Source organism: Argiope bruennichi, chromosome 2 (assembly GCF_947563725.1).
Source record: "Argiope bruennichi chromosome 2, qqArgBrue1.1, whole genome shotgun sequence".
NCBI lineage: Eukaryota > Metazoa > Arthropoda > Arachnida > Araneae > Araneidae > Argiope > Argiope bruennichi.
Window position 1 is genome coordinate 114,696,901 of NC_079152.1, and position 72,089 is coordinate 114,768,989.

At 26.7% G+C, this 72,089-nt stretch overlaps 2 protein-coding genes across 5 annotated transcripts; one reads left to right on the forward strand and one right to left on the reverse strand.

Annotated features, from left to right (window-relative positions):
• The first annotated feature begins 8,462 nt into the window (after positions 1-8,462).
• On the forward strand, positions 8,463-32,739 carry LOC129958783 (coronin-7-like). 2 transcript variants are annotated; one of them, XM_056071460.1, is made up of 25 exons: positions 8,463-8,575; positions 8,910-8,989; positions 9,158-9,254; positions 10,944-11,024; positions 11,262-11,332; positions 11,599-11,785; positions 12,810-12,934; positions 13,435-13,521; positions 14,138-14,220; positions 14,774-14,828; positions 15,253-15,310; positions 16,285-16,430; positions 17,152-17,247; positions 18,465-18,677; positions 20,014-20,191; positions 20,431-20,606; positions 20,710-20,821; positions 21,973-22,202; positions 24,234-24,424; positions 25,431-25,569; positions 26,252-26,458; positions 27,472-27,607; positions 28,674-28,810; positions 29,477-29,563; positions 30,577-32,739. In XM_056071460.1, the coding sequence occupies exons 2-25, from the start codon at positions 8,927-8,929 to the stop codon at positions 30,613-30,615; spliced, it is 2,994 nt and encodes a 997-aa protein (XP_055927435.1). In that variant the 5' UTR covers positions 8,463-8,575; positions 8,910-8,926; the 3' UTR covers positions 30,616-32,739. The 2 variants fall into 2 exon arrangements, with proteins under 2 accessions (XP_055927435.1, XP_055927441.1); XM_056071466.1 differs by lacking the exon at positions 8,463-8,575 and adding an exon at positions 8,734-8,752.
• Positions 32,740-36,559: 3,820 nt separating this feature from the next.
• Positions 36,560-57,858, reverse strand: LOC129960785 (uncharacterized). 3 transcript variants are annotated; one of them, XM_056074429.1, is made up of 7 exons: positions 56,628-56,649; positions 52,674-53,021; positions 50,164-50,298; positions 46,776-46,935; positions 42,635-42,797; positions 41,294-41,477; positions 36,560-36,956 (listed from the first exon to the last, which is right to left on the reverse strand). In XM_056074429.1, exons 1-7 carry the CDS (start codon positions 56,632-56,634, stop codon positions 36,595-36,597), a joined length of 1,359 nt encoding a protein of 452 aa, XP_055930404.1. In that variant the 5' UTR covers positions 56,635-56,649; the 3' UTR covers positions 36,560-36,594. The 3 variants fall into 3 exon arrangements, with proteins under 3 accessions (XP_055930404.1, XP_055930420.1, XP_055930413.1); XM_056074445.1 differs by lacking the exon at positions 56,628-56,649 and adding an exon at positions 55,980-56,058; XM_056074438.1 differs by lacking the exon at positions 56,628-56,649 and adding an exon at positions 57,708-57,858 and having other exon boundaries at positions 36,561-36,956.
• Between the last annotated feature and the right edge of the window lie 14,231 nt (positions 57,859-72,089).

Consider the following 72,089-nt stretch of genomic DNA (forward strand, 5'->3'; position numbering starts at 1 on the left):
TCTTTTTAAATCAGAATACCAGAGTTCAAAGTAACGTAAAGAATCGAATTATTTTCATTTCTTTGAGAAAATGGAACCGTTTTGGCTTTCTAAATCTCCAGGGAACTAACATTGTACGTAATATCTATTAAATAAGAGATAACTAAGTCCTGAAGTCTGATTCCCTAGAACGCCATATTGTTAAGAATGTGATATTTCAATCTGTGTTTAAGATTCTTTTTGATACAAGTTGTAGAGAAGTTATTTTGTTTTTGTTTTTGTTAGTGAGCTTAACTTAAAATTTTTAAAAAAATACGAGACCATTCTCACATAAATAAAGCATGAATAAAAATTTTTGATAAATTTAACTAATATAACGAAACGTATAAAAACATTAAATTTCGACAATAAAATATCTTTATTTATCTATTTTTGTTTTTAAAAAGTTTTGTGCATGAGTCTGGGGTTCAAAATCTGTCGCACTTATAACTATAAAATTTGGCTCATAGATAATTGTAATGACGGTTCAATGTACAGCGAAACTGAAATTTTAAAATATAATGCAAAAAACTAATATTTTGTGTGTTTTTTATCTATTTTTGTATCTTTTTGCCCATAATATTGTTTATAATAAATGTAGGGAAAAACATTGATGTACAGTCAAAAGATTAAACAATTGTTCACTAAAGAAATTTGTTTTGAAACTTTAATTCAGTTGCTAATTTTTTTAATTTAAATTATCATTTTCTTGAAAATTTTTAAGAATTAAAATAAAATTCCTGCATCTAACATTATATTCCCATTTCCTTTCACAAATTTTTTTTAGATATTCGAGCATTTCTCAGTAAATTATAATGAACGAAATACCTTTCTTTACTGATTTTTAATTAATTGTTTTTCTGGTGAATTCAAAGATTTACATCACAAAATAGAAGTGTAAAAAGAGGATCTTTTCTTATTTTCTCCGTTCTTCTATAACTGTGCCCTCCAGTTATAGAAGAACGGGGAGAAGTGTGTAAAGGGGAGAAGAGCTGTTGAAATGCAAGTGCACCGACTCAATCACATACTTCGGCTGCAGGAAAATACAAGAAATGCTGTGTGCGATATTCATTAGGCATTACCGAGAATAATGTTATGCTCTACTTCCTCTTCAGACGAGCATTGATCCATATGAAATCACTTCAATTCCCATTTAGTTTCCTTGCCTTTACATTTTACTTGATCTATAGAAGACATTCTAGTAACTCTCATAAGTTTATTTATTTATTTAGAACATTGCAACTTAGAGATGCATTGACCTCAATTTAAAATTGTTCTGTTGTTTAACTTTAGTTCGAAATAACTAATATAAACTAGAATATTAACTATTTCATACAATTCCCGAAGTCATTATTGTATAAAATTGTATAATTAATTAATTGCATAATTATTTTATTTTTCCAATGCGAACTTGTTAATCTTTCTAATAATCATTAAATTTATTTTTGCACAAATTAAATGCTAATTGCGCCGTTTGTAGTAAATGTTTTAAGTAAACGATATCTTTCTATATGTACACACAATCTTCATTTCCAGTGTTTATTCCTGTTCGATATCATAGTCATTAAGAAATATAAATGTTTAAAATCAATATTTTTTTATTTCATTTTCATAGCTTTATTTTATGTTATTGTCGTTTAGATTTTCCTGATATTTATCATGCTACGAGCAATGCCATGCAAATTCTACTAGGGTTTTTTTTTTTTTTTTTTTTTTTTTTTTGTAAATACAATGGAATTTTGCTTAAAGAGAATAATACGTACCCGAAACTTACTCTTAATCAGAAGTTGACTACTCCTACCCGCCTCTAGATACACAGATAAATCTGAATGACCAGACCGCCTCGACAACGTTGGCAGGAACTGAGGTTAAGTCCAAAGATATATAACCGACTACGGTACAACCTCTCCCATGGGGGATACGCCTCGGCATTGGTAGAGGGCAGCCGACCCCATATCATTTCTGTATCCATTCAGATAACGAGAACAAACCACCATACAGGAAGCTTCTCTTCCTCAAATCTGAGGTGCCCCCGGTGGGATAACTTACTATTAATGCGAAACACAATTTAAAGGACGCAAATTAATTTTTTTTCATAGGAATCCATGTAAAACAGGATAATGCATTCCATTCCTTAAGCAATTCTCAAAGAAATTTATCAGGATGTAATTTATTACTTATAAGGCATGCTTTTATTTATTTATTTTTACAAAAAAAGTTGCCAAAAGGTATTTGTCTTTGGCAATACTGCAAAATTTGACGGAAACGAGACAATATTATCGTTAAATGGATTTAAAGCACCTATAATTACTCCAAATTAGAATGGTGCCTATCACCGTACGATAAAATATTCTCTCCATTCTCTCTGCATCTCCTTTATATCACTGGAAGATTGCTGTTTTACTGAAGCTATTATTTCTTTTTCTCCTCACCAAATCTCATTCACGACTTTCTGCTTTGACACAAAATGCAATTCAACAACTCTTCGGTAGTTCTAGCTATGTTCTTCCACCAGCTCTTTGGTTCCATTGCTATCCATATTCTTAGAGAGAGACATAATCTCATTGATTAAATCTTCACAGACAGTTGCTCAAAACCCTCGAAATAGCTATCCAGCAAAATTGCTTTCATCCAGAATTTAAAAAATCTCTTCAAATAAGCACCTAGTTGATACCCGTGATATAGACCAATCCTGTACGTGACATCATGATGTCTCCTCGTCAATCTTTCTGTGAAACATTGCTCGTTAACAGGGTTTTGTACATTTTGTTTTGCTCTTTACGTGAAACACTCACTATGCGAGGTGCTTTTTAAAAGAGCTATGGCTGTACATAATTAAATTATTTCGAAAGAGGAATTATATAACTAAACTGCAATATTTTCATAATTATCTTTCCTCTTTTCTAATCGAAATATCTGAAGAAAACAAAATATCGTAATCGTAGAAGAATTCGATTTCAAAATTTTCATAAATTTCCACATAGAAAAAATTGATTTCGTAATTATAACTGTATGCTTTAAACATAATAACTCAAAAATGGGACAAGGTAGGCGAAGGAAATTTGGTAAATGTTCTTGAAAATAAAGTTGTAAATCTGTATAAAATTTTCTATTAAATCCATCATCAAACTATTTGAATATTCTTCCATGAGCATGGAAAAATGACAACACCAAACTTCAGTGAACTAAAAAGTTGAAATTTGACATTTATCCTTAAAATTCTGTATCTGCATCAGTCTTTTGTTCAAATGAATCAACTGACAGAATATCGATATATCTATTCTTATGTATGTGAACGTAATTACTCAAAAATTGAGCAGAATGATGAATTTCAGGATGTGGTCTTCAAGAGAGAATTTTAGATCTGCATCAACTTTTGAATCCAATCAGTTAAAGGGAAGAAATTATATATACTTTACTATATACTATATTTTCGTCATCATTCGACGAATTAAACAAAAACGCGCCATAATACGAAAATGTGTAAAAAAGTTGTAGAAAGAAAGTTCAACTGCTTTTAAAAGAAAATCCATAAAATAATGATAAAAAAAATATTTAACTACACATTCAAGGATAGATTCCCTTAAGTTTAAACAAACAAACAAAAATGAAGGGATAAGAGCTAGGTTATTTTGAAGTAAGTTACGAACTCAATGTAAAAGCAGTCCAGATTACAAGATGAATGGATGGGAAATTTTAATAGTGGTCATAATATCTAGGCGCTAAGAAAAGGGGATAAATCAACTCATGGAACTACCTATCTCTTTTTCTTCTTTCTCAAAAGTAATGAAATCAATTTATGCAGCCTCAAAATTATATGGCAAACGTAACTATGCAAGTCAAATAATATTTTACTATATCTTGCTTGATGGTTTTTGTATTCCACAGTAATACACAGTTCTAATACAGTACAGAAATATCAGATAATACCATACAGTATCACATAATATTATAAAATATCGGATACTACAATACCACCCAACTCGCTCTGCTACATAGTCATTAAAATTGTAATGTATTCCCAAATTAAATTAGCAAGTAGCATTTGACATATATCGTGTATCTGGAACAAATTCTACCACTTAGATAAATTATATGGAAGTATAATAAACAAAAAGAATTATCTGGACGTAAAACTGGTTTTTTTTAGTGTTGAGAAAACCCACAGAGAGAAAGCTTAGAATTATGAATGCTAAGCAAATCATATCGGCGCTTGTTTTAGTGGAAAAACAATTTCACCAAAAAAAAATAATAATAATGATTAAAAATAAATTATCGTTGCCTTTCTTGATTACACAATAATTCATTTGATAGTGAAGATTTTGGTCTAGGTGAAATGACTTGAAGATACATGTTGTCCTTTATGGGGTTTATTGGTAACATCAACAACAAAAGACACATGATTGCGCCAAAGTGTAGAAGGCCTAGAGAACAACACATAAAATTTATCGGGAGAGAGAGAGTCGAGATAACACTCCCCCTAGTATAGGAGTCCAGTTCGCTTCAGCTGCTAAAAAAAAAATATACTAAACAACAACAGGGAAACCACGTGATACATGATTGGCAGCTAGTTCCGCCCAGGAAGATCACGTGGTTAACTGAATTCTTAATAATGATATCTATATTTTAATGAAGCAGTCCACAATACAACAGCGAAGACACACAACTTACCACCAAACAGAAAATCTTATATGACAAGGAAGTGACAAAAAGTGATATTATTGATGAATGCGCATGACATGGATGATCTTATAAAGGCTCCAGAGCAGATATTTTACTTAGCAAAGATGTAATCTATAGAAATCTGACTAGATCATTTGCAAAATGCGTAAAACATTTTATTTTTATTTTTACTTTGGAAGATGTGCATATTTACATGCCCCATGACAAACATAATCATCTTACATCGATCTGCACAGTCGTACGTTATAATGTGACGTCATGCAAGATGCAAAGTGAGTTTCAAAGTTCAGTTATACGGTTTCATCTGATAATCATGTCAATATGAATTGCATTAATTCGGAATATGCCCAAGAAAGTTTTTAGTAAAATATTTTATAATTAACTAGATAATCCCTAATGGCACAAGATATTATACGATATTCCCACGATGTTGCTCGATGTTCTGAAAGCCGTCCCCTGTTGGGTAGATATCGAGCAATGTTGTTCGGCATTTTTTTTTCTAATAGAGATATAGAAAAAATATGCCGAACGAAATCTCATCTACGAAATAATAGTAATAATGCGAATGTAGTGAATAGTATTTATAATATGAAAAAAAAAATTTATATAAAAGATTGTAGTGCACAAAAGCCTGCTATCGTTTGACATGTTTTTTAATTAAAATAAGTAAATCAAATGAACTAAATTTTTAAAAATTGCCTAAAGCTTATTTCATCTATATGTTATTAAAAATGGTTAAATAATGGTATAAAATTTAATTAAATTTTATCATTGATAATACAAAGGCAAATAAAAAATGGTTTAAGTAAAAATTATCTGCAGTATTTTCATTCAATGGGAATGGCATCACTAAAAATAAAATCTTTTTTTTTCTATGCGTTGAAACATGGTTTCTAATCAATCAGTACGTAATCTGCATTAATAATTACGTAACCTTTAAACTTTCTTTTTACTTCATAGTATTTGCAAGCAAAATTCGAAAAAAATTTAATCCCTAGTTTGGTTTTCTGTAAAGTTTTCTATTTATATATTCTATAATTCCATTTTTTTTTCTTTCCATCAATGCTACAGTCACAAACAAACGTTTCTTAATATTATAGCTTTTAATGAAATCGTGTTTCTGTACCTGCCCGAAAAACACGGCATAATGTTTCTTTTTTCTTGTCAGGTTTTTTTTTTTTTTTTTTTTTTCCTTTCGGTAAGAACTCTTTCAAATTAACCAAAATCATTTAAAATTTTGAGAAAATTTTAAAATCATTTTATACTAATTTAATAATCTAATTAAAAACATAATTGTTTTCTTTTTAAAGTGATGTACAAATAATTTCCGCGCAATAATTATTTCAGAAGTTTCTGTCAAAAAAAAGCAATTTTCGAAGTGGTATAAAAAATATTTTTGTGCATTATTATGTTAAAAGTATTTTTGTTAGGTATTATAGAAATTATTTAAGAAAAAACGTTAACATTTAAATTAATTTTTAAATAAATGCTTAATATAAATTTTGAAAAACCCTTTCTTTGTGAGTACTTATTACTCCAGAAGTAACTATGTACCAAATAGAAACTCAAAAAATTGCCCTGTTGGGAGTTTTGAAATTTTTGCAGTATCCATTTCGTACCTCGATACTTATAGAGAATATACCAATCTATAAATTTCATCATTTTATTTTTAAAATTTCGAATTTCAAGATGTTCCTGGGTAGTTCACGTTATCCTTTGGTAGATTAAAGGGAAATACATAATTATCTTACTCCTTCATAAAGTGCCATCATCAGGATGTCAAATAGATTTTAGGCATAAACAAAAAAAAATTCATTAAAATTTAAAGTTTATTTAAGTAATATTAACATCTCGTTTCGAAACTTAAGGGCCAGATAATTTTTAACCATGCTCAGATCACAAGGACTCAATTAGGATAACCAACACTCTGCAATTTCTTCTGCAGATGCAGCGTGAAAACTTCTTATCCCCAGCATCAGATATGATTAGCACAAGACCCAAAATTACTGTGCATCTTTCATGAATTGTTTCTGAATTGTTACCATACCTCCACATTATTTTGCTTATATTTAGATTCTAATAGATTACGGATGTTGGAAGCATATAAATTTTCTACCACAACCAATAGTATATAGTTCTAACTAAAATCTATTAAAATGTAATATGTTTAAAACAATGCAAAGAAGTGAAAGGCGAGATAAAAAAAAATGGTATGTTTCCCATGAAAGCAATATTAAAGCTTTGAAAGAAATAAGATAAATATTCTAATTTATAGATATGTAAAAACGTCTTTTATGGCATTCTCAGCGTATCTTTAAAACTTAAAATTCAAAGAAACGGGTCCACGTTCTCGTTAATATCTCCATATAGAGACTTTGAATTTAAAACTTGCATCTAAAGTCAACTTTTGAAAGCAGAAAGCGGAGTAGCTATGTATAAAAATATTTAAACTCATCCATTATCCGAACATATTTTCAGAAATGCATAGCCTATATATTAATATGACTTCGACTAACTTATAAACAAAGATTTCAATGATTACATAATACCACCTACATACATCCGTAGTATTAGAATAATCTTGCCGTATATAACGATGTAATTGACTTTGGCATATTTTATGCAGTTAGAGTAAATATACCTTCAAAATAACCCCTACATTTATATCTGTATGTAGAGATGCATAACCCACGATTTTTTTTAATAACAAATAATTTTGCTATTGTTATTTTTAAATATTTGTTCCAAATATCTGTTATTTCAATCATATTATTAATTAAAAATTATTACTTAGTATTAAATATAAAGTTTATTAATTGTAATTAATACTTAATTTACTAATTTAAGTAACGTGTGATTGAATTAATTTATCAATTTCAGTTGACTTCTTAAATTTGATTTTTTTTCAAAACTTTTTATTTAATTTCTTTATTGGAGTAAACCATTTTCTGAAAAATTTGAATTAAATATATATGTTATTTCTTGAAAATGTTTACTTTAGTTCTATATTCTACCAATAGATGGCGTTAGCAGTAAACAGAATATATGCAAAGTCATGTCACAAGCAATTAAAAATGATTTGTATGGAATAGTGCATCATCAAATGCGAATATCGGAAAATCAAGGTCACTCTCATGAAGTGGAGCGGCGACCTCACACTTTCCAGTGAAGTCACCACTCCAATAAATTTCAGTGATATGCAATTCAATGATACGATAATTCCAAGAATAACAGGTGAGTTCACTTTTCAACAAATTCACATATTTCTCTTTTTCTGTTTTGTTCGAGAGCTTTCATTGGACAGATCGTATCGATTGTTACTTTCCAGTGAAATCACCACTCCGATAAATTTCAGTTATATGCAATTCAATGATACGATAATTCCAAGAATAATCGGTCCGTTCACTTTTCAACTCATTCACAGATTTCTCCTTTTCTGTTTTGTTCGAGAGCTTCCATTGGACAGATCGCATCGATTGTTGCTTTCTATCGTGATCCATAACCTGTAATCGAAATATCACTAGTAAGATCGTATCAAGGATTTGAATCACACCTCTCTTTGAAAAGTATTGATTACTGGTATTGTATATATTAATTAAATTAATTAAAAGGTTTATTAATTGAAAGGATATATTAATTAAAAGGTTTTGATGTTTTGTTCTAGTATGTCAGCATTCCTAAAAAGACTCAACCGAAAATTTCGGTTGAATCTTTAGCCAATAATTTTAAGCAAATTTGTCGTACCTGTAACTGAATCGTAGGTTTCCGGTTTATGACATCACTGAAAGGGGCGGATTTGTTTTCTTGTTTGGGTTTTTTTTTCAGCTGTCAAAAGTTTTGGAATCACTGAACCTATGATCTTAAAATTTTAAGCGTAAGTATATGTAAGCATTTTATGAATTTCCGTTGATAATTTGAAACAAATCTGTAGTGATCAAATGATTGTTGTTGATATTTTTGGATTTGATTAAATTTTTTTCTTTCATTTTTTTTTTTCTTTTTTATCCTGTAATGTGTTGCTAACCAGTTATGGAATGGATGCAATAAACTGGTAATGAAAAAAGAAAATTTTCTATCATTCCATAGGTTTGGGGAAAAAAATTATATGTTTACATTTCTTGTGAAGCGATAGTTTTTCTCGCATCTTTTCTTTTATTCACTAATGCCGGAAATGCTTATTTGTGATTTTTATTCTTTTCTTTTTTTAGCTCTCGCAGAATTAACAATGTGGCGATTCAAACCATCAAAATATAAAAATGCTGTTCCCAAAATTCCGAAAAAGGGAGAGGTGATTATTTATTATCAAATTTCTATTGACTTTTTTTTTTTTGTATCATAGGTTAAAAAAAAATATTTTCAGTTTTTATAACTGAAATTATTAAATCAGTCAAATCATGTTTTAAAATATGTGTTGAAATCATCATTTATATTTATTATAGACTTTCTCCTTTTTCAGGGCTGGATTACTGACATTTCTGTTGGTTCCCTTCCCTCCTTTGGAAATCACATCAAAGCTAGTTCTCTTTTAATAGCCTTTAATATCGATTCTGGAGGTATTTCTACTTATCTTTCTCAATTATGCATTTTCTAACAATCACTAATTTGTTAGGAATGTATATTTAAAACACAGTAAATTTAAGAATATTTTGGAAAGAATTTGAATGTGTGTGTTATTAAATTTCAAAAGAATTTTTTTCCTTCCTTCTGTTAATCTTTTATTATTTACACCTAAAAAAATCTTTAGTGATTTTTCTACATAAATGTGAGACTATTGACATTTTTTAAAAGAAATTCCATAAAATTAAAAAATAATATATTTTGGAAATTTGAGTTATTTATTTTCATTAGAAATGTTTCTTTTAATTTGCTTAATGCTCTAATTTATGGCTGTTTCTTAAACTTTTTTTTTTCATAAACTTACATTGAATTTTATTTGTATGAATGCATCAAATATAGACCAATCAAGAACTGATCGAATTATATTGAAAAAATAAAATTTTTCTCCTGATTCATATCTATTTTGAATAATCACAATTTGTCGTTTTTAGAAGCTTCTCTTCAGAATATAGTAAAATAATTCAATTTATAATTGTAAAAAAGGAGAAAAAAAATGATTCATTTATTGAGAGTGAGAATTTGAAATAGGTTGTCTTCATTATTGATTTAACAATGATGTTTAGTTATGAACATGTTTAATATGATTTGTCAATTTTTAAAACAAAATTCAAACTTTAGGCATTGAAAATGTTGATTATTTATATTAAATCATTGCTAGCTTCCTTTAATATCCTACTGCCCATATTCATATAATATATAGATATATATTTGTAACAGAATTTTTACACTAGATGTTTTAAAATAATTAAAACTATGATATGAATTACTATACTTTTTCCACCATTGATTTTACACATTTTTTTTTTTTTTGTTGTAAATTTGAAATAGTGTGTTATCTGTTTATATTAAACAAATTTTTGCTATTACCTAAATAAAAATTATTGCATTAAACAAATGTAAAGGATTTTGCCATATTTAACATATTTTTTCTTTTTCACTCCATTATTCCAAAATCGAATTTAATTTCTATATTGTTGGTAGGATTTATATAATTATTATAATTTTAGCTTTTAATCCATTTATATCATCTTAATATTTGATTGCATGTATATATGTGTGCTAGAAGGTATTATGTGTCATTATTTATATAAAAGGAATATATATCTATTATATTTCTTTTCTAGTGTTTTCATATTGGTAAAGTTTTTTTTTTTTTTCTATTGTTTGAGGATTGATATTCTAATTAAATTTTTGAGATTGCCATCTAACTATTATAAAAGAAATGACCATTATAGAAAAATAAATTTTCCTTCAAGATTTTCTGTTTAAAATTTTGGATAAATTAAAATATATTTTGGCATCTGTCTAAATTTATAGATTTACTTTTTTTTAATTCTTTTATTTTCAGTATCTTAAAGAATTATTTCCTTTTCTTTTCATTGCCTTTGAGGTTTTTTTAGATGTCTTTAGTTAAGAGTATAAATTTTATTTATATGTGATCTATTTATCCTTCCCCCCCCCACACACTGTTATTACTGCTATGTTTATATCCTTTCTCTAATTTAAACTGTTCAATGTTTCATGTTACAAAAATATTAATAAAATTATAAGCAGTGTAATTAAGATTTATTAAAATCTTAAATAATGAACTTCTAATAATCTGAATTGTTTTAATTATTTTGCAGGTGGAGGGAATCTTGGTGTTCTTTCTCTGAATGATACAGGAAGTAAAAGTAAAGATCTATCAGTTCTGCATGCTCATTCAGGTAAGCACTGGATAATTTAAACAATTGATATATTTATTAATGCTATTTTAATTTGTATTCTGGGTGCATAAATATATGCAGAATCTGTATTTATAGCATGTGCTGATCATAAATTAGTAATGAATTATAATTTATATGCTCAAAATAATTGTAAGTAATCAGTGGTTATTTCAAAAATAAAGTTGTATGGTTCATATACATAATGATGTAGGTTAAAATGTGACTTTTTTTTTTCAGAATTTATTACTGATTTTGACTTCTGTCCATATGATGATGAAATTTTGGCAACTGGATCTCAAGATCATCATGTGAGTTGTTTATTATAAACTTTCCTTCTGGTTTTATTTCTAACATTTATTTGTATTTGATTTCTTGGTATTAATTTTTTTTATTCCTTCTTTACAAAATAAGAAAGATGAACATTATATGAATTGTTTTATTTACTTGTGTTATTTTTACTGTGTAATTTTTTTTATTGTTAAATGAATTATAAATGACAATGCAAATAGATAAATTGTTCTGTTAACAGAGTGTTTCTTTTGGTAAAATATGGTATGTTTACATTTCATTTCAGATAAAATTGTGGAGAATAACAGAAAATACCTTAAACAGTAATGTGCCAAATAATCCAGAAGTTGATATCTTAGCATCTAATAAAGTAGAAGTAATTAAATTTCATCCACAAGCTGATTGTGTTGTTTCTGCTGTGGAAGGTTCTGCCATTCATCTCTATGATGTAAATAAAAAGCAGAGTATATTTGGTAAGTGAATAAATATATTCCTCACTGAAATGTATAAATTAAGTGAAAATCCTTTTTTTTTTTAGTTGTAGTTTGATTATTATAGGAAGCTTTTTTTAATGTTTTGATTTCTAAAATCACCTTTTAAATCCATAATTGAGAAATAACTGGATATTAATTGATTTATATATAGAACTGTTTAATTTTGAATTTCAGTAATGATTGATATGTTGTTCACCTAGATCAAAAATTATTTAAAATTGATCCTAGTTATCTTCTATTATTAATTTGTTTAATTTGAAATGGGAGTAAAATAATTTTATGAATGAACTAAATTATTTTTATGATATCAAATCCTTTTTAATAAAATTAAATCATCAATTATTTCTTGAGGACTTCCAATTCTTGAACAAATCATTCTTCCAAGCTTAGAACAAACATCAAAATTCTATAAATTATCCAAATTCAACATATTTTTTTTAATTTAGGTATTAATTTTTAATTATTTAAAGATATTTACTGTTTGATGTATTTAATTACAATGAGTTTAAACTGAAACATAAATAAAGACCTTTTATGTTTATAATCAAATTCAAATATATAAAAATTTTATTAATAAGCTCATACATTCAAAAAACTTCATGCCAGAGTAAATAAAATTTTAATTTTATTATAAGAAGTAGGACATCTTATCACAAGTATTTTGTGTAAGATATATTTTTCAATTTACTGGTGGAAATTTCATTTCCTGAATTTTAAGGTTGTCTTTAAATCTCTTTCATATAATAATTTAATTATGTAATTTTTTTCATGTTTAATTTTATAAGATTTTGATATCTCTTGATATTTTTTTAATTTTAATCTAATAAAAAAATTCTTTATTAAAAAATTTTTTCTAAAATTCCTTGCATTGCCATGTTAAATACTTTCATACTAAGTTATTATTATTTTCTCCTTTAAAACAGGTCTGGTAAATGTGCATATATTTTATAATAATAAATTAAAATTTCCTGATTTGATTTTAAAATGAATTATCTTTTCTAAGCTGACTCGAGTCATGAAGACATTGTTCAGTCCATTTCATGGAGGCATTCTGGAGACATTTTAGCATCTACTGGCAGAGATAAAAAATTAAGATTGTGGGATCCCAGGGATCCTTCTAATAATCAAGTAATTTTTTAGTTTTCTCTTTATAAAAAAATCTTTTAACTTCTTACAAAGTGTTTAAAAGTCAGGTCATCAACTTCAACCAAAATTATTAATCTGTTGCATGATATTTTGAAGATTTTTCTTGATTCTAATTTGTAAAGGAGTTAATTTATTGAGACTAATATGGAAATCAAAAATTATATTAAGCAGTTGCATATCTGAAATGTTCTGTTAGTTATTATCCTAATTTAGAACATTGTTAAAATGATTTATGAATTTGATGGATTAATCCACTACATCAAGATAAGGTAAAAATTATTTATTCCATATTTAAAGTAACAAAAAGAATAAAGAAACTATCTTGATTAATTCATTACTTAAGTTTCTTGATATTTTATTTATAAAAAATTTTATAAAGCAGTGTATTTTTATTTTAAAAGCAAAATACTACTAATTTTAGACCAGTATATTTTATATTAATGATGGGCAATTGCTGTTCTAATATTCTTGTGTTTTTTTAGGTTGCAGATAGCCATAGTAATAACAGAGACTCCAGAGTTGTGTGGTTAGGAGATACAGAACAATTACTGACTACTGGTTTTGGAAGTGTAAGTAATAAAGTTAGTTTTTTTAGGTCAGTTAATATCTAGCCTAAAATGTAGATAATATTGAATCGACCTTGCTATTATCTCATTGATTAAAAAAGTTTAAACTTTTGTAAAAAAAAAAGTGTTTACAATTAATTTAATAAAAAATGTTAATTAAATATTTTAAATAAACCTACTATTAACTAAGATTGAAATTGTATTAAATTACCTGAATAATGTATTGTGACTATTTGCTGTTGTGATTTAGATGCAAATTGGAGGAAAAGTTTGTGTTTGTTTATTTGTAATAACTTTGAAGACCATTATAAGGAATTGGTATTCTCATTTATTTTTTTCTTACCATAAATTTTGAAGGAAAACAAAATGTATTTTTCATTATCTTGAATACATTATTTTCACTATCTTTATCTTTTAATCATTTGTTACTTTTGTTTTACTGCTTTTCGTGTAAAAATTATCCCAACTTGATTTTAAATTTAAATTATAACTAAATTCCAAAATCATGAGAAGATGTATGCAATTAGACTTACATGAAATTTTTAATTTGTCTAAAATAGCTTGTGTTTAATTATTTTAGTTGGGATCTTCAGTTTTATAAAGGTGTTACTTTTTTTAGGGAAGAGAAAGAGAAGTTCTACTTAGAGATATTCGAAAGCTTCATGAGCCTGTTGCATCATATTCTGGAGATTCTAGTCTTGGGTAAGATTTTTGCACTCCAGATGATTTTAAATATGTGGTGGTGTATTAAAATTTTTTATTATATCTAATCTATATATTTGTCAATATTCCCAAAAAGTAATATATTAGTGATAAAAACCAAATAAAACATAATTATTACTTCCTTTGCTAAATATGATTTTTTTCAAAAAATTTTGATTATTGGATAAACTTTTTTCATCCTGAAAAAAATATTTGAAAAATTCTGTTGTTATTTTTTTTTTTTTTGAATTAAATGTTAAAAATTAATTTGAGAGAAAACTTTTTATATCATTATCACACTAAATGCTTTGTAATTAAAGGTATTTATCATATGTTCATTAAAATTGATCTTTCATTTTTCACAAATATTATTTTTGTGATAAGATTTGTAACTAAAACAATATTTATGCATAATTTCACTTGAAAATTCTGAAAGAAGTGATTTAAAAGTGCATATCATAAAAAATATCCAAAATTTGGCATAACTTAATCTTTTCTAATTATATATATATATATATATGAATACTATTAATTAACCATGTTTTTTTTTCAGAGTTTACATTCCATTATTTGATCCAGATACAAACATGTTATTCCTAATTGCTAAAGTAAGCATATTTTAAATAATGAAAAAAATTTATTTAATTCCAACTTTTGTCCAAATTATTGTGATGATTATAATTTATTAAAAAAAATGATTAAAAATACTTCAAAAAAAATTTCAGCATGTAAAAGTTTTAGGTCTTTTATGATCACTATAGCTGAATATTATCTTCAATAAATTTTGTATATATAATTCAATTTTTATGCATTTTGAAAAAAAAATATTTTGTGATTGAATTCTAATAAAAAAAAACTTCAATTATACATATTTGATGATAGTTTACAGATTTAGATACTTTAATTAAATGATGATAAACTGTTATATTATACAACTTCATTAGAACAATTTGCTATGTTTTATTTTCAAATATATTTAATAATGCTTATATATTATAAATATATAAGCATAGATTTTCTCTTTACTTACAGGCTGATACTGCCATATCATTTTGGGAAATTTTAGACCATGCTCCATTTCTACAAGAAGGTATCATTATTGATAGTAAATTTTGTAGTATATTGTGAACATTAATGCATTTATAGATATCGAACTCCATTGCAGATATTCTAATATTCACATTAGAAATTATACTTGAAAATGGTTATATACTTCTGGAAAATATCAAGTTTATTTTCTAAATAAAACCATAATTAGGTAAAAGTTGATATATTCAATGATCAAGGAATCTAAATAAACATATATATTTTTTTATATTCATAAGTATCACTATTAAATTTGCAGTATTTTTTTTTTATATATATATTTTGCTATGTTACTTTCATATAGGAAGTTGCAGTTGTTTAGTTTGAAATAATAGTTTTTTGCTCTGCTTGTGTCTGTACCATATAGAAATCAGAATTGGTACAAAAACACACATACCTTATTTTTGTAGTGATTGGCACTGTTGATATCAAAATTACTTGCTTTTAATTTCATTTTATGAAATAATTGCATTATGTCAGTTTGGGAGGAATTATAAATATGAAATGAGCAAAATAAATATCCAGAAAAATAAAAGAGGTAATATTTTATTATTATGCTTCTTCTTTTTGTAATCGGGAGTTTTTGACTATTGTATTTACTTATATTTATCTTTTTTTCTATTATAAAACTAAAACAATATGGCAATATTTTCCTTGCATTGTGATAAAACATTTTGTGAATTTTTTTTATCTGTCCCAGGAATGAACATGTTTCTTAATTGAATATATTTAATGTATCTTTTATCTTATTATTTAAAAATTATAATGTGCAATAAAATTGACTAATTATTTTTTATTATTCTGTTTTAAAGAAAGAGGTGATAATTTCTGATTTTCAAATTAGATATTTATAAATTATTTTCATCCTTTCAAATTTAAAAATTTATTAAGCATTTCAAAGTTTCTAAAAACATCTATGACAGTGTTAAATAATAACTTTTTTATAACATGTAAATTATTTTATGTCTGAAATTTTAGCTACAAAATATCTTGGAGAAATCCAAGCTAAAGGAGCTGCATTAGTACCTAAAAGAGCTCTCGAAGTTATGGATGGAGAGGTAAACAGAATCTTACTTCTGGGACAGAATTGCATTGTTCCGATTTCCTTTCAAGTGCCTAGAAAGGTAAAAGAAAAATTAATGTTATGTATAAATTTTTTAATTCATTATTTTGAGTAGTATTTGTTCTTTGAAATGGGAAAAGAAATTCAGTCTATAATGGAGAATTTTTGTTATTGAATCCTCTGAATTTGTCAAATAAGTGGTCATCTTTAATGCTAATATATTTGCTGATTTGAATATTATTGTTTTTATTCTCTTAAAACTAATATTTAATTATTGACATTATGATTTTTATTGCATCATTTTGTTTTAAATTATTAACAAATAACATCATTTTCTTTTAAATTAACAAATTTTAAAATTTATTAAATTATTAAAAAATACAAATACAATAATGAATGTTATTTATAGATACATATAAAATCCTTTAATTTAATAATATTTTTAAAATCTTTATGGTGAAATTATTTGAAGAATACATAAGCAGTTGTGTAACATTGATTTTTTTCCCCCATCAAGGGATAAACTAAGTAATTTTCTCCTGTATAACTCTTACTCTGCATAATTCTGCATGTGTAATGAAATATCCTCTTTGAACCATTTTTTGTTGTTGTTTAAATGCATTGTCAATTTTAAAGAAATGCATGTTAATGAAAGAAAATTCTTTATACTTCACAATTGATTCAAAATGTATTTGCATTTGGATCTGCATGTCGTTTTATCTTTCTTTTGCTTTAAATTCTAATACATTTTTAATATATATGTCTAATTCTATTTGTTTTAGTCTTACAGAGAATTCCATGCTGATCTCTTTCCTGATACATTTGCTCCAGAACCTTCATTAACTGCTTCACAGTGGTTAGCTGGCGAAAAGTCAAAGGTATATTAGTTTAAATATATCTTTATTTTATAATACACTTAAAAAGTTTTTATTCTTTCCATTATATGATTTTGTGCTGTATCTTCAATGTGGGCAAACTAAGTTTAATCATTTTTAAAACTATCACATTCTTATACTTAGGAGTATATTGTGTATTTGTTATGGGTAGAAACTGTTCTTCATGACTCCTTTTTCATCTGCTACAATTTTTAAACATTATTTTATTTAGCTAAATTGTTTATGATGGCTTGATTATAGTTTCAACTTTGAGATCTGAAAGTTCCAGATTCAGAACCCAATTCTATTCAATATCTATTGTATATATACTTCTGATGTACACTATATCTGATGAAAATTAAGCATCTGCCTATTAGTGTGGTATGGAATTTCGAGGAAGTGTTTCATCTATCGCCCTTTTCATTTGATTATTCATTCTTTTTTACCGTTTTCATTTTAAAATTATAATATCCATCCCAAAATAGCCCTAGCATAATTTCAAAATGGGACATTAATTTAAATGTTAGGTTAGAATGACAATAAACTCTTTCGCCTAGTCCTGAACACCAATAACTAACAAAATCAACTTTTATACAGTTTAGAATTTCAAACTAGAATAATTTGAATTGGACTTTTTAGTATAAAGATAAATTTTAAAATGGTTTAAATTTAAAAGTCCAATCAATATAAACCATTATCTAAAAACTTCCAAATATTACTCTTTTAAACTAGGACTTTGTTTTGCTTTAAATATATATATATTTTTTAAAATGCATATATTTTTACTTCATTGAATGAGGAGATATTCTAAACTTAATAGAAATAATTTGACTGACTTGTCTAATTCAAAAACTAAACTGTCATCAGTAACTGGAAAGCCCAAGTTCAATATAAAATATTAATTTTAATTTTTAAATAATTAATTAATTTAAATACTTAATTTTTTTCTTGTATAAAAGCATAAATATTAATGTTGTTTGTTTTTCCCTAGATTTTGTTGATGTATCCAGAGCTTTGATTTTTTAATTCACTATCCATATATTTCTAAAAATCTATTTGGAGTTATAATATTTTGTATGAATGTTTAAATACCAAAAGTGCATTCACTTTGCTGGTTAACACAAATATGTATTTGACTTTAGTAATGTTTATTTTTATTGATCAGAATAAATTTATTTTTAGTAAAATATGTAAATTTACATATAAATTGCTGTTTACAGGTCACAAAAGTAAGTTTAATGCCATCCAAGATAGGAAAATCTTTAACCAAGACCAATCATCATTTAGGATCTGGACCTAAGAAAGAAATACTGAACTCATCAGTTGTAGAAGATTCTGTTTCATCTGAATTGAATAAAATATCAGTGAGTAATGAAGCTGAAACTGAAAAAACTGATGCTAAAAAGCCATCAAAGCCACAACCAGCTAGAAAAGTAAATTTCAGTATCTTTTTATATATTATAAAATTTTGAATAGTTCTACTGGGGGGGGGGGTAAAATTTAATAGAAATAAGTTATGTATGTCAATAATCATTTTATATATCCCATATTTAAGATAATGTTTTATTGTCTTCTTTATTATCATTGATAAGTATAATTGTTAAAATAATAATAATCATTATTATATTTTTGTTTTGAAAAACTAATGTTAAAATTATGTAGTTATGTTTTATGTGATTTTACATTTATTTGTAATATAAATATAGATTATATTGCATAAATGTAAAAATTCAATACTTTTTTTTTAATTTAATTAAATAAAATGCAAGCAGAAGAAATGGGGCACTTGCACTTTTGTAAACTTTTATTTGTGCTTATAAACAGTAATAATTCAAATTCACTGTAAATGAAAAACTTACAATAAACAAATCATCATCAGACAACATAATAGATGTTCTTTCCTAACTTAGAATTAAATAAACAGGCTCATAAAATTAAACTAAAAATTAAATTTATAAATATATGTTTCATTGCTCAGAATATCGCATATAAATTTTTAAAATGCATGGAATTCTTTTATCTACTTACAGAAAATTGAATTAAGTTTTATCTTTTATAATCATGTCATTTATTATTGTAATATTAATCTTCCTTTTATTAATTATGGTGTATTTTTTCATTAATAAGAAAAAAAAGTTTTGATGCAAATAAAGAATTAAATTATAGTATATATTTTGATGAAAGTTTGACATTCTTAATAATAGAATCTAACTATTCAATCAAATTTTCATTTTGCTGAATTAAGTTTAGCAAAACTGAATATAATTTATAAAAATTGGAACTTATTTAGCAGCATAAATATTAAACCAAAAGTTTTGTTAAGAATTAAAGAAATTCTGAACAGTTAATGTAAATTGAAAAAAAAAATGGCAGAATTTTCAAAAATGAGTTAGCATATATAATATTCAAAACACTCTCGCCTATCTTTTTACTTTTTATTATAATTTTGTACTGCTATATATGTACAAAAATTACTTTAAATGACTATGTATGCTTAAGTGGAAATTCTTTCTTAATTTTTTAATTGATTTTTTTAATATAAGATAGTATTTTTATTCTTTAAAATAGTAATATTTTTAACCTGTTATTTGATTTATTTTTTAAACATTTGTAATTTTATGCTTTAAAACTGAAATCACTATTGATTTTATTTTTGTTTGATTTAGTTATTTTAATGCAATATTAAAAAATGTGCCATGAAAACTTTATTTATATCACCATTAATTTATTTTGATTTTCTTAAATATAATTGTTGTGCTAACTTTATAGCCTTCCCCTCCAATAAAGCCAAAACCTGCAAACATTGAATCCAAAGTTACTAAGTCTTCTCCAGTATTGACTCCTAAATATGTTGATCATGTGAAGCAAGCTTTCAATAATAAAGAAACTCCTACTGACTCTGCAAAAATAAGTCCAGCTGTTAAAAGGTCTACTCGAACATTTGGAAGTAAGTTTTTACAGTTTATTTCTCAACAAAAAACAAGAAATGTTGAATCGGATATTTGATATAGTTTCGAATAGTAGTACTTTTATTCTTTCCATGTGTAATTAAGTTATAGTTTTTATAAAGGTGTGTGTAGTAAAATTAAAATTGTTTAAAACTGTAATTAATACTCTCTTTTTTTTAATAATTATTTTAAAATACATTTATAATAATTTGTATTTAGAAAATTTGGTTGTTTTCAGTGCGTGTATCCAAATTCCGTCACTTAAATGGAAATATATTTCCAAAAGAGTTCCATATCACAGATTTACCCACTCTGACTAGAACAGTACCTGGAGAATCCAATGGTTTTGATGCAAATGAGAAGCGTGTTGCTGTGCCAATAGGTGCAGCTGGCAATTTCCTTGCAATTTTAGAGGTTTGGTTTTCATTCTTTTATTAATTTACTAATTTGTTATTTTTTAAAGCATGTATTAATTTAAAAATGAATGAAAAACAAAACTAGTGTCTTTTCATTTTAGTTGTCAAATTCTGGACGCTCAGCTGCTGCTGCAGATATGCCTGGCCTTTTAACTTCAGCTACTGTTATGGATTTCTGTTGGGATCCATTTGATTCTAGTCGTATTGCTGTTGGTAAGATATAATTATCATATATTCTTGGCTCTTATCTGCTAAATTTTAACTTGAATTCAGTATAGTAACTTTATCTTTTAAAAATATTCTGATCCCTTAATTGAATGTGTGTATGTATGTGGCTTCTATTCACATTTATAGTCTTGTTACTCATGTATAGAAAAAAGACTTTAAAAAATATTGCTTTATTTTATATTTACTCCATATTTAAATGTTCTTGAATTCATGCTTAATTAGTTACTTTTACACAGTGATTTTATATTTCTGCTCAAAAATTTCCATTCTCTTTTTGATATTAAATTATTTGGAAACTTTTGTACATTGCTTTATTAACTTTGTTTTCATCTTTTCCCATTTTTGGTTGAGATAGTACTGATACACATTTACATTTTACAGCAACCTTAGTTGTAAAAAAAAAAAAATTTTTTAAAAGCTATTTTTTAAATTTTTTCAAACTATTCTAAGCATGTTTGTTTCCTGTTTGTTGTTCATGTGTTTTTTTTAATAAATTTCTTTTTTAAAAATTCTATTTCACTCATTCACCAGTTATAAAAAGCAACCGATTTAATTATTTTGCAGATACTCCTCTTTTAATAAGATGGGCAATTTAGTTTAACTTTCCATCACATTTTTAATATGTTAAGGATTTATTTTAGATTAATATTTCATCTTATTAACTTTGAGAGAAAAGGAATTTATCTATTATTACTCAAGACTGCCATCATTCATGTTTGTACAAAATAAATATTGAAACAAATGTTTGGTTTTTAAAATATTTTAATAATTAAGTGAATATGGGGTCTGACCAATAATGCTACTGTTAAAATAATATTATTCATAGAATTTGTATTTTCTACTAACTTATTTATTTGGCAGCTAGAAAAATAGTATATCTTAACTGGCCTGCTTGTGGCCCCTTCTCAACCTAGCAACCCTAAGCAGTTCTGTACTCTTAGAATTTGGTATAGTGGTTAGTTGTATTTTATTTCTAATTTTAAAGTGCTAACTTATATATATATATTTTTTTATGAAATATATATGTCATATACATTAAAAAAATTACATTTGGTGTTTGTTCAGGGCTTTTAATTGAATGCAATTCTCTTTCATTAAAAGATTATTCTTATTTGTCTCCTTTATAACCATTTTAGCATGTGATACTGGAGATGTACAGATTTGGAATATACCAGATGGTGGACTTCAGCAAAAAGTAGAAGAACCTTCCATTTGTTTTAAAGCGCATTCTGAAAAAACTAGCATTGTAAAATTTCATCCTTGTGCTAGTGACATAATTGCAACATCTTCAAGTGATCTTACTATTCGTGTGTGGGATTTAACAGCACAAGAAGAAAAATTCTGCCTTCAAGGACATTCAGATCAGGTTTGTAATTTATTTTCTGTGCTAAACATTTATATATTTACTTACTTTAATCTTAATGCTACTATTTCTCAATATTAAAATATTTATTTCCTGAAGAGAGGGCATAGTATTCTTTTCAAAAAAGTCAGACAAAGTGCTACTATTTTTCACCAATCAATTTAATTTTCCATTAAAATAATTAGAAGAAATTTAATTCATTTACAGAAGAAAGCATTCGCATTTCAAGAATTAAAAAGAAAAGACAATTAAGATAATAATATTCTACATTGGTTAAAATTGTTTTTTTTATGAATAATTCAATTTTTAATGAAATTTACATTAATATCTGTATACAAAATGAAATGCCTAAAATATGTACAAAAAAAATTATAAATACAGCAGAGTTGCTGGATTTCTAACATTCTTAAGCCACCCCAATTACTAATCTTTTTTACATTTTAATAAATTCCTTTGAAAGAATATATAGGAAATGTTATTTTAACTGTTGATGAAATTTGCTTATATTTTAAATATCAGCCTGCTTATCTTTACTTATTTTAATGATTGCAAAATTTCTTTACTGCATTTATGAAATTTTTAAAAATGTAATAAATTACAGTTTACTTCTCTTTATACTTTTTCAGTATTTATGATATTGTTGGATTGCATAAACTATAAAACTTTACATTTATTTGTTTTTAAAATCTTATTCTTATTTAAAAATAAAAATATTACTTGATTTTTTTTTATATTTAAAAAAAAATTAAAATAAGAGGAATTTTGACAAGCAAATATTTGCTTTATACTAATATGTTTTTTCATCTTGTTAAATATTTCAAATCAATATAAGTTTTGTATTCTATTGATTCCTTGTAATATATTTTGAAGTGTGTGTGTGTGAGAGAGAGAGAGTATATATATATTTGTGATCTATCTATGTCTAAATTTATTGGGTTTTTGTATTTTACTTTTTCTTGTATTAAAGGTTTCCGAATTTACGAAGCATATTTATTATCATTTCCAAATTTTATTTAGGAACAAATATTGAAGTATCATTCAAAGATTAACTATTCAAATTATATTATACAATAATAAACATAATCCTTGGATATTTGGTTATTTAACTGTCATGCAGACTACAAAATATTATTTGCTATTGAATAAAAATATTTATGAAGTTTTTAAGTCAAAAGCTTTAAAGATTTTTTTTTTTTTTTTTTACAAATTAAGATTTAAAAAATCCCTAATCAGTGAGATTTTATTCATGCTAAATAATAATTATTTATTTAATAACTGGATAGCTTAGCCAAATTCCTTAAATTCTATCAGCCATTACTTTTTAATAACAATTTCTCATCTTTAAACGTGTGATAGATAATATGTATATTTCCATTTCACATGTAATTCTTGAAAAGTAAAATAAAAGGCCATTGTCTGCATCAAACTTTTTGCTGGTCATATTGAAGTTTCCGCTATTAACAAAATAAAAAATACTAAAGACAGCAAATTCCATAACTAGCACACCCAATCTTCTAAAACGCTGTTTTAACTTTTTTTTAAAATTGTGAAAAACCCAAAAGAAAAGCAGTTCTATGAAATAATATACTCAAATAACATATTAATTTTCAATTATTATTTTTAAATTTACTAATATTTTTTGTATAGAGATTTGTAATGATTTTCCAGGTTTTAAAAATAGGAGCACAATCGCACTTGTGTATATTACAATATCCTTTTAATTCCTAAACTGACCTTTTTCTTGTTTCTAATGTTCATTTCAAAACTAGATACATTTGTTCCATCAACAAATTTTGTCCTTGATATTCCATAAGCAAATTTTTTTTAAATCCTTGTTCATTCACTTGTTTGAAAAAAACTAAGATATTTCATTAAAATATTTGGACTGTTTGTCGACAATATTTTATTAAATATAAAAGTTATTTAATTAATTTAAAGTCTTATTTTAAATAAACAAATATTGCTTTTTAAAAACTTAGTTTATGTTATATTTGAAATTCTACAAGCTGTGAAAATAAAACAATTTTTATTTAGATTTTAAACTTTGCTTGGAGTCCAGATGGCCAATATATTGCATCTGTTAGCAAAGATCAAAAAGTTCGCATATTTGATCCTAGAAATTCCTCTGAACCTATTAAAGAAGGACCAGGACCACAAGGCACTAGAGGTGCCAGAATTGTATGGGTTTTAAACTCTACTTATTTGGTAGTTACTGGCTTCAGCAAGTAAGTTTTGAATTCGTTTTGGAATGGTTAATATTTATTGTATACCAGTTCGGGATCATTAAAAAAAAATGCTTGTGTTCCCATAATTTTGCTTTTAATATGAAGCATTTATTCAAATAAAATGGATACGCAGTAAGTATTTTAGTGTCATTTATTATTTTGCATTATTGCCAATTTGTCTTGTCTTTAGTGATCAAAATATTCATTCACTTATTGTTTACAAAGCATGAGTAGATGGAATGGCATTGGTGTAAATTTATTTTTTTATTTTTCCTTTTTATTTAACTTTTATACATGTCGTAGTAAATTAGTGTCTTCAACTATTTTAATTTGTTTTATTCAATAGATTATTACATTCAATAAAATTTTTCACATGAAATATGTCTTTAAGTTTTGAATTAGAATGAAAATACCATATAGAAAAAATATTGCATATGCAAAGAATGATAACCATAAATACCAAATAATTTTGATAAAATGCATTTCTTTTAATAAATTTTGAATTTTTTTTAAGCAGGTCTAGCAAAGTTAATATACTAAATTGTTTTAAATAACATTTTCTGTGAAAAAATATGCTTTTAAAAAATTACATGTTTTCCAACTTTTCTAATTATAATTGAAAGAGCATTCCCTATTTTTCAAACAATATTTTTTAGTACATATATAAAAATGAGAACATTTCTTTAATGATTTGCACCTACAAAAATATTCATTTAAAAGTTGGAAATTTGAAAAGAATTTAAGTACAATTAATTAAGAATCTTATTTTTTTAAATATTAATTCCTTTCAAATTTTATCACTTAAATACGTTCCTCATATCATTTTTGTACCATTGTTTAAATTGATATAATTAGTCAATTTTTATATATTTTATATTTTGAATAATGTGTTTTATTTCTAGTTATGTTTATAAATATTATTTATTAATAAAATTATTTTTTTTATAAAATATCAGAATTTCAAATGTAAGACATTAACTTATTATTCATGAATGCTATTTCACAGAGTGTCAGAAAGGCAAATACATCTTTATGATTGCAATGATCTTACTAACATAATTGGGCAAGTTGGCTTAGATGTTAGTCCAGCTACATTGATACCACATTATGATGAAGATAGCTCAACTTTATTTCTGTCTGGTAAAGTAAGTTATTTTTTTTTTTTATTTATTTAAGAGCAACAGCAGCATTTATTTATCAGCAATATGCAAAAATTAATGTATTAGTGAAAGTAAATTAACATTTAATTCTTAATTATTTAATTTTAATTTTTTTTTTTTTTTTTTTTTTTTTTTTTCATTTAATGTATGAAAAAATGTAGGTTATTGAATTAGAGAATAAGCTTCACAATGCCATAAATGAAGAATTATACCATGTGCTTTAAAATGTTTATGTGTTAATGTTGGTATACAAAACATATCTTCTGATATATATAATATAAAGAAAGAGTATTTATAAATTTTCTTGATCTTAAAACACTTAATCTGTTTTTAAAAATCATTAATTTTTCAATTACTGTTTACTGTAAAATTGTGCATACAGAAAATTTCTTTCTTGATAGTCTGCTATAATGAATTCAAACTAAAGTTTTATCCAAGGAAAACTGCTGCTTTTGTTAATGGTAGAATGTTGGCAATAGGCAAAATCTTTTAACTTAAAGATATATTTGCCCTTGAAAAGAATTTCATTGCCAAATTTTGAATCTTAGTAAAAAAAAAAAAAAAATTATAATTTGTTTTATAATACTTGACATAGAATGTTATTATCTCCTATATGTATATATTATAGTGCATTTTTATTTTAACAATTTTTTTTAATATTTTACAGGGTGATTCAGTAATTTTTGCATATGAAGTAGCCACTGATAGTCCCTATTTCCATCCTTTGTCTCATTATAAATGCAACAATCCTCATCAATATATATCATTTCTTCCAAAATTTGTTTGCAATGTGCAGGAAGTCGAATTTGCAAGAGCAGTTCGCTTAACTTCTTCAACTATTGAACCCATTTCATTTCATGTTCCTAGATTGAGAGTAAGAAATAATCAATCTTATTCAATTTCATAAAATAAAGTTTGGTACTTTTATGTAAAATTGATATTTTTTTTTAATTTCTATGCATTTTATTGTTTATTTGTTAAATATAAATATTTATAAATTGTGGTAAAAGAAAAAAAAATGCATTTGATTAATTATATTCTTTGGATGTATTATTTATTTTTAATGCTGCATTCATTTTTAATCACAATTCAATAATTTACTTTTAATTGAGAATTCAAAAACCTTAATACAGCTTACTTTATTGAATTTTGCCTTATGTTCTTATTTTAGATCTGCAGTGACTGCAAATCCTGTTTTTACTAATTAAATTTAAAAACTTTTTAAATGGATGTCATAGAATGTTAAATGTGAAAGCTGTAAAAAAATTTATGAATTTTTAATTCTCTGTTTCTGGACAACATCATAGGAGAAAATCAAAAATAGCTCTTCTTTCTCCTGAACAAACTGCTAATATGTCATTCAAAGTAAATGCTAAAAATAATATGTGACTAACATAATAACTTACCTATTCAAAATTCAACATAATTCTTTCCTTAGTAATTGTTTTTAATAGTTTTATTTTAAATTAATAGTGATATAATCACTTTTATCTTTTAATTTTTATTGCATTAATAAGAATCTTTCTATTAGAATTTTTAAAAATAATAAGCCTTGTAAGAGATTTTATTATTCATGTTCAAAAAAGTTCCAATGTCAACTGTTTTTCATTAATAATATATTGCTTAAAGATGACAATTACTATAAAAATTATGAAAGACTGTTTACTTCTCTGATGTTGATGAACTTCTGATATCTTAGTATACAAACTATGTTTTTAGGCACTAAAATGAAATGGAATGATAAATCAAATTAAGCTAAGATTGCTATTTATTTTCATTGTCCCTTTCAATACTAGATAAATAAAATTTAAAATTATACTTACAATTGAATTATAATGATAAGTACTTTTAATTTCATGATGTAAATTATAATTTTTCTCCCCGTAGTCAGAGTATTTTCAAGATGATCTATTCCCCCCAACACGCAAAAATTGGGAACCTTCAATGACGAGTTCTGAATGGCTTTCTGGCATCAACAAGCCTATTGAAATCTTAGACATGAAGCCTTCTGAAATGACACCATGTAAGTAAAATCTTCAAAAACAATCTTGATTTTTACTAACAGAATTGTTATATTGTTTAAATAAGTTTCATATTTTTTTGTTCACTCTATGAAATGTTATTCATTTGGTTAAAACCCAGCTATAAATGTACAGCTTAATAATAGAATAAAAATGTACACTAATAAGAAAATGGGTAAGTAGAGGGGTGGTCATATTACATACATACAAATATATGTATGACTACCATTCAAAAATGTTAAGAATAAATTAAAAAGGCTATTTTTCTATTTTTCAATCCTAACTAAATCTCTTTTTATAATGAAGGTGTAGGTGAGTGGGTGCATATGCTGTCTTCAAAAGAGATTGTTTGGCATAAAGTTGCAAATTTTAACACAAATATACTTTGCAGAATGAAAACGTGAATTTTGGGAAGAATTTTTTTTTAATTAAAAATTAAGAGATTTTTTTTAGCATTTTTTATTTCAATAGCATCCAAAAATATTATTATTTAAAAGTGACTTTGCATCATTTTACAATCCAAAATATTTTTTTATTGATACCAATTTAGTTGCTGTGCAATAATTATGTTCATTACTTCATCAAATGCTTAATCAAGTAGTTTCCTTCCATTCATAAAATTTAAGGAAGCTTATATTTAGTATCCATGTAGTTTATGTAAAAAATAAAATAAGATTACAATTCTGTAAAAGTTAAAAAATAGAATGCTGAGTGAGATATATTTTTTTAATACTATGATGTCATAGAACTTATTTCCATTAGCAAAGTTCATTTACACAATAAATTAAGTACATACTTAATTGCAGTTCAAATATCTATCACAATACATATTGCAGTTCAAATATCTATCGCAATACGTATTGCAGTTCAAATATCTATCACACTTCACACTTGATTTTTTTTTTTTTTTTTTTTTTTTTGAGAATTAATTAAACTCAATTATTATTCCCTACAGATCAACTGGTCACCAAAGGCAGCTAGTGTGTTTAAAATAGTCCTTAATTAAATGGTGATGTTGATATTCTTAGATTTTTTTAATACATATTTTCCCCCCTTTTTATTTTCTAGTAAGTGAAGCACCACCGCCTGTCAAAGCAGGAAGTAATAAGCCCTCTAATACATCACCAAGAATTGCATTCGAAGGTGAAGTTGTACTTCAGAGCTCTCTAGCATTTTTACAAAATAGTAAAGAAAAAGAAGAAAAGGTTAATATTGATTTCTAAATTTTAAATTTTGCCTTTTTTTTTTTTATTTTTTTTTTTTTTTTTTTTTTTTTTTTTTTTTTGCTTATTTTCTTATATACTAGAGTTTTCAAAATGTGTGCAATTGTGTGTTACTCATGATAATATAATATGTTAATATTGGGAAATTTAACTATCATTTTATTGTTTAATTTATGATTTCAATTCACATTATGCTATCTGGTAGTGAATTTGAAAGAAATTAGATTTTATTTTTCCTAAATATTTTTATTAATAAATAATAAAATGTGTTAAATACTAAAAAGTAAAAAAATTAACAAAACTAGTAAAAGTTATAGCACTAAAAGCAAAATTTTTAGAAAATTAGGCTTCATTGAATATCATTAGAAAGCAAGATCTCTAATATTCTCTGACAATATTTTATAAATGCAGTTAAAATTCAAGTTTAATAGATTAAACCCTATGCTTTTAAAAGAATTTATTTTGACCTGAATACTTTCATTTTTTTTAAGCGTTTCCTTAGTTTGATATAAAAGCGTGTTTTTAAAACTTAATTTTTTTATTTACAGTACACATTTTTTTTTCAATATATATGATACATTATTACTTACAATTACATAGTTCAATCCATTTTTAATAAAAATTTATTATTATGATATTTTATTATAGATTAAACAGTCCATGTCATCCCAATGTGAGTTACAGCAAAGCAGTTTACCCCAAGAAGAATTTGAAGGAGTTGATCCAGATGAATGGGTAAGTGAATGAAATATAGGAATAACTTAAAAAGAAAAAATTCCTTCATTAACAATTCACTTTTTTTTCCTTCATTGCTAATTTTCAAACAATATAAATATATTTACATTATTTTAATTGTTTTATTAAATTGCTGATCTATTGAAAAAATAAGTCATTCTATGCTTAAAAATTTCCTGTTCTTAAAATATCAAAGGGGGCAGCATTTATATTTTGCAGTTTTTTGTTAAACTATTATATAAGAACAAAAAAAAATCTGAAATAAGACTTTGGTTTGCTTTCATTTAAAATTTATTTTATCTTGATTTTAATCCACATATGTCTTATATGACATATGTGGATTAAAATCAGGACCGGAATCCTGCTGGCTCTTTAATATGTAACATTATTTTATGTGAAGCAGGATGCAGTTTTGAAGACATTGAAAAGACTTTTTATCTTTTTAAATTCTTTTTAATCCATCGGGAAAGCATAATTATTTACAAGCAAAGATGCGGACATTGCACGTCCGCCACAGCGCGGAATAAAGCAGAAGTGGGGAAGAAGGGCCGAAATAAATTATCCCTCACCTTATATAACTTTAGATTTTGATAGGGAAAATATTTCTTCACAGTGCCAATATATTAATAAGATTCTGGTAGGGATTTCTGACGCATGCCAATCACATGTAAGGGAAACACAGGGATCTTTTAAGAAAGAATATGCTTACTGGACATTTTTTACCCCTTCACGCCGAGCGTGTGAAAGTATAGGCGTTTAGCCGATTCAGCAGTTTTATAAAGCCTATCTTGAATTAATTAAGTAGAAAAAGTGGAATTGGATCACGAAATAAGAGAATATTTTTAGAATGAAGTTACTTTGGGCTCAATTAAGATAAAATCTTGGAAATTAATTAAATTGAAATGAAAAGTTTAAACTATCATTACATATATATATATATATATATATATATATATATATATATATATATATATATATATATATATATATATATGGTTTTAATTTTATTTCAGGATGAAGAAGAGAAAGAACATTCACAACAGAATTTATGATTCAATTAACTAATTTTAATGTAAATGATACATCATTCCTAATTTTTATATAATTGTTAAGAAACAGTAGACTGGGACTATTGTTTCAAAATTCTGCTGTAATTCATTTTATTGACATGTAAATATTTACAAATGCCATGATTTTGATTCATACTTTTAATATTGAAAATATATGCTTTTATTGTTTGTACAATTTTATTATCTTGAACTTTTTAAATAACTGATTGATGTGTATACATATATTAATTTGGCCAAATTTGCAGTACAAAGTTTTAATGCTTGATTTTCATTTTGCTGAAAAAAATAAATGTAATGAGATTATTTTATAAATTTATGCAATTTTTTCTTGTGTATGGATCCTATTGTTTTGTAATAAATATTTGTGTATGTGGCTGAAACTTTGCGATGGAAAGAGAATTACCAGTTTATAAAAAAATTGATATTTAAAAACATATATGCACTATATTAACTACATAACATAATTCATAAATTATATCTATTATGTTATATACTAAAAATTTTATTGTTTAAAAAAATTATGTTAAACAATCTAAAAAAAATATCAGTATCTGCATAATTTTAGTTGATTAGCCAAAAATTATATGTAAATGCAACTACTGAAACAAATGTTGTTTTAAATATTTTTAAATTCTATTTTAATGTACCATTTTAAATTTTATTTATATTAAGCCAAAAAAAACTTTTTTAATTTTTTTTTATGTTCCTTCAATTGATATTTTTCAGATTCATATTATAGTCTTAAAAAAAAGGTTGTATTTCTGATATGTAATTCTTATAAATTATTCTTCGTTATTTTTTATATATTTAAATATAATTGTACTTGAGTAACTTGGAAATGTGTATATATTTACATGCATTGGTAAATTATGAATTAAGTACATTTATACTGCTTCCAATTTCAAATGTGCCATGTATTAAATTTTAGAAATATGACAATCTTTGTGCTTTGAATTATCATTTTTAATGAAAGTTTAAATCAAATTTACAAGCTTGGCTATTCAAAAATGAATGTGCACTTTTCTGGACCAATGTAATATAAAACATTTGTGCTAGTCTTTATATACCAATGGCTAAAATGCATTTTTAATTCACATCCATATATCCCCTAAAACAGTTTGATCACATAATATTTTTCTTAAATACATGCCTCAGTTAAAGAATTAACATCCATTAAAATTTAGATTTGTATAAAATTTAGAATTGCAAAATTGCATTCTTAATATAATAGAATAGGGTAATATGTTTCACTGCTGTAATCTAAGCAGGTATGAAAGCAGTACTCAAAATGAATGTAAAGACTTTAAAATTTAATGAATGTATGAAATTATAGCATTCATTTGCAGTTTATAGAATAACACTGTATCTTTAGAATTTTCATTTTTTTCTTTTTGGGCATTAATGGTGATTTAGCTTTTAAAGTAAGATTGACACTTTTTATATGATGGTGATAGTTGCATATTAGTATTTCAGATATATTTTGCAACATACCGAAATGAATTAAATCAATTTAATATTTTGGAAAAAGCAAAAAAAAAAAAAAATTCATGCTAACTTTGTCTATTTATAAACATATTAGAATTCTGGTAAATGATTTAGGATATATTTTTATTATGTAATAAAGATATTGTTACAAAGAGTTTCTTTTTAAATTTTCAAAAAAAAAAAAAAAAAACTTTAATTATCACACTATGTGAATTTTCGATTTCCGTTATTCCCTTAAAATTTTATAAATTACTTTGTTAGTACATTTAAATTCAGCCAATATCTTTTATATTTGTTGGTGAAAAGTATAGTAATTTAAGCAATGAAAACAATGTGTGTGAAAAATTCGGCCTGATTGGTGACAAAATTATATATATGTTTAATACAATGCACAAGAAATGCATTTATTGTAACTCATTCAAATTTCTTTTTAAGCTCAGCTGTACAAAAGTCACAAATCAAATCTTTTGTCTAAGTCAATAATTTGTAATGCCATATGCTACGGTTATTATCATGAAACAATGTATCACCACCTTTGTACACTTCAAAAATATATCTCATATAGCAAATAAATCATGACTTTTCAAGTGAAAATAAAGTATCTTTCTTTTAAGTTGTCCACATAGGTTGGTACATATTTATTGCCAATTGCTTTTCTTTGATTTCACTGGATATGGTTTTATGGTACAAGAACTCTATCTGATATTGAGTGTCTTGAACAGATATATAGAATTCATGTATTTTATCAAATAATATATTATGACTTCCTAAAAATATAATCATCTTATAGAAATTCATCTAAAAAATGATTCAAAAGCACTAAATAAGTGGATCAATAAGGCTGAAAACCTGTATTAAAAGAAAAAATACTCAAAGAATTGTTTATTTTGTGAAATTTTTGTAAAGTGGGATAATTTAATTGATGAAAAATGGCAAAAGATGTAAAAATAAAATTGACTGATCTGAAATTTTTTCTATTTGCATAATTATACAAATTGTGTTGCTTGATTATTTTTAGACTAACAAGAGTAAAATAATGCTTTTAAATTCAGTCTTTTTTTTTTTTTATTTGCTTACAAGAATAACATCTTGATTTCTGTCATAACTAACTTTAACACATAGTTTTAGGTTGCAAAAAATAAACCTAAATTCAAATTTAGAAACCTTATAATGATTTTTTTAAGATAAATATCAATCCAACTTAATAAAAAAAATTTCTAACTCTCCAAGAGAGATTTCAATGAATAATTTGCTAATATTATATAATTTTAAACAATAACTTCATTATTGAAATATTTAAAAAAGAAGAAAAATTTTTATACCGTGAATGGAAACTTCTTAATGCTTCTAGAATTACAGTAAAATAATAGTTTGGTGTTTTATGAGCTAATTTATAGGTTTCTAAATTAAGAGCTAAACAGGGATGACAAAAAATATTATCATTTCATTCTATAGATTGTATTTTATGTACTTCTCAAGAACGATTAAAAAGAAGTGAATTTAAAATAATGTGCACCTAATATATAATTAAAATTACTATTGACAATTTATTCAAATTTTACTCATTTCTCTTAGTTCATACTTGGCAATTATGAGTATGGTCATAAATGAGAAATTTAGCATCTCATTGCAAATATATTTACAGAATTGCCAATTCTGAATTGGATATAATTTCAGATTTATTTACTTTCTGAAATTTTTATTTTAGAACAAATTTATCAGTTCTGATAAAATTGATTGGCAGAAATGAAAACCTGCAACTTTTACAAATTATGAAATATTTATAAAATTCAACTAAAATGCATCGGGTAAATTTTTATATATGCATCCAGTGATTTAAAGTTATCTTCAATTCCATACGTGTTCTCTTCATGTTAGAGATTCTTAATTAGAAACTTAAGATTAAATAGAAAATTATTGCATGTCTCCTTCTTCATACTGAACTTAAAATTGTTAGCAATTTTTTTTCTCCCTATATTCTTGTATACAAAGTATCTTAGTCATCCAAAAAAAAAATTTAGTCTCAAAATTGATACTATAAAAAAAATTATTTTTGGAATTATATCAATTTGCTTATGAACATAATTCAAAAATAGTTTGAATTAGATAATATATTTGGTTACTGATTTTGTCTTTAGAATTCTAGATGTCTATCAAAATTTGGACAAAATTCATTAAGGAGCATGATAAATATATTAAGTCAACAGTAGAAATTTAGCTTATGATTTTATCATCCTAACGGCAGATATGTATAAAACAGGGGTGTTTGTGGGACCCCAAAAAATCCCCGGAAACTTTTACGGACTTACTACCGACATTTTGGAGTTTCGAGAAGGGGGGGGGGGAGAAATGAAAAATTACGATTATGAAGTATTGAATGACCTAATTATAAAAGTTCAAAGAATTACTTTTTTTGCAAAATTAAGACCTTTGAACCCAGGTCACGTGATCGCACATCTGGTCGAACGAAGTCTCTCCCTTTTTTTTCTGCCGCGCCTACTTGCCGAAAAGAATCCAGAAGAGAATGTCCGAGAACCGGGGGAATGAGTCATAACTCGCAATAAGGAAAGAACAAAAAAGAAGTTTTTCCCCCTTTTCACGCATTATCACTGCCTTTGGAGAAAGAAAGGAAAAGTTTTCACCACACACACTGACCTTGCGTTTTCTGCCTTCAAAGCAAACAAAATTACCCAGATCAAAATAAATAATTCATTATTATTCCTACTTCCTTTTGAACGACGATCCCCGGAATTTCCGGGTATCGAAGTTCAAAATCCCCGGAATTCCGGGGTTTCCCCGGAGCACAAACACCCCTGATAAAAGTATACAAACCAATATTTTGGAATAAACTGTATTTGAACATTAAAAACCTAATAGGTAGATGCATTAAATGTGATATTTTATGTTGACATCTATATTTTAAATACAATCAGTCAATAGGAAGAGATTCCAAATATAATTCTTTTCAATGTGTATTGCAGATAAAAGTACATTGTTCTATATTGTGTCAGTATATAATAAAGTCAAAGCAAGAACATTCCTGCAAATATTTAATGCTAGAAATCAGAAAAATTATTTATATTTTGAAGAATTATTAAATTTTAAATCAGCTTTGAAAAATATATTCTCAATTTACTAAATGAAGCAAAAGATATATGTGCATCATATTGAACATTATTTTAAAATATGCCAGATGTTTACTATATGGTAGCTTACAGAATTTTTAACATAGACTTTAAATCCATTTGTATTTTAATTGTGCTACAATACAACACCATGTTCTGTCAAGCTATAGCACTTCAGATATTAAATCCATCTTGTCCTTATGCTAATACTCCTCTAGGATTTCCAGAATCTAATTAATGGATGTAAAATCAGACTGAATTTTTAAAGTATCATTTAGTAACAGCTCACACATTTGGGTTGTTTACATGGTTGCCTTGTATAAACACTATTCTTTTAGAGCAGCATAATATGAAAAAAAAAGTACATTGAGCAGTTTTTGATTATAAATCAAAATTGTCAAAAATGAAAGTGTTAAGAAATCTTTCTAAGAGGATCCAGTCGGAATGAACAAAATACAAGTATTCGGCGGTTTTGTGCACCGAGTATAGTTTTCTAAATACAGTAGCACAGCCAATTTTCATCGACAATTAATCTCACCACTTTGAAGTACAGTTAACTACACAAAATGCTCTACCATTACTGTTCAAGTATAATTTAAAATATGATAAAATTAATATCGCTTTCGTGATAAGATGTAGTTCATTAAAATTGATTGAAGTGACTAAATTAATCTTACTAATATTCATTGTCCTTTGCATTCAATTCAGTGTTATTAATATTATTATGATAAAGTTTGATGAAATATATCTTATCAAAATTGGGGGGAAAATAGATTCAATTATGGTTTTTAAAAATTTAGAAAATATGTGTATTTGATTTCTAACATATATATATATATATATATAAACACACACTACCAAAAAATTTTAATTTTACAAATTATTGATAGCAATGATGAAAAATCCATGTTAACAATTCATAAAATTTAAATAATTTAACTGTACTTTTAGTAATAAATGTATTTTAATTTTTTACTAACATGAATACTTAACTAATGGCAAAGTGAGCTAGAATCACAGTAATCCCAAAAGAATTACAATGGATTCCGATGGATTAATGAGCAGGGAGGGGGTGCAACAGAAAAAAAAAATTATTTCCATATATGATTTTAGAAACTAATATTGTTTCTAGATTCCTTTTCAATAATATAAAATATCTAGGTTGCCTCTTATTATTGCTTTTCAAAAGTTAACTTTCATCATTTATTTTTCTAGCATGAATAATCACACATAAAATGAGTAATGTATTGCAAACATGAATAATTATGCTTTTTTTTATTTGAGATATTTTTTTTAATATTTACATATTTACAAATAAAAATATTTATCATACAATATAATACATTTTTTATTATGAACATAAATGCATTTGTGATTCATTTGATTTAGTTGCACTGTTTTTATACCATTTAATTACATACAAACTTTCATTTGTAGATGCCACAACTGTTGGTGAATCATAGTCATAAAGGATGTCAACCGACACAATTGATGCTTCACTAAGAGTATATTGAAAAGTTGGATTTCTTAAATCAAGTTCTAAGAGTGATTTGCTATCAGGGACATAATATAAATAAAGTCTTCCATTTTCCCCTCCAAGTGCTAAAATTGTACCTTGCAATGCTACACCAACTACTAGGCTTTCTAATGTGTTCATCAGGGTATACACCTTATAGTTGTTTTCATTAATGGAGATTACCATTTTCCCACTTGCTAGAGAAAAACAGGAGAGAAAATATTTTTAATATGCATATTCAAATAAAAATTATTGGATTACTTCAAATTTTAGACACATAAATGAATACAATACGGTTAGGCTCTTATATTTATAATTTAATAATAAAATTCTTAATAAATTTAATAACAAAAATTAAAGATTTTTGATATTGTGATGCAGGCTATATTATTCTAGCTCTTTGAAACTTGTTTACTGGAAAAACAGTTTGCTTGAATTCCAATGAATGGTGTGAATGTCTCCTGACATTTTTTTGGCCATCTCAGAAATTACATTAAAAAAATTATTCCAAAACAAATCGAATCTAAAAAATATTTAAAGGGTCACACAAACAAACAAAATCTTCACATCCATAAAAAAAAAAAAAAAAAAAAAAAACTCAAGTCCTCTTGAACGAACTGAAGAAGCTGAAAAATCAGTTACAGCAGCTAAAATAGCATTAGCTGATGCAATCCTTCTTAAATATCCAATTCCTGGCACTACTTTAAGCATTTGGACTGCAAAATAATTTGCTTGTGTCCCATAGTATGAAATACCATCTGGCACTTCTTCTGCTATCTCAGAATTCATATAAAAGATTGTTTCTACGAGTAGTATGAATCTAACCTAATTTCAATTTTGATTATGTTGGATATCAGCACCAAGAAAATATATCTGAGTTAAATTTCATTTATTAATTTATGTTCTCCTAAAAATAAAATATAGCCTTTTTTTAATTTTAGTTTCAAATAATATTAGCTGAAGCTTTTGTCTGTTAGGCAAGACGATATTATAATATATATATAACCAATCAAAGTAAGAAATATTTTGAAAACGAAATTATTTCTTATTCAAACTAAAACCAAAAATGGAACAGGAAAAACCTCATAGTTTTAGAGAGTGCAAATGCAGCTATATCTGAAACACAGATGAAATGAGACAAAAGTAATAAGAATCAAGTTAATAGGAAATTCAAATAAACCAAATAAAAAAAGAATCTGGCCTGAAGACTTTTTCAAGGGTCACTCTCAGGCAGGGATTTTTTCTGTAAAGGAATGCCGACTAAAAAGTCAAATAATGATTCCTAGTGACCCGAAAATCTCCTGAAATTAGGCCCAAGAGGTATACTATTTTAACAGAAAGGAAAATATAAAACAATAAATTAGAAGAATACATCCAGTAATAAGCAAAATACAATAACAATAAAACAAAAACACCATATAATAACACTTAAACCAGTAATGAAAACAAAAAAGTAAGAACATACCAGCCGCGGGCAAAGAAATTTTAAGCTATTGATTATGATTTCCTTTTTTTTAACACCCCCAAGCTAACACATTTAAGGTAAAAAAACAATTGTAGTGTCCCAGCGCCATCTATTGAGTGACTTAATATGCAGGAAAGTTCTATTTTGATTTTAGGTAAAGGATTAATCCCAAATCATATTTTGTTTAATCAAAAAGTTGATATTACAGTAGTTTCTTGGAAATTCATTATTAATTAAATTTTTATTATTGCAAACCCTTTTGATCCTGTTAACTTGTGAGAAAATTAGATTTTTGAAAATTTTAAGAGTTTAGATTGGAATGGTAGTTACATAGTTTTGTTATTTTAAAGTTGAATTCATCCCTTTTATCGTATATACTAACTATTGTTTTATCATTAGCAATTTCGATTTTTAAATCCAGAAAGGTAGCCTCAAGTTGATTTTTATTTGTATCTGTTAGAATTAAATCTTTTGGATAGCAATTAGTAACAATACTAGTATTGTCTAAGTTTATCACAAGTAGGTCATAAATATACCTCCACCCGTTTATTAAATTGTATTTATTTATTTTTTTCTCATAGCAATGTAGGAAAATATTAGCTAAAGCACTTGAGAAAGCTGTTCAAATTGGAATGCTCTTTACTTGTTTATAAAAATTAATTCCATTAAAAACGTAATTTTCAGTAATATTAAAATTACATAACTCTTGTCAGTTATTTTTTAGGAACATCTTCATTTAAATTATCATCTTTTAAAAATTACAGACCTTTATTAATTTTTCATGAGGTAGATTGGAGTATAAATTTTTGAAATCATAAGTATTAATTTTATTAATGTTGTTATCTTTAAGAAAATCCAGTACTTCTTTGTTACTAGAAATTATAAAGATGTCTTCATCTTTGATTTTGTCCAAGGTAATTTTTAAGTATTTAAAGAAATGTTTCCCCGTATAATAATTATAACTCCCAGTGCTACAAGTCAAGAATCTGAATTTTAATGGATTTTTATGAAATTTAACTGGTGGGAATAAATAAGGATAGTTTAAAGAGCAAGTCTCAATTTTTTTTTTTTTTCTTTTTTTGCGAAAGCTAGCATTTTTTTTTATCTAATTCCTTTTTCTCGGTGTTCTTTAAAATATAAGTTGCATTAGACTTATATTCATTAATTAAAAGTTCTTTATAATAATATTTACAAATTAAAAAGAAATTATTTGCTGATTTATCTATTACTGTAATAACAAATTTTCTTTTAAATTCTTTATTTCGTTTTTTAATATTTTGCTTAAAAAAATCCCACGTTCTTTAGATCTGTCAATATCAGTATTCATTTTTATTTTTATTCTCTCTAAAATTCTCACTTTCCATTCCCCGAAATCTTATGCAGGACAATGGTATTTCCTAGATAATTTAGCAATAAAAATATCCAAATCTTTACCAATAGAAATTAAAATTTTATTATGGTTTATTTTTTTCTTAATCTAAGTTTAGTTTCTCTTTCCATTAATTCTCTTAAAGAGTTGGATCCAATAATTTTTAAATTACCTGTAATAATATGACCTTTATAAACATCTATAAAATCTTTACTTTACTACAGTAACAATCTGTTTTATTATTTTATCTAAATTTTTGCTATAGAAATTATAATTGCAAATTTTTTTTCTTTAAAATTGAAGTATAACTAAACGCTATTGAAACAGTTGTTTTATCTAAAAGAGGAAAAAATATATCATTATTATGTACAATTTTGGGTAATTTTAGATATTCGAAGTAAATATCCAAAAATTTAATAATACAGAATTCTTTGTAAACATTATTTTTATAACTAAGAAGTAAATAGTTTTTACCAATGTTAAGCTTACATCTAATTAGATCAAGAATTATATATTTTGTGTATGAATTTCTAAACTCTAAATCCCCGAATTTATTGTTTAAAAACCATTTAATTTTATTATTTCTAAGACCAAAATTGTATTTCCTAATTTTCTGAATGTTCTCACTATTGTGTTCCAGATTAGAGTAATTTTGAAATTCCTCAAAAATAATTTGAAAATTGCCACCTTTACCTTTACTTCTTTTAAATCTTTTAGAAAAGTTATCTTTATTTAGAAAATTTTTAAATATGTTAAATTTGTAATAGATGCAATTATTGTTTAAATCTGCATAACCTTCCCCATTTAATTTACTATTGAGACCATAGGGAAATAAAGTTTTAAGGTTACAAATATAAATGTTTTATATAGTTACAAATCTGTAATATTACTTCCCAGCACGGTTGGTTCAATCACTGGAAAGACCGTTTAACGATCGGATCAGTTGGATGTTGATTGGATACCGAATCAGTGATCTCAGGGCTTGGTGACCATTTGGCGACAAACTAAATAATACTGGAAACTTCCAGAATTTTAGCGATTGAGCCAATTACAACTAAGATATGCCTGATTGTTCTAGGACCTTTTCTGCCTGCCTCCGGAAACTATAAAAGGTTGGCAGTCTCAAGTTGAAATCAATTGTGATAAGAGTCTGTGGTGAATAGTTGGATCAGTCCAGCGAAGAGCAAGCATTATGTGGAGTTCAAGTGATTGCTGGATTGAGCTGTGTGCCGAGTCCTGGCGTTTATTGTGGAAGCAGCATCGAGCCATGTATGTAGAAGCCAGTCGTACAATAATGAGTCAGCAGTTGGATATAGCTAAAGCGAGGAGACAGTTCAGAATTGCAGATGTTTGGAGAGACCGTTGAGTGAAGCTAAGCAGATTCCCTCCTCCTGCTGAATTCTGTCTGGCCGCTTTTTAAGCTGCGATTGTTATTATTACTGATTACTACTTGTGGGCTACTGTTTGTTGTAGTGTGCTGCTGTTGTCGCCTGTGTTCGTCTCAGCTGTATATTTGTCATCTACATATTCTTGGCTTTGTGTTCAATAAAAGTCACCACCTGTTACTAAACTACTGTTTATTTCATTGATCAACAAATTGAGAAAAGACCCTAGAATTTCTGTAACATTATATATATAAATAGAGAGAGAGACCCATAATTCAGAAATAAAAGCATATGAATAAAGTATTTATAACTTACCAGTGAACATAATTATGATTTGATCACGAAATGCAAAATATGATGTAATGACAGGCCAATTGAATAAACCTTTGACCTCCTCAATCCCTTTCGATAAACGTGACTTGAAATAACGTTGTTCAACCCATTTATCTCTTTCAAAATCATGGATTCTTAATCTATCTGCTTGAGAAATACAATAAATCTAAAAACAGATAATATTTATTAAGTTATTAAATTCAAGATTGAATTGACAGCTTACTTTATAATAGCATCTCAATTACTGAATTACATATCAATAATTGAAAAGCACTTCAAAATAATTCAGAGCAACCTACATTAATAACAACTGCACGCAGAAATTTTGCTTGTTGCTTTGTTATAATTAATTAGTAAAAGTGAGATACAAAATTTAATATTATATATATATATAATATAAAACATGCTTTGAAAAATTTGTTATTTAATTTTTCAATGATTTTTGTGCTTTGCAATTTCAAGCAAAAGCATAAATTTTATATATTATCAAGATTCTTTGAACCCTAGCAACAGTAGTGCAGCAAACTGACTAGGAAGACAAAATGTAAGAGAGAGACCATAAGAAAAATTTCCAATAAAAATTTGTCAACATGACATTTTGGTTCTCTGAGACAAATAATAGACAGTGCAATTTAAAAGCTTCAGTGAAAATGGAGTTTGAATGATTAGGAATTTATTTTTAGAACACAGATTAATCAGAAATTATTACATATATATAATAATAAATTAAAATTTTCCTCATTTTAAAAATTAATTCTTTTTCTTAACATTAATTCATTACAAAAAAAAAATATGATCTTCCAAGTCGTGTGTGCCCTTGGATTTTCTTCATATTTCTCAAAATCTAATTACTGAAACTTTAACTTCCTGACATTAATCTAGCCATGTGAAAAATATCACAAGTTCCAATGAATGCCTCAGTTTATACACAATTTTACAAATTACTTAAATCATTCATAATTATTAAACTGTAAAAAAAACATGAAAACTGCATATCAATTTAAACTATAAGTATTTAGGAGGTTTAAAAACATGTATTATTTTATTTTCATGCAGCAATTTTATTATAATACTGCGACAAACTTCTTTAAGTTTTATTAGAAAATGTAGCAAAATTAGAGCTAAAAAAAATTCGAAAAGTCACTTTTTTTCCGCCATGAGCAATTTTTTTTTGTCATACTATATAATTAGCAATATATATGTATAATTTAATTCCCAAATAATATATTTAGAAATTCCAGTTTTCTAAGAAAATTATATTAATTTTTATAAGATTCTTTGTTAACTTTAATAAATACAACAAAAATACTTTCAAATACCAACCGTATTGTACCAGAAACCCAATCCCAGTAACATATCTGCTGGACCTATTATAGTCTGCAATAATGTAACTTCCAAATGAAGAACAGGATTCCTCTTTAATTCTAAATGCCACAAAGTCACGGTGTTATCACGACTCCCCACCACAAACTGTTTTCCAAAAATCCTTTAAAGAAAAGACTAAACATTCAATTTCAAACAAAATGTAAATGTTAGCATGTATTTCATACTAAAACAAAAGATTAGTAAGTATATTATTTTAGCTTAAAGAATATTTTTTTAAAAAACACACGGAGATTAGTTAATTAATTTTGTTTCTGAAATTGAATTAATATAAAACTGTAAGACTAGCATTTTTTTCCTTCTTTTTTTTTTACATTAATTACTTTTTAAGTAGAATATAATCAGTATAAAATTCAAATAGTTATTTATTTATTTTATTTAAAAATAAATGTTGCAGGTGAATTAAAGGATTATTCTATAGAATCTTTAGTTTTGTCTATTTTAGAAAATTTTTACAAAAAAGTTAAAACAAATTCTTATTATCCAGAAAATTAGCTTTATTCATAATAGTAAATATGAGAGCTGTTTAATTATATAAAAATAAGGATGGCACTTTTTATGGAAAACTTCTTAGTAAATATGAACAATTTTGAAATAATAAAATATAAATAAATATTATAATGTTTCAAAATTGAGTAACAAATTGCTTAATAATAATACTTTACCACATGGAATTTTATACAGTTACCACAGTTAAAATAATTTCAAAATTATTTGGTAACAACAAAAAGAATTAATTTTTATGTTAATATTAGTTAACAACAAAAATTAATAATAAAAGAAAATTATTTTTTATCATATTAAGAACTTATAACTAATTTAATAGTTACTTTTTTAGATATTATTCCATAAATTGTTAAGAATTAATTTTTTTTAATCCAATAATGCAGAGAAATTACTAAAAGAATACTTTAAATATTATATACATTTACAGAAATCCCCATTTGTACACTAAACATTTTTACTAATTTGATTGCAATATCTCAATTTTATACTCTATTTAAAAACTTCCGAAAATGTTTTGCACTGAGAAATCTAGTGTTATCAGTGTGATGAAAAACATTTGATTAACTTTTTCACATTTTAGTCTACTCAACTGTATTTTACTTTTTAAAAAATATTAATTCCTCTCAACAAGCTGGAGACAAAGGTAGATTCCTTTACTTCTAAATTTTTATTTTCAAATTCCTTTCAACCTTAGACAAAACTCCAATGGAATGATCTTTTCGAAACCTTCCTGGATATCCTTCAATTAATTCTCCTCCCTAACCCCTATAAAATTATGGACCTAGGATATGGTCACAAATACCTTGAATGGCATTCTTTAATGTCTTGCAAAGTAGTTACAAATAACAGATCTGGCAATAGTTACAAAATACAGATTTTTGGCTTGAATCTGCCATTTTTACTGAATCTATTTTCAGAATATGTGTTTTGGACATCTTTTTGTAAACCAATTCATATCAAAATTTGATGTAGAACTACAATTGTAATCACAAGACAATAAAACGAATTTTATTGATTTGACATTGTATTTATGAATTATTGCAATTACATGCATGAGAAAGTATGGACCAATAAATGGTCAACAGCTCAGTAGATTTGGTAATCTCTATTTGAGATGCTAAACCAATATGCCACATTTTATTTACATAACTCTTTGTGTTTTGTAATTATTGAGTCCATATGTACTCAAACAGCCAGACAGGCAGACTTCCTCTGAATAGATTTTGCTCAACATTTGATAGAAATCTATAAATTTGTTGAAAGCTCAGTACATGAAATTTCATTTATCCATCTCAAAGCGTTTTTAGAGTTATTTTTTTCAGACAGATGGACATCCATAAAACAAAATGTGTTTTTCAAACGCAGGAAGATCCAAAACTAGAAATTTCATCAAAATCTTGAATTTGAATTTTTTCTCGAATACAATTTCTTCTCTATTCTTTGTTTACTTTGAAATAAAATGAAATATTGAAGAAATCATAGATAATGTTTATATTGCTATTGAATAATTTAATATTTAGTGAAAAATAAATAATTTAATATTTAGTGAAAAATAAATAATATCAAAGTACAAATATTATAAAAATAACATACAAATCTAAGCTTGTTACACAGTTTATATTATCGAAATGCTTTAGAGTTTTTAGCAAGTGCCAAAAGTGCGAATTAGTCAGCAAGGACTATTCTGCATTCTATCTCTGTATTTTAAGTATATTTGAAGAAATTAGCTATCGATTTCAAATATCATTCTTTCAATTAATGCAATCAAAAATGTTTTATGGTAGAAAGTAAAAAATTATCATTTGATATTTTTATTTATATAAGAGGAAAAAATATTGTCTACCTTTCTTAATTAATACAGCAACTAAGGTCTTAATGTTGCACATTTAAATATTTCAATTCTAACTATTAATTGGGGTAAATAGAAATTTATCATCAGTTTTTTTTTTATTAATATTCTTTCAAACTATTGTATTTATTAATAACTGCATGGCAATGACAAACTTTAGGCTTATTGCATGTCATTGGTGAACATAGTCAATAAACTAACACAAATCATTGCTGAATAATTGCTATCAATCAGTTAATAAAAGTACCCATAATTAGTCTAAGGCCATAAAGATTGCCCTTTATTATTACAATATGTTTTAAGAGTATACTCTCAGTAATGCAGCAAGCATCAAATTAACAGACCATCAAATTTACAAAAGTTCTGGAATAACAAGTTTCATTTTAATATATATATATATATGTGTGTGTATATAAGAACTTAAAAAACACAGTTTTTGGAAACCTGATCGTTTTTACATAATGTTGCCAAAAAAATCTTTCTTCTTTTTATTTAATTAGTTTAATTTGAGCATTTAATCTTTACTTCATGAGCATTAAAACAATTTCAAGCTATAGAAATGAAAGAAAAATAAAAACTTTTTTCCCCCCAAAAACTGATTTTTAAAAAAATTATCAGAACGATATCTGGCAACATAAATTGTTGATGTTATAAACAGCCAATAGTAGGGCTTGAAAATTACTTTTTTGTTCCTACCTTCTAAGATATTGCAGCTATAGAAAAACTTTAAATACAAAAGTTGTTTGTCTTAATGAGGCACTAATTTGGCTAATAGAATTGATTTTTCTATCTTAAATGTTACAAAAATATAGTGAAATGAAAATTTATCCCCACCACCATTTTCACCTCTTTTGAGCAAGATGGCTCATTTATGAATTCATTCAAGATTTTTACATTTCTAATAATATATTTCAAGCCATTTAAAATCCAAATAAAATTACTCCAGTTATCTTGTTCTTGTTCACATGAGCAAAGCATTATATGCATATATAACTTTAGAATGAAGGGTGGTTTTTAGTTCTAGGGACCATGATTGGTGGTGAAATTTTCTTTAAGTCTTTTAATGAGAACCATTGCAATAAGTAGTCTTCCTATAGGAATCTACCTAATACAGTAGGAAGATATAATTAAGTGTGGAACATTAAACAAACATTTGAGATAACTGATCTTTCTATCTCAAATGATTTATTTTTTAAATGAATTATTGAATTTCATTCTCACAAATTAATTCAGATTCCCAAATTTAAACAATTAATGAAAAATTCCATTAAGTCCTGCATCAACATGGCTTAAGTGATAAAAAAAAGAAAATTGTGTTTATTAGCTTATAAATGTTTATAATTAACTTATAAATTTTTGATTAATAAAATATACCATAGTACAAGTGCATTTTTTTTTATTTCAATAAAATGTATTTCAGATTAAAGAATTTAAAAAAAAACACATATTTTTAGTAAAAAAGTTTTAATAAATTGGTTTTAAAAAAATAAGATATGAGATTCTTTCTTCTTTTATTTTATTTTTATGGGAAATATACATAAAGAACGCAATTTTCTTTTTCTCTCTAAAAAATTAAAAACAGAAAAATGAAGTTGAATGATATTTTTAGAATGGTTTACAGAAAAAGAAAAAACAGTCAAATTTTTAAGTATTGCGTTTATAGTTTTTTAAAAAGGAAAAATATATAAAATAATAATCACTTTAGATACATGTAAACATTTTCACCTTACAGAATATATGACATCACCATGTTTGTTCAAAACTATTTCAGACTCGGAACTACCTATATGCTCTAATAAAGACATTATTCTGATGCATGTGTCTTTAGATACAGTAATGATGTGATGATGAGCCCAAGGTAAATTCTCTGATCCATAATAAGAACCTAAAATAAAATATTTCATATTTTTAAAATGAAAAAAAAAAATTATAACAGTCAAATTTAGGAAAAAAAATTTAAGTTTTTAATTTTACTTCAATGAATATGTTCTATAACACACTGTTGACTTTTCTTCAAGAAAAAATATATTTCTGATTCCTGGATTTAAAAGAATTTCTAGAATAATATAACTGATCATCTAATACTGAATATTTCAGCAAATCTTACTGATTTACAAAATACTTGGTTTCAACTCTCCAACTGATAAATTATAAAAACATCAAATACATTAGTTTTAACAGCTGAATCACTAAAAAAAATAGATTTGTGCTGAAAAAAATACCCGAAAATTAATTCAGAAATGAAACAGCATATTCAGTATCCCTACATTAATCCAAAAGTTAAAATCAGCAGCAACAAGCCACTATTTAACTATAATTGAAGATATAACTCCATTTTGGACAAAGAAAACACTGAAAAGAAAACTTAGCAACTCTAAACTTCAAACTGTTATTATTTTCCATCATCATATGAAAGTTCCATTTAAAAGAATGTTGAAGGCATCAATACCACCCCTTCACATTATTCACATCCATAAAGAACTATCAATTATAAGATTTTATGCAAGTAAAATGACATCTGTATAGAAAAGTTAATCATAAAATTTGATATAAGCTAAGTTTATCTGATTTGTAACAAAAAATATATTAAGAAAGAAAGGCAAAATTTTTATTATTCTGTTCAACAACGTTATTTAAAGAAACCATTTCTATTTTTCTGGATGCAACCATTTTTTTTCTGGGTGATTTCGAACTACTGGTTGAACTGAACAAAGCAATTAAATGTGCTGGATCTAAATAATTAATAATTTTACTTAAAACTGAAGAGCATCTTTTTTCTCAAAGATAACAAAGCAGAACAATAAATAGTTTATTGCAAAAAGAAATTAAGAAATTTGGTGGTCAATGGCAATTTTGCTTAAGACTATTGCTACATTTCAATGACTGAAATCAGAAATAACAGACAATTTAAATGAAAACTTAAAATTAAAAATTCTGAGAAAATGTTGAATGTCAGCAATGGCATTTGAAATGAGAAATGCAAGTTCCTCCAGTAAATTAAAAAGAGCCATCAGCCTGAAAACTGATCATAAAGAATATACGATCAATATACTTGGCTGGTGTGGGCCAATACTTTTATATTGGAAATCGGAACAAAATATATAAACAGCATCTTTCCATCAAGAAAATAATGAAAATTAAAGATGGCTTTGTTATATAGTCAGTAGATACTACCTTGAAAATAAAACATGGATTATAATAATATCACATTAAAGATAGCCTTCACTCTAGATCTACATACAGTGGTGGCCAAAATTGTGGACACTTTTGAAAATCGTTATGTTTTCCAAATTTGTATACTTATATAAAATGTTACATTTCACAAAATGCAAATTCTTACGCATCATTTTAAAGAGAATTTAATGCTGATTTCAATACAAAGAGCAAAATGCAAATATTTTCAATACAAAAAAGTTATTCTTACTTTAATCTGAATAACAAACACAGTGATGAAGTGGATTGTAATTTCTAACTGTCTTGACCAATCACTGTTCTTATTCTGGGTACCAATAGAAATGTTAATAACTACCAGAAGAAGATGACATCATGTTTAAAGTTGGAACAGGTCATTATTATGCTTTATTTCTATAGAAGGAAAACTTTTTTTTATGTAATCAAATCACGAGTAAGAAATTTTGTTTAGCTTTTTAATATTTAGTAGGAATTGTTGTAAATATTTCTAATATTTAGTCATGAAGAAATGCCATCAAATAAAAGAATAGATTGGGCACTTAGAAAGAGAACTAAGGTTATTGTGTTACATGAATGTGGTCTTTCCAATGCAGAAATTGAAAAACAGGTGGGTGGTTCAGTAACTACATGTGGAGTCCGAAAGTTTTATTTACGATACTAGGAGACAAATTCAATAAATAACAAAGCAGGAAATTGCTGAAAAAGGTACACCGCATTTGTTCATGAAGAAGAATAAAAAGGTTATGTCTCCATGATCGAAGAATGTCATCAGCGGCCACCAGAAGTGAATTGAATGATGCTGGCATTTATGCAAGATCAAGAACAATCAGGAGAAGATTATTAGATGTTAAACTAAGAGGTAGAATTCAACAAAAAAATTTACAGCAGTGTAAAAAAAGATTACAGAGGGCAAAAGAACACATTAATTGGCCAGATGATCTGTGGTTACAAGTTATACGGAGTGATGAACAAAGATATTGTTATTTGGCAGCAATGGCGAAAACAGGTAAGACATAGAATATGCGAAGAACTACATCCTGACTGCATTCAGGCAACTATGAAGAACTCAAATAGTGTAGTTATTTGGTCATGCATGTCAGCAGACGGTATTGGTCTCTTTCATGTTATCGATGAGACATTAAATGCAAGAAAGTACATTGACACTATTCTAGAGCCAAAACTTCTATCTTCCATTAGTGATCTCTTTCCCAACAATGCGTAATTTATTTTTCAGCAGGATTCAGCTCCTTGCCATACAGCAAAAATATCGAAAGTGTGATTTAGTACAAAGAGAATTGAATTGTTATCATGGCCAGAAAATAGTCCTAAAACTCAAAATTATTCAGAACTTATGGTACCGTTTGAAAACTCTTATATATATGAAGCGTTCATCAAATAAAAGAGGATTAATTGTTTCCTGGCATCAAGCAATAACGAAGGAAGAGCTTAAAACTGTCGTCAGCTCAATGAAACATCAGTGTGAAATACTAATAAAAAACAAAAGCTACCTCACTAAGCACTGATAACTCACTGCACCTAACGCATATCAATAATTATTGCCTCTCAACTTTTTTTTGTATTACAAATATTTGAATTTTGCTCTTTATATTGAAATCAGCATTAAATTCTCTTTAAAATGATATGTAAGTGTTTACATTTTGTGAAACTTTACATTTTCTATAAGCATACAAAGTTTGAAAACATTAAAATTTTCAAAAGTGACCACAATTTTGGCCACCACTGTATATCTTAAAAGCTTTAAAATTATTTTTATCACAATATGAAACATGTCTCTAGTACTGTTTCAAGAAGAAAAATCTTTCACCACAATCTATACTAATAACAGCACAAGGGGGGGGAGGGGGTCTTTCTTGCTGTAAAACGTTACATGAAACAAAGTATAAATCAAGCATTTACCAACCTAGATTTAATAGATCAACTAAAGCCATATCAGTAACCATTTTCAAATGACACCGTCTTTTCTGAGACAATTCCCCAGTATGCAGATTCCATACAGAAAGAAAACCATTACTGTGGCCTGCAATAATCCAGGAACCTAAAAAATTACAACATATATTTTATATAAATCTAATATCAATAAATTCCTTTATTAATAGCATGGATAAGCTATTCTAAAACAACCATCTGTGGTATTCATACTTCCCCAAAATACTCTCTTGAGGCATGGCAGTGTTGCAGTCATGTAGTTGAATTCACTAGCTAATGGCAGAGCAGGCTGTGAGGTAGATTAAGTTTAGAGAGATAAAAAAGGGACTTTTAGAAAAAGTACAATTTAAGAAGACAGCGGGGTTTTTTCAACCAGCTGTTTTATAAGGAATGTTAATTGTGCTTATTTTCAATTAAATCACCTATGCATAATTTAATATTCATGATTTCTCCATCAAATTATTTTTATGTATCAAATTACAGTAGGCACATAATAATTGTGTTATTTTATTAACTTTATTGTGGAGAAGAAGATTCGTAATAATTTTGAGTACCATTAAAAGCATAATGGTCTAAGTAATCCATCTTCTAATTGCATGTTGTCCAAACTACAAAGATAATAAACATATTTCTTCTTGACTATCAATAATGGAGGAAAATCATGTAATTAAATATTTGATAAAAAGGTAAAAATTACAAAATAAATGAATTATTAAAAAATATACAAAAACTGTAATATAAAAAGTTAGAAAAAATGATTGAACTAAATTTATATCATTAAGAAATATTTTTTTAAATTTCAAAATGCTGTAAAAATTAGTTTTGTGTAATATTTTCAAAACTATTATAGAAAAATGCAAAAATCATGGTTAATTCAAATTTTTAAAAAATCTGCTCTGAGATGCACATCTCCTTTCTTTAAAGTCTATTTCAGGATGGGAATCATAAGTCAATTGATCTAGCTTATAAAAAAGCATTCTTCTTTATTAGAGGTAGAAAAATAAATTGACAGCAACTATTTAATATCAAGTGACAATATTTCATTTATGTTCCTTCTTGAGGTAGCAGCTTGTATTTCCCATGTATTTTTTCTTGCTATTTGATAAGCATGACTTCAAAATTCTGCTTTGAACATACTTTTAAAGAAAGACTCAGCCCTAAGTATTAACTGCAAATTATTAATGGCATAAATCTGTACTTTAACTCAGAAAGAGATGAAAATTGTATGGTGCAAAATCTAGTCTGTAAAGGGTTCACAATTGCAAATCGAAAAATCTGGATTATAAGAGATAAACATACATCATTTGTGTGATCATTGAGCATAAAATTAGTGACAACAACATATACAGAGTACAAAATGACAATAAGCTGAACTATACATCATCATTATAATCAGTTCACATTGTAACATTCAGAAATATCACCGACAATTATTTTGGGAAGCTTACATACACAAGATAAATAAATTACAATTTTTAATTTTGTTATTTTTTTAATAGAAAATAATATATCACAGGAAAATAATTTGATATCACGGAAATCATTCAAACATAAATAGATAAAAACCACACTTTTAGTTTTCAATAATATATATTAATCCCATAAATATAGCATTATATCAGATATCCAATTTCACTTGGAATAAAGTAGGAAATGATAATACTGAATGCTATTTGAAGGAAGACCATAAGAAATAAACTTATAAAATCTATTGTGAGAAATTTAAAAGAAAACGAGGATAACTATAACATCAGCATAACCATTTGAAGTAAACAAAGATTTAAAAGCAAATACTAAGAATAATTAGTATTATATTAGAAAATAAGACTGCAATAAAAGATAACAATAAAAATAAATTTTTAATATAGTAAATCATTAAACTGAAATTTCTCCTTTTCATTTTAATAGACCAGCTATAAATCTTGAAAGTATCAAAAGTAAAAATGTTAAGAAGTTAAAAAAAAATCAACAGAAATAATTGATTATTATCAGGCATTTTTCAAATTTACTGAAACATAAATCATTACTCATTATTTAACATGAAAAATAGTGTTTCAGTAGTTTATTTGTTTGTTTGCTTTGGTACTTATTTTATCAATTTCAGTCTTCAAATATTACGAAACTATTGAATGTGATGTTTAACTAAATAGCATCTATTTATTCCTTTGATTTACATTAGAAACTACAAAGTAATAATTTTAAATGAGAAAAAAAATCATATCGATGGGATAATTTTATATAGATTTTTAATGTAATAATGATATATTGGAAATCGAAAACACGAGGTCGTCGACATATTAAATTTTATCAATGAAAATCTTATTCATGGCTCTTTTAAGCAGAAGTAAAAAAAAAAAAAAAAATTAAATATACTTAGAATATTAAATTTCTCCATAAATCACTCATAAAGAAGTTAAAAGTATCATAGAAACTATAAAATAATACAGAATTATTTTATTTTTTTTATCTAAAATTTGAATTTACCTGAAATTTTCATGCATATCACAGGATTCAAACGATATTGAATATTTTTAATATGAAAGTGTTTCCCTTTAATCATTCTTCCTCTATACCATTTTTTGTAAAGAGCTGACCAATCCATAATCAAGTTTCCAAACGGTATACTCTTGAAAGATAAAACATCTTCAATAACTCCTTCTGGTATCTCCAGAACACAAAATTTTTGCCAAAGTCTTTGATTCTTTTGCATTGTTTTGATAACATCGCACCAGCATTTGCAAACTTCTTTGGCTCTTGAAAATGACCAGCCATCTAAATTTTGAAATATCACTTCTAAAACTTCAGCTGGCAATCTGCAAATCGACATCACAACTACAAAAATTTTAAAAATTAGTCATTTTAAAAAGATGCCATAGTAAATAAAAATTTTAAAAAAGAACATTTTTAAATTAAATAAAAAATTTATATGTTTCAACAAATTATTTTGGATTATATAGATTGCAAAATTATATACACTAAAAAATTATGTATTTTATATAAATTTTTACACAGTGGGACTCTTTTCTCCTCATATGGATATATATATATATATCAAACTTTCTTACATCACAATTTTTTTTCAAGTATTCTCAAATTTCAATTGAAAACATTTTCTGTATGTCAAATAAAATTTATACACATCAAAAAATAATTTCTATACGAAAAAAATTAATACAAGTTGCAATCAAAAAAAGACCATTGATTTCATTCATAAGAAAGAACATAAGTTCAATAAGATTGTTTCATTAGTTCACATTCTCTAAGGAATATAAATGACTTATGATAAAAGAATTGATATCAGTGCATGATATGTTATTTTTAGCTTCTGTTCTATCAATCCCCCTTTTTAAATTTTATTTTATTTATTAAACCAAACTTTTACATTAAATTCAGTTCAGCTATAGACTTTTTATGATGGATATGCCCCTTAGCAGAGAATTTTGAATGCGAAAAAAAGTCAATAGTAAAAGACACAGAAAGTAAGATGATAAATAAAAAGTTTAAAAAATATATGGAATTTCAACAAAAACAAAAGCAATAACTTTGGGGGAAAATCAAATTTTTTAAATAAATTTATTTGATAATTTAAATTTTTTAACATCTTCTTTATCCCTAAAATATTAGACTTGCATAACAATTTTTATTAAGATAATTAATGATAATTATGAAAAAATTTCCAATGTCTATTCATGCATACTGAAATTTAAATAATTTTTTAGTTCTAATTAGATGTGCAACTGCTAAGATTTACTCATATATATATAATCATACACAACTCCATAAAATTGCTGAACAATATTTTCTCAAGTGAAAGGATAAAAATTCCTAATGCTTAATACATTCTTTCAAAGAATCCTAAGATTCCGTTTCTTAGGTCAGCATGTGTCAAAGAAATCCCTATCAAAATCTCACAGTAAAATCACTGAAGAGAAAAATTTCTCTCTCTTCTGCTCTTGTGATGTAGAAAATGCTTCTTTTATCATTATTTGTTTCTTATAAAAAATATTTCTCCCAGGATGAAAAATAAAGTGGAGCTAAAATTTCAGAAGTCTCTTCTATTTTGCCATGCAACTGTTAAAATATGTTTACACACATTTAATATATAGTAAATCTTTCAAAATTGAAATAAGTACAGCAAATGAGTATCTATAAAATCAGTAGTTAGTTAAATCATTGATTGTTTTATGTGCAATATCCAAAATAGAATAGTAAACTTGAACTTTACTAAAATATAAATGTAAAATATTTAATGAAGCATCATTTTAACAACATAAAAACTTGCAACAAATTCATATTAGAAGCATGAAATAAAAGCAGATAGGCATTAGTCAAATTTTAACAAATGATTTCTAAGTTTATTGATTCAAAACATGTTAAATAAAAATGTTAATTTGAATTTTTAAAAGAACTATCTTTAAATGTAAGAAGTTTTATGGCTTGAATACTTGCACCAACCAACCAAATCTATCTTAAGGGGGAAAAAATAAGAATCATAAAAGTTCAATTGAATCTTAAAGAATTTTAACAGAATCAAAATCACAAGGTTCATCAAACTGATAATTTTCACACTCTATTATCTGTCATTCAGAATTTACATCCTTGCAAAAATGAATTTTGAAAAATAAGATAAAAATTTGATGGTTTTAGAGTTTTAAATACTCTTGATAATTTATATTTGTAATTAGAAACTAAAATTATTCTAATAATAATAAATAGAAACTTTATATTTTCACTTTTTAAAACACTAAATAAAAAATAATTTCATTTATTATGAAAAGAAGACAAAAAACTTTAAATGGAACTAACAAACTTATGAAATTACTAAGACTACTATTACTTCTAAATCATAAATAAACCTTATAATTTCAAAAAAGTACAATAAACTATTATTTGCAGGCTATTCTTATAAAAATGCAATTAATAGTTAAAACTTTCCATATACAAAGAATATATATAAAAATACTTCTAAATCTTTAAAAAAATGTCCATTTTAAAATTTGAAATAAATTTGTATAAGCTGCAAAGCTAAAAACCACTGACAATTCTTTTTAATCCTTATTGCATGGAATCAATGAAAAATTTTAAAGATTACTTTCTATCAATATTTTTTATGTTAAATGAACCAAATAGTATTAAAAAATATGACCTCAAAATAAACCATATATAATTTGATAAAAAAATTGTTTAATTACAACAAGTAAAAAAAAAATGTTGATTTCAAAACAAATAAAAATTAAACCATTGAATATCCCAAGAAAGCTTTGTGTTTCATTATATAATACCCTTGTAATTAAAGGACTATTTTGTGACAATCTCGTTAACTTTGAATCACTGTCAAATTAAGATACAACATACACCAGGTCAACACAGAGGGTGGATTGTTCAGTGGAATTGGATATCATATCTGGTACCCTCTAGCAACAAAATCAATTTCTAATCACCAGGCCATTGCTGAAAATGGAAGCTTTGAACAGTTTAAGGAAATATTTTAATCCAATTATTCAAATGCTTTAAAAACTTAAAACTTATAATTAAGCTATCAGCCTCACCCTAACAGTAAAAAGTATTAAACTGTATTTTACATAAAACAAAATGGTATTATATAATCCAACAGGCTTTTCATTTGTATCAGTATATAATTTCTATAATTCCCAAAATCATGACGCTACCAAAAACATCAAATCTCAAAATGATAGCAAAATCCGTATCTGCGAAAATGGAAAATTACTTATTTAAATAATGAAACTGGGAAGAAAAATGCAATTTCATATAAATTAAACTTTACTAAACTCAATATTAATGTACAGCTGTCATAGTTGAAGTACTAGCAAAAGTGAATTTTAGTGTGCACGCAGCTGCGCCAACAATGCCAAGTCGCCAATAAAGATGGCGGACAAAATAAACAAATACTTCCACAGAACAGTTACGGTTACCATTTCCCGCCATATAATTAGGACTTTTTACTGATAAGTATTTTTTTTTTTTTTTTTTTTATCTTTCTTCCCCATACTACCCGGTGCCTTCGGTATCTGTAGTAGGCACCGGTAGAATTTTTTAACTTCAAAAAACCTCCCACGGCTTCGCTAGCTGCGGGAAGGGGAACCTAGCAGCTTCGTTAGCACATTGAACATAAAGACTGTGTGGATAACAGAAACAGTACATAACCAAAAGAAAAGAAAGAACGGAGAAAGAAGCAATCGGAACATTCTCCATACAAAATTGCAAACAAACATCTTTTTCCCATTTTCATCAACTCGTAAAAAAATATATTCCACTCATCCTTCATCCATTCTGCCAGTTCAACATCAAACCATTCTCAATACAAAATTTCAAATAACAAGCATCCTTTCCTACCTTCATCAACTCGTAATATATATATATATATATATATATATATATATATATATATATATATATATATATATATATTTAACTCACTCTTCATCCCTTCCGCAGGTTCGAAATACTCCCGACATAAATTATGAAGGGAACCAACCGTTAGAACACCAAAAAGAATTACGAGAACTGCGAAGAATACTGACAATTAAAAATTGCAAAAGAATAAATATTTCTGTTCGTATTCACATTAAAAAAAGAAAGAAGAAAATAACTTTTAATTATAAGCTTAACTTTCTTTATTTATAAATTTTAACTATAATAAACAACAAAATTAAAATCTTTAATAGATATTTTTTTAATATTTTTAATTTAACATTTTTCATAATATAGTTGTAGTTTATGTACAACTCAACCATGGCAAAAAGTAGTAAACAAAACAGCATTAGGGTTGCTAGAAAAGCATTCCGATGGGTTGCCATATTGGCGACAAACTCGGGCGCACACTAAGCTTCACTTAATCTGAATGGTAATTACTTTGGGGTGGCTGATCTTGAAAATTAGATAAAAAATGCGATGTAGAATTTCAAATTCCGTATTAATAAAAAATTAAAATTATTAATAAAATTTGTTAATGAAAAAAGAAATAGAAGAAATGTTAGTCATTAGCAAGAAATTCTGTAAAACTATATTGAAGTTTCAAAAGATAACGCAACAAAACTTTGAGAAATATTTTACAAATAAATAACCAAACATGAGAAAAATAATTCACACAGTAGAATCAGTAACTGGAAATAAAGCGAATTATGGAAAAATAAATAACTGCTGAAACGTTAATCAATCAACTGTAAAACACTGACAAAAAAGTAAATGAATGCATTTCTACTGCTCGGTTTCTCAAAAATTACTAATAAAATTCATTCCTTAAATTTTAAAAATAAACATTACTTTCATTTACAAAATTCTAGCTTCAGACAATTATTAAAAAAAAATCATATTTTCACATAATTCTAACTTTGGTAATCAATACAAATCGAATAATTTTACTACTGCTTACAATTATAAGTTTTTATAAATATAAAAGTTTTCAACACATATTTTAATATCAACTCATATTAAAATTAAATTATTCATTTGAATTATTCATTTGAAAAATAAAACTAAAATAAGCAAATACCATACCTATTTTGAATTTCACTGCTTATACAGAATGTAAACAATATCTGTTCATCCCCGCATAATACAAGCACATGCGTAAAGCTAATATTATTGCATGGGTTTGAAACCGGAAGTTAACTTTGAAACCGAAAGTGATGTTGAAGTACTGCTAAAAATTAATGCGATGGGCCCAAACCATGTTGATTTATGAAGTTTAACACCCGCAACAGTCTATTTTATGCACGCAACGCATGGTTCAATAATTTGAAGATTTTAGCACGCTTTAAAAGTTCAGGATGTTTTATAACTATTATGATATAATAATCATGAAAAGTCTCAAAAAATATTTTTAATGCATTGTACTAAAATATGTATGAGTTAAATTTATTTTATAATCTAATTTTTTTTTATAATTAAATTCTATTTGACTTCGCTTTCTTTTTTAATTTTCTCCAGTTTTTCTTATTTTTTCAGTAATTCACGCCGTTTTACTTCATAATTAATAAAAGCATGACTATCCTTAATAGTACCACAATATTGTGCGATATTAAGAATACCGAATAAAACATGACATAATATAAATAGATATAATAGTAGCATAACATAATATAAATAATATTTTTTAATAAGTGGCAATATTCGAAAAGTACTGAAATTTTTAACAGCATTGATAATTTTTAAATGCATTGTTATAGTAAAATTATAGCACAAAAATATAGTTAAAAATTAATAATTGATTTTATTTCAGATTTTGTTCCAAAAAAAATTTAAATAATTTTTCAATAAAACCCAAATACTGTAGAATATTGTAAAAATAATAACGGAAATTCAGCATTGAACAATGCTGAATAATATCATTGTAAATTATAAAGTAAATTTTACATTCTTTAATGTTGTGCAATATTGCGAAAAAAATATTGTAATTCTTCATGCTGTTAAATGTTGTGATGATACTACGGTAAATTATGTATATAATAATACAATATAACAATTTATTACTTATTTTTACGTATTTTACCTGAAGTGATCGGACATCCCAGATACATTTTTTATATTTTGATTTGAATTTTTGTGATGATTATAAACATTCGAGGTTTAATAAAATAATCTAACCAGCTCTTTATTTATTTAAAACAAAATAATTAATGCTACAACTGAAAGAAAATTAGACAACAGAAAGTAGAGGAAGTAAAATAAAAATAATTAATTACATATAGATAAAAATTTGGCTTTTGAAAAATTATTCATTCAACTTTTACAGAACATAACAAAATTAACTTGTTTAAAAAGCAAAACAATATTAATATGTTTAAACAAACTATCCCGACCTTTTGTCAGCAAACATTGTTTTATATAGAACTTTAATTTATCTTTCTCTTAATACTGAAATTTTGATTTTCGTAAACTAAAAAATGGTAATTATTTTCTGAAAACCAATGATATTTTAATGACTCATACATTTAAAAATTGTTACTTGTAAATATAACTTCCATAATTTTAGTTACAAACGAAATCATTTATTTTTTTTACGTTCAGTCATTTTCTTAACTAAAAATAGAAAAAAAGTTATTAAATTAAAAGGGCAATCCAAAATTAGATTTAGAAGCTCACAATATCCCTGTCTACCAAAACAAGTGATTACCATAATCGAAAATGGCATCTGAAGCTGCCACTAGCATCATAGTTAAAACTCCATTTGCATATCACAAGGTCTGTAGTTCGAATCTCTGACGAATATTTTACAACCGGTTTTTATGTAACCAATATCAAAAAGTCACAAAAACCAGCAATACTTTTCAAAGAGAGGTGTGATCAAATCCTTCATATAATTTTACTGGTGATGTTTCGATTACAGTTCCCGAATCACGATAGAAAGTAACAATCAATACGATATGTCCAATGAAAGCTAAAGAACAAGAATTCAGTCATGCGTAGGGACCCTGTCCTCTTTTGACGGCTCCTTGCCTTTATGGCTATGGCTCGTAAATCTGCCATCCTACCCTTTGTAGGATCCCTATTGCCTGAGGCTGTCGATCGGGAACTTCTCGCAAATTGTAGGTAAAATGAACAAAGAACCTCGGAAAATCAGAAGTGACGGGAAAAAGACGAAAAGCGTGAAACTCGAGGCATGCCTGTTCCAGGAAAAGATCCCCCCCCCCTCCCAATTTCTGTTTCAGGACTTATTGGTGAAATGCAGGGAGTTTCCCATTTCACGCATAGTTAGACGGAAGCTGGAAGCAATAAGATGCTTATCTCATTGTGCAAGTGCATAAACCAGATTTCTTTCGCACTTTCGCTTCCGCAGAAAAATACATTTTTTCTTAATGAGGTTTTTGCAAAAATTCAATACTCCAAAGAAATCTCATGCATAATATCCTCTAAATGGATATAAACGCCATAATAACTGTCATACATTTAAAATTTGTCCCTGATTGAAACGATTAACATTCAAATAATTAAATTGTCCTTGTCCGATTCACGTGAGAATTCAGCTGCTGACAGTGACTGTCCAGCATTTTAAAACAGATATATAATTTTTTTTAAAATCCTTTTAAAAATAAAAGTAATATTTTAAATAACTTGTCTGATAAATTTCACTTCAAACATTTTAAAAACATCTTGATTGATGAATAGAAATTCATCCAAATGCGGATATATTCTTTAAATCTATAACAGAAAATCTAAATATTGACATAAGGCATACATCAATGATTTATACATCATCAGTAATATTGTTGGTAGTGTGGTAAAGAAAAAAGTTTCGTTTGTTTTATAGTAATATTAATTTCCTTTTCAGTGTAACGTGGACTTCTCCTAAATGGAAAAAATTATAATGTTCGCATTAAAATTATTTTTTAAGTGATTCTTTTTCTTTTTCTGAATAAACTCATGTTTTCTTTAAAATATTTTTAATTGTAATACAAATAAATAGATTGCTACTTTACCATAAATTTCTTATGGTTTATGATTTGTTAAAAACTGCTTGTGAGATACATAAGAGAAATGAAATCATTGGTTTTGTGGACTCGAAAATAGAATAACTGTTAATTTTGCCACAAAGTTATTTCAAAAAATGCCGATAATACTTGAAATCGATAATCAAATTTCTGAAAAAAAAAGAAAGACGAATCGATGAAAAAGGATTTTAACTCTTGGTTTGACTGTCAGTCATTTATATCCCAGTGTGTAATGCATTATTTTTATTGGAATTTTATTTTATTTTTTCAGAGAAAGTTTTAATAAGAGAAACGCACATAGAGTATATTTAAAAAATCCAAAAATTTCATTAGTTAAAAATATTTATTAGCAAAATAAAAGTATCATCAATTTACCATTTTTAAAGGTTAAAATAGCTGCTATATTTAAAAAATTTCTTAGTCATGTTTCATAGAAAATTTTTAATAAATTAGTATCGTGTATATGTAGGGCGCAGCTAAATGCAACTCTCAAAATTTAAAAAGTTTTTAGGAGTTAATATATTATCTTTAGTGTTAAGTTTTTTTTTTTATTTCGCTAATATAAATAATAATTACATATAATAGCATTAATAATTTCATATTTAAAAATAAATCTATAAAATACTGTTCAAATCTATTTGTAATCTATCTAATCTGTAATCTATCAAAATGCAGTTCAACACAATCATGAAAGGTTTTAAAGATCTTAGTTTGTTAAAGTCTCATCCAACATTTGAGTATTTTACCTTTTAAATAAGTGATCCAATAGAAATTCCAGTGAATCGCAGTGAATTTTCAATGCAGTGCGTAAATATATTAGGCCATCTGCAGCTTCTTTCTAGATGTATAGAAGAAATAAATTGAATTTCGCAATGATCAGTTAAATTTATGTATAAACGTATATTTTTTTAACATTTTTTTAACAGATAACATTTTTGAATTTATTTTCAAAATATGTGGAATAAAAAATGAGTACATAACTTTGTGGTACATTACGTATAAAATAAATAACATCGAAAAGAAAATATGCATTAAAAAAACTTTATTAGTATCGCACGGAGTCTCATAATAAACACCAGATAATGCTTTGTTATCAAAAACTGCACTGAAGTAGAATGATTAAAATCTTTAGCTGTAAATTCAAATGAAATGATTAAAATTTCAAAGAAATGAACTGAAAGTTTCATCCGAATTGATATTTTTCCTCGTACATTGAAAAATAAAATGCATTACATTCATGGTGATTAAAAATTAATATACAATTGATATTTCTCAGATTAATGTAACAGCAAGTCGTCGGGGAACTAATCAAATTCCATTTTAATACGATGTTAATGTAAAAAATAAGTCTGCAATAGACAGATATATTGTAAGTGGAAAAGAAACAAAGTGAGTCGTAGATGTTCATCAACCCTAAAGCACAAAGAAACAATTCCTCGACAAATGACATCAAGTGCACAAACATTAAGAAGTCTAAACCGACCCATGCGAAAGAAGGAGTGACCCTTGCAAGAAGAGAGGAAATGTCAGAAACAGGCTTTCAGCCTTAAGGATGACATTTTCCCATCGCATTAATTGAGACCATAAAAGAAAACGGAGAAATATATGAATGGGTTGAAAAGTGAACATATCGGTTATACTTCGATTTACAGTATCATTGTAATCATCGAAACCGCATATCTCTGAAATCGGGGTTATTCACAGGAAAGTGTTTGTAAGTGTGAAGTCGTTCTTAATAGTATTGGTGACTTGATTTCTTGACTTTCAGTGACTTTTAATAAGGATTGCTTTTTAATTGCCTTTGAAATGTCCTGCCATTGGCGTTCTTTAGAGGTGCCATCTGTTGACAGAATATAGAACTAAAGTGAACTCTTTAAAGAAATGACATTTTTATTTCAGTTACTTTTAGAAAATACTTAACTTAAATAAATAAAATAAATAAATGGTTTTGAATAGAATTAAAATTAGAATTAAAATTAAAAATGAGGCATAAATAGATAAATTAAGTCAATTATACTTTACTTAAATAAATTAAATATTAATTACAATTAATAAATTTTATTATTAATAATAATTTATAATTTTAATTAAAGTGTGATTGAAGAGCAGTTATTTGGAATATATATTTAAAAATAACAATAGCAAAAATATTTGTTATTCAAAAATTTGTGGATTGTGCGTCTCTATTCTCAAGACAAGTGAAAAATTAACATATCAAATTTAGGTTTTTGCTACATCAACAAATCAGTTATAAAATAAAAGGTTTTTTCATTCTCAGTAGGTAATTAAAATTAGTTTTTAAAATATCCAGAGCCCTGAGAACAAATTGAATAAATTAATTTCTAATTCTGTAAATACCGTGAAAACTATATTGTTTAATGTCGGAACCAATATCGATATTATGCAATATAGTTTAAAGATAAAATATATGATACAACTTTACAACTACATTGTACGATATAATACAATATAGTTTTAGATTAGAAATATTAAAATGTTTTAAACTTTTTCAACTTTGTATAATATTGCTTTTCCAAATTTTACAATATTAAGCAATGCCCTGTGCTATTTGGAATACATTTATAAATTGGCAGCAATAGAAATTTCGACAAAAAATAGTGTTTTAAGATTTTCATCAAAAGAATATGATATTTTAGAATATATTGATCAAACCAAAATTATTGGTATAGTTGCCATAAATAAATTCAGTAAGATATTTATATATTGACATTGATTGCCATCAAATAAATAATTATAAAATGCATTTTTTTTTATTAATTTATATATCATGTTATTTGAATACTTAAAATTATTTTTTCAGCAATCAATACATTTAAAATAATCCTCAAAAATCAAAGAACTATTTCCTCAGCCTCAAACACTTGTCGGATTCTATGAATGATTTTATTTTATATAAAGGCCCATGCCCTCGAGATGTGTTATCAATGATCCTCTGCCTTCCTCTTTCATTTTCAAGATAAATTTCCAAAACGTTGCTTTACTATACATTCTTTACGGGAGAAAATACTTTAACATAATCCCCTACCACAAACATAGTCCAGATTTCTTCAGTTTTAATTTCATGAAAGTTCAAGACTCTTTAAATGTATTTTCAATTGTCATACCTACATACAGAATTAAAGTGATTTCTGAAAAAAGTCAAAATATAAAATTGTCATTCATTATACTTTCAGCAAAGTTTGTGATTTAGTTCTATATATAGTTAACAAAATGAGAATGCAACAATATATAATGTCTGTTGCTGCTGCTGATGCAATAATATATAATGTCTGTTGCTGCTAATGCAATAATATATTGTTACGAAATTTCCGGGTTTGTTTGGATAGTGGAAGTGATATGGTGTGGAGAACGCTCAATCAGCAGGCGGCAGTAGAAAAAAAAACAACGACGTTTATTTACACGAAGACAGGACAGCACAAAGACGACAACTATGTAAAGCAGAGACGAACACAGTAGACGACAGTAGCACACTTCAGTAGACAGCAGCCCACGAAGCGGATAGACAGAATCCAGCAGGAGAGGGGTTCCTGGGGGCTTCGCTCTACCGTCTCTCCAACGGCTGACCTTCTCGCTTTAGTTGTCGACTCGCTACTTCTCACATGACTTCACTTACACCACTTCTTCCTCGCAGCTTCAGAGTGCCAGTCTTTTATAGTTCTGGAAGGCGGGGCTAGAATCTTCAGACCAATCAGGACGTCTCTGGGTGTATCTCGGTCCCTACTGGATGGATTGTGAAACTTCTCGAACTTTCCAGTATGATCCATTTTGTCGCCAAAGTCGCCAGATTCATCGCCAAGTCGCCAAATGGTCGCCAAGTTAGTCGCCAAGCTCTGAGTTCATTGACGCTTGGCACGCACAGGACAGATCGTACATCCTGTCTTTCTTACGATGACACTAGTCGTACTGGGAAGCAAAATTACAGGTTTGTAACAATATAATGTTTACAAGAGGTCTCACCATAAGCAACCGTAAAGAAGAGGAAAGTCATTGATATCATTTTGAATTGCGACCTCATTTTTTTCAAACTTTCTTTTTTGAACATCACAGTGTTACGCAGTTAAGAATGATTACGGATATTCTTCGAAGGAGCTTATTTATGTGCCATATGACGGAAAGTAGCAAAGCAGCTGGTAGGAGTTTTGAAATGTTCTCCATTTATGTTACCATTAGGTCTATATAATTTTAAATAGGAGGATTTTCTCAGCAATATATATTTGCATATATGTTGAAAATTAATAGTTTAAATGAAAATAACAGAGCATCATCATGTTTAAAAAGCAGCATTGTCAAATTTAAAATCTTTTGAAACATATGCTCGATTACTTTCTCGGACGTATTCGAAGTGAAACATTCCAGTTAACTGATTTGGTGAAAGCCGAGAAAAAAAAATTACTTATAATGTGAACATTTCCGTTTATCTAATATGTTTTGAAGCAAGTAAAACGTTTTATTTGTATTTCTAATTTTTCTAATATTTACTGTCGTTAATTTAAAAACTTGCAAAATAAATCGTTATCATAATTAGGCTTATGATAAATCTTCGTTCTTTCTGAAATAATATATGCCATCAAAAACATAACTTGTAAAAAAAAACAAATCTCGCAACTCAGTTCTTTTATCGTGAAAAATTGTGAGATCCATGTAATACCAAGTCGATCAATTTATTCAGTCCCTACTTAAGGGTCCTTCTGTCTTAAGTTATTACGTAATTAACTAACTTAATATCTTATAGTTACCATATCAATATTAAAAATCTTTTATGGTTTAAATAAATAGATTGACTTGGCCATCGCATGAAAACACAATGTATCTTTACATTAAATTAGATTACATTAACATATTATATTAAATTAGATTGTTTAGCGCCATATAAGCTTGACCGGATGTGAATACTGCAGAACCGATATCCATCAGTGCATTATTTAGACTTAGGCCCTGACTTTTGTGTATAGTTATAGCATAGGCTATACATATGGGAAACTATTTGCGATGAACATAAGCTCTATTAATAATTTTAAATTTAGTTTTAACCGGACTAAGCTCGTAAACATGTTCTTTATTAAATGTAATGTATATTTTCTTAATTATTTTTGTATTTTCCGGATCAACCTTTACTCTTTGCACTATACCGATAGATGGGGTTGACGAATATTTTACGATTAGTTATTACTTAACCAACATCAAAAACTCACAAATACCAGTAATAAATATTTTTCTTTGAGGGGTGTGATTCAAATCTTAATGCGATCTTACTAGGGATGACAATTATTTTACGAGCAGTTATTTCGTAACCAATATCATAAAGTCACAATACCAGCGATCAATACTTTTCAAAGAAGGGTGTGATTCAAATCCTTGATACGATCTTACTGCTGATATTTCGATTACAGGTTTTGGATCTCGATAGAAAGTAACAATCGATACGATATCACTGAAATTTACCGGAGCGGTGACTTCACTGGAAAGTAACAATCGATACAATTTATCCAATGGAAGCTCTCGAACAAAACAGAAAAGGAGAAATCTGTGAATGGATTGAAAAGTGAACGAACCGGTTATTGGAATGATCGCATCATTGAATTGCATATCACTGAAATTTATCGGAGTGACTTCATTGGAAAGTATGAAGTCGCTGCTCCAGTTCATGAGAGTAACCTTGACTTTCCGATATTCTCATTTGATGATGCATTATTCCATACAAATCCTTTTTAATTGCTTGTGACTTGACTTCTCATATATTCCGTTCACTGTTGGTCCCATCTATTATAGAATATAGAACTAAAGTAAACAATTTAAAGAAAGGACATATATATATTTAATTTTTGCAGAAAATGGTTTACTCCAATAAAAATATTAAATAAATAGTTTTGAAAAAAAAATCAAGTTTAAAAAATAAGCTGAAATAGATGAATTAATTCAATCACACGTTACTTAAATTAGTAAATTAAGTATTAATTACAATTAATAAATTTTATATTTAATACTAAGTAATAATTTTTAACTAATAATATGATTGAAATAACAGATATTTGGAGCAAATGTTTAAAAGTAACTATAGCAAAAATATTTGTTATTCAAAAAATGGTGGATTTTGCATCTCTACATCGCTCACAACCTGCTAAACTGCAGAAAATATTCTGTGCATAGAAAAATGTTTTGGAAGAAATTAAATTGTTTCCTCAGACATTTCCTGAAGTTTCCATATATCACAAGTAGGGATGACGAATATTTTACGAGCGGTTATTACGTAACCAATATCATAAAGTCCCAAATACCAGTGATCAATACTTTTTAAAAAGGGGTGTGATTCAAATCCTTGATACGATCTTACTGATGATATTTCGATTACAGGTTTTGATACAGATCATACAGATCACGATAGAAAGTAACAATCGATACGATATCACTGAAATTTACCGGAGTGGTGACTTCATTGGAAAGTAACAATCGATACGATCTGTCCAATGGAAGCTCTCGAACAGAAATCTGTGAATGGATAGAAAAGTGCACGGACCGGTTATTGGAATTATCATATCATTGAATTGCAAATCAATGAAATTTATCGGAGCGGTGACTTCACTGGAAGTCACCGCTCTACTTCTGAGAGTAGCCTTGACTTTCCCATATTCGCTTTTGATGATGCACTATTCCATACAAATCCTTTTTTATTGCTGGTGACTTGACTTTGCATATATTCCATTTACTGCTGGCGCCATCTGTTGGTAGAATATAGAACTAAGGTAAACAATTTAAAGAAATGACATATATATTTAATTCAAAATTTTCAGAAAATGGTTTATTCCAATAAAGAAATTAAATGAATCGTTTAAAAAACAAATTTAAGAAGTAAGCTGAAACAGATGAATTAATTCAATCACACGTTACTTAAATTAGTAAATTAAGTATTAATCACAATTAATAAATTTTATATTTAATATTAAGTAATAATTTTTAATTAATAATATGATTGAAATAACAGATATTTGGAACAAATATTTAAAAATAACAATAGCAAAAATATTTGTTATTCAAATAATCGTGAATTATGCATCTCTACCGATAGAACCATTAACTAAACCAAGACTCATGTCAATATTTCGCCTTAAAATGACTTTTGCTCCTATTTTTATAATTATGTTCTCTTCCAGGACTGCAGTCATAGAAGCATCATCTTCATATTTTTTTTATGCATTCACGAGCTGTTTCTGTTAGGTATATGGGGCAATATATGCTATCTACAGCTGTAAGTTTTATTTCGGGATGTGGAAGAGATTTAAGCATTGCAGTATTTAATTGTTGACACATGTTTTTTGTAGGTAATAAGCAAACGGTATCATCAGGAAGTTTCGAGAGGGGTTCAATTATTTCAATTAATCTGTTTTCATTTGAATTGGATTTGAGAGTTATTAATCTAGTCGAGAGTAAGTCGCGGTCTTTTTGTGTAGTCACACCTAATCTTATTCTATTTAGCATTTCAACAAAGTCAGAATCATTGAGCTGTCGCATGTTAATTGTAAGTTCATCGTATATGAACAGTTCAATCCACAGATTCGGTATACTGAGGGAACCTAACAACTTGTTAGTTTCAGCAGTTGATAGTTTTTCAAAAGGTGACTTTTCTCTTACCGGCGGAAGCTGTAAGAGATATCCGAAAACTACAAGATGTTTTTTTTCCAAACCACCCATTCTGATCGTCGCTTGTGTCGAATATTTCAGATAAGAGTAAATGAATATATGTTAAAGTAACATTGGTTATCATCGACACTTCGTCTATGATAAACAACACTTCTTTCAAATCTGATCTCAGAACTTGGAGCACTTCATCAGAAAGTGGCTTGTACTTCGTGTTTGCTTGTGTTCTACAGGCAGCTGCAATAGTCTATGTATAGTCAATCCATTCACATTGAATGCAGCTATTCCTGTTGGAGCACTAACTGCCACTTTTTTGTTTAAATACGTCTTAACCTAAACTTTCAGAGTTTTTACTAAAAAGCTCTTTCCAATGCAACCAGTTCCATTCACAAAACAGCGTAAAACGTCAGCATTATTATCAGTTGTGTCCATTTTATTTGTGATCATATCGAAGACTCTTTTTTGATCGGCATTAAGTTTTGCGATCATACTTTGAAGACCAGTTTGCTCTTCTTCTACCAAATTGATTCTCTGAAAGTCACCCATTGCGTTTGCAGCTTCAACAGCTTCAAACTGGATTATTTCAAATTAAATATTGTTACAAACTTTAATTTTGCTTCCCAGTGCGAATAGTGTCATCATAAGAAAGACCGTTTTACAGTAATCTGTATTGGATGCTGTCGGAAGCCGAGCCAGTGATCCCAGAGCTTGGTGACTATTTGGCGACAAAATGGACAATGTTCGAAACTTTGAGAAATTTATCAATCCATCCATTATTACACGCATATTTCAGTTTTTCCTTCATTTATACCCTAAACACTGTATTCTAAATTTGAAGTTTCTATGTCTGCTAGAAGTGCCTTAGAGTTTTGATGATCGGTCAGTCATTCAGTGATAAAATTCACAAACTTTGACTAGTTATAATTCTTAAACTACTGGCTCAAATTTAATTAAATTTGGAATATACCGTGTTTATATAATGCCTGCTTGGTTACTGAAAATTCAGGCTTCTAGTTTTATCCAGAACGAAGTTATAGAAGGTCGAAAATGGCCTGAACTGCTTCGAGAAAAGGATGGTACGGCCGTGCCGCTTATTTTTGCTCGACTTGGCGGGGGCACTGCCATGCCCCCAGATTTATGCATAAGTAGTAAATACAAAAAAAAAAAAAATAATTATACCGCTTTATTGAAACTGAGTCTTAATATTATAACAATACAAATTAATTCTGTAACACCAAATACATGCAAATGATTGCATATTCTAGTAAATTATACTACTAGAGCAAACAAACAAACAAAACAGAAGATTATAATAACCGAAATTGTTTTAATTTAAATGACTTTGTGAATGGTGAAAATATATATAGATATGCAGAAATATATACAGATTACGAAATCAGAGCCGGTCTTATTAGAAATATGAATATCCAACTGGAAACAATTTTCGACAGTACCTCATTACCAATTCAACTAAATTTAATTTTAAAAAAGCTTTTTTTTAAAGAGCAGTTAATTAAGAGGAAGAATATTTTTTTATATTAACTGTGTTTGGCTTTTAAGTTGTGGTGGCAACTCATCTTATTGGACAAAATCGGATTTGAATGTCAGAGACAGCTCTACTCTTGTTTCCAATCTTGTATCTTTAGTTTAATTTCTTGCTGCCTAATTTCGTATCTGATGCACATCAACTAAGAATTTAAATATGTCTTCATGGAAATCGTTATATATATATGCGTGATTGTGTTGTGAATAAAGTAGTATTTTTCTAAATCACCTCATCAAGATAGATACGTAAACCATAAGCAACACATCACCCTCCATAAAATCATTAATTATTATTACGCATACAGCTAGCTGATATATAAACAACCTTGATCGAGAACAAAATCATTTCACGTATAAAGTTTTTAAAACAGGATTACCCTTTGAATAAATTATTATAATATATTGATTCTTTTTAAGACATATACAGGATGCCTCAAAAGCCTTGACCACGGCTTTTATTCCTTAAATATTGATCGTAGACATATACTATAAAGTACAAAGTTGCGTGAAAAAGGTAAATATTATGATATCGATTAAAATTTTCAGAGGATTAAACTTTAAAAAATACAAAATTTAAATTTTTTTACGGACCTCTAACAAAAAAATTTCCAGTGAGTAAAATGTGCCCCATCCTCTAATAAGGCCATGTACAAAGTTTTAGTATTTTATCATGAAAATTCTCCAAGATATGTTAAAATAAAGTTGGAGAAAGATCAATCACAAATTAAAATGCAAATGTTGACAGCTTCAGCGCGGATGACGCGACGCAGGAATGCATCATAAGAAAATTAAATATGCTTCATGTCTTTAATTTTAAATACAAATTTTAAAATCTATGCTTCCTAAAAAGTACTTTAAAATTTTATATCATGAGTTTCTTGATATAAAATCATGAATTTTATATCATGAATATAACTTAAAAATAGCACAGTCAGTAAACTTGTAAAAAATCTATGTAATTCTTTCCTTATGTAATGTAACCTTTCCTTTAAGTTATGTAATATTTCCTTTAAGTTATTATTTCTACAGAATTTTTAATACTTTTGAACCAATAAATAGTAAAACTATTATTTATTTATTCAATCATTACTTTCTTTGTTAATTTGTGTAGACCCCAAAAACACGAACATCCGACATGATTTTTTCTCGTTACGAATTCATATCCCGGCATCGAAAAGTGGTTTAAGTCCGCATTTATGTAGTTTCATATCTTTGAGACTTTTTGTGATAAAATGCTGAAATTTCGTACATGTCCTTATTAGAGGATGCGGCACATTTTACTCATTGGGAATTTTTTTGTACTGGGTCCGTATAAAAATTTCAAATTTTGTATGTTTTAAAGTTTAATCCCCTGAAAATTTTAATTGATTTCATAGCAATTTGCACCTTTTTTTTACGCAACTTTGTAATTTTCAGTATATGTTTACGATCAATATTTCAGGAATAAAAGCCGCGGTGAAGGCTTTTGAAACACCCTGTATATTGAATTTTTTTTAAAATTTATTTATTTACTTATTTTTTGATTAAAGGTAGCAATAGTGACGAGGTGTTCGTTCAAAGTCTTAACGTTGTCTAGTTTAGAAATACCTACATACAGATTTACTTATTTTAAAATTATCTGCTCCAAATTTTTAAAAGAACTAATAAAAATTTCTCAAAAAAAGAAATTATTATCATTGAAAAGTTAAAATTTTTAATTTTATGATGGTGTAAATTTTTTTCGGATTAATTTCTTACAAATTTTCTGTGGAAGAAAGGCAAAATTTTGGTTAATTTTTCACAGCTTGAAGCGGTTGCTATCTACGTATATCTGTTTCATTTGTTTGTAAGATCCTTCATCTGAGAAATTGATTTATACTTACTTTTAGGAATTATTAAATCAATACATTGAAATAAATCACAACTTAGAAATGAAATTATACCAGGTAATATATGCGGTGAAGCCGTGATTTCCCACCTGGGATGAAGAACTTGAGTAACAGGATAGGCTTAACTTGCAAAAGTAATGATATTATAGTTCAGATTGCAGAGCTGATGTAGGATGAAGGTGAAACAACACGAAGTCAGAGGCAAAAAGTTCTCTTGAGATGGTCCTTGACCAATAGGAAACTTCTGAAATGCGAGGAAGTGTGTCGTTGTTTGAGATGTTCTGGCTTCTCAAGTATGTGGGTACGGGATGAAATGGCGTTTTGGGAGCAGAGGATAGTGTTACGAATCTGTGAGGCGGCTTCCCAGCATAGTCAGTTCCATA

Excerpts from the sequence above, each read along its gene's own strand:
- LOC129958783 (XM_056071460.1), top strand. The coding sequence starts at position 8,927 with ATGTGGCGATTCAAACCATCAAAATATAAAAATGCTGTTCCCAAAATT. Across the intron at positions 11,025-11,261 it reads AGTTCTGCATGCTCATTCAG|AATTTATTACTGATTTTGAC; the intron begins GTAAGCACTGGA and ends TTTTTTTTTCAG. Across the intron at positions 20,822-21,972 it reads TTCTAGTCGTATTGCTGTTG|CATGTGATACTGGAGATGTA; the intron begins GTAAGATATAAT and ends TAACCATTTTAG.
- LOC129960785 (XM_056074429.1), bottom strand. Across the intron at positions 50,299-52,673 it reads GATATGCATGAAAATTTCAG|GTTCCTGGATTATTGCAGGC; the intron begins GTAAATTCAAAT and ends GTAATTTTTTAG. Across the intron at positions 41,478-42,634 it reads TGGGTTTCTGGTACAATACG|ATTTATTGTATTTCTCAAGC; the intron begins GTTGGTATTTGA and ends ATCTGTTTTTAG.